This window comes from Ochotona princeps, chromosome X (genome assembly GCF_030435755.1).
Source record: "Ochotona princeps isolate mOchPri1 chromosome X, mOchPri1.hap1, whole genome shotgun sequence".
Taxonomy (NCBI): domain Eukaryota; kingdom Metazoa; phylum Chordata; class Mammalia; order Lagomorpha; family Ochotonidae; genus Ochotona; species Ochotona princeps.
This window is the reverse complement of record NC_080865.1, coordinates 65,188,538-65,260,626: the sequence shown is the minus strand read 5'-3', so window position 1 is coordinate 65,260,626 and position 72,089 is coordinate 65,188,538.

Here is a 72,089-nt window from a genome sequence, read left to right as displayed (position 1 = left end):
GAGTTAGGTTGAACTTCAGTGTGGTCTTCATTTGTATTTCCCTCACAGCTAGAGAGTCTGAGTCTTTTTTAAGTGTCTGTTAGCCATTTGAATTTGTTCTTTTGAAAAACATCTGTTCATTTTCTTCTCCCATTTCTTCACAAGGTTGTTTGTTTTGCTGTCGCTGAGTTTCTCAAGCTCTTTTTAAATCCTTGATATTAGTCCCTTAGGGGTTGTGTAGTGTGCAAAGATTTTCTCCCATTCTGCTGGTTGCTTCTTCACTTTGTTGATTGTTTCCTTTGCTGTATAGAAATTTTTTAGTTTGATGTAATCCCATTTGCTTATTTTGGCTTTGACTCCATGTGTTTTTGATGTCTTTTTCATGAAGTCTTTCCCTTTTCCTATAGCTTGCAGGGTGCTTCCTGTGTTTTCCTTGAGTAGTTTGATGATTTCTTGGTGCAGATTTAGGTTTTTGATCAATTTAGAGGTATCTTTTTTTTAATCGACTGAGAAATGCATCATCTCTATTTCTTGATCTTTTGTATGTCTTTAGGCTCAAGTTCATTTATTTCTGCTCTGATCCTTACTTCTCTCCTCTTGCTGATTTGGGGTTTGGTTTGTTTTTATTTTTCTGAGTCTCCAAAATGACTCATTAAGTCTTTGATTTGAAACATTTTAAATAAAACATTTAATACTTTTTGTTTGAAATGAAGATTTAGAAAGAGAAGAAAGCAGAGGGGGAGAGAGAGAGATTGAGAGAGAGAGAGAGACAGAGAGATCTTCCACCTACTGTTTGACTCTTCAAGTGGCTGAAATTGCCAGAGCTATGCTGGTTTGAAGCTGGGAGCCAGGAGTTTCTTTTGAGTCACCCATGTAGGTTCAGGGGCCAAGAAGTTGGGCCATCTTCTGCTTTCTCAAGAACATTAGCAGGGAGCAGGATTTGAAGTGGTCCCCACATGGGATGCCAGCGCCACAGGCAGAGGCCAGATTTATTCTGCCACAGCATTTCTATTTTTATTCTTAATGTAAGTGCCTAATGCTATAAACTTGCCTTTTAGTATTGCTTTTGCTGTATCACATACACTTTTATATGCTGTGTTTTCATTTTCATTTATTTCAAGAAAAGTTTTGGTTTCCTTTTTACCTTTTCCAATAACTCAATGATCATTTAGTAGCATGCTGTTTAATTTTCAAGCCTTTGAGTGTTCTGCTTTTGCTGTTGAGTTTTAGTTTCATTTCTGTGTAATCTGAGAAGGTATATGGTGTGATTTCAATCTTTTTAATTTTGCTGAGACTTGATTTATGACCTAATGTATTGGTTATCGCAAAAAATCCCATGTGCTTATAAGAAGAATGTTTATTCTGTAGCTATTTGGTCAAACGTCCTGTAAATGTGTGTTAGGTCCATTTGCCCATAGTGTGATTCCACTGCAATGTATCTTTATTGACTTTCTGTCCATTGATGAGTGTGGGTTGTTGAAGTCACTCACTATTATTGTATTAGAGTTTCCTCTCTCCATTTAGCTCTAATGATATTTACTATATGTGTCTGGGCGATCTTGTGTTAGGTGCACATATATATATATTTTTGGAATTTCAGGTGTTGTCAGGAGCCGTGTACTATAGCCACACTGAAGCCATTTTGAATATAGACCTATGGGCCAGTGGAAAACCCCTGGTTGGCTAGATGCTTGGGAAACAGGTTATGAAACTAATCACACGCTTAGTTTCAATTGTTTCTAGCAACTGTTTCAGAACGTGATTTATGCTGTACCTGCCGACATCTTGTTTCTAATTACCTATGCTATTGTTGATATGTTGGTTACTATTGTTGATATGGTGGTTGCTCAAGAACAATCGGTCTTGAGACCATGGCATGTGTCCCAGTTTCTCCTTCCCTCCCTGAGCCTTAGTTACTAAAGAATATAAAAACCCTCAGTTGAAATCAATAAACTGACAGCTTGATCAGACCTACTGTCTTTTTTTTTTTGGCATCTTTTTTTTAAATTGTATTTTTGTTGACAATCTTTACATAGTTAATTACGGTAAAAAAAAAAAAGGTTCAGGGGGTATAGGGAAGTGGGTAATAGTATTATGACCATATTGTTTCCATCATGTATCTGAGGTAAAGGGGGATATTGAGGGAGAAGCCCCACCCAGTTTCCCACCCACCCCAAGTCCCGGATGTGGGGCATGCTCTGAGATCCTTGCTCAAATGGTTTTAATAGCTCTCCAGTTATGAATCGCTGCCAGTTTCACTCGATGAGGTCGTCCACTGATTGACACAGTCCATCATAGAGTCTTCATTTGCCCAGTATTTTGTTGCCAACATATAGCTGAGGTGGTTGATTGACTTGCTCTGTTCTCTGTCTTTTCTTGGCTAGGGTTCTGAGTCCAGCAGTTCGATTGGGGAGATCTCCAAAGAAACTTTGAAGTATTCCCAGACCAGATTCTCGTATGCTCTAGCAAGCACAGGGCCCGGCACAGTCCGTCACCATGATCAGCTGGTGGTTTCAATTGCTGGGTTGGTTCTGTTTTCAGTCCTGATTTCCACTGGAACCAATGGGTGTTGCAGTCCAGCCTGGCTCTGCCCAGCACACACTAGGCCCTTGCATCAACCAGTGAGAGCCGCAGCCTAGTCGGGGCGACCCACAATAACCCCCACCAGGCCCGCCCCCTACCCTGGTTTGCCGTACGTATAGCAGACTAGTCCAGTCTGTCCCACATCCTATTTGGCTCTTGTACTTGTCAGTGGGTATTAAAGCTTAGTTCCATCTAACCAACTCAACTCTCCAGTCCTCACGGATGTTGTTGAGTGCCTCTCTGTTTAGCCATCCCAGCCCCCGTCTAAGTTTTCATGACCCCCGCGGGAGTAGTTGACCCAAGAGGGGGAACCCACTATTTCCCTCCCAGGTCTCTCTCAGTCCCGGTTTATGCACTTTTCGGGTGGTTCTGTGATTTGACTTGACAGAATTAGTCCCCAGTGCCAGCTTCTGCCAGCTGATGCTGTGGCTAAGCCCAAACATCCCTTACCCACTCTAATTTATGCTTGCACCAGCAGGAATAATCCGCCTAGCCTGGCTTTTCCCTGATCTAGTCCACGTGCAGCGCACAGGTGTTGCAGCCTTGCTTAGTCTGGTCTTTCCCCATCCCAGCCCAAGCTCTCCAGTGGGAGTAGCTGTCTGGCGAGGGGACCAGCCCTTTAATCCTCCCGCCGGCTCTGCCCCTCCCTTCCTGGATCTCACGCGTGCTGGTTGTGTGCTGCAGTCAAATCCAGTACAGGCAACCTCACCCTAGCGTTCCATAGTGTGCACTGGTTTTGTCGCGACCAGTCCCGGCTCGACCCACACTCTGTTCTGGTGTTCGGATTTACCAGTGTATGACATGAACTGATTCAGCCTGGTCTGCCCCTGACCCATGCCAAATGTATGCCAGTGGGAAACTTTCCATGGCCTATTCTGGGCTGTTTCCTATCATGCTTCTTGCGCTTACCTGCAGGGACTGTGTTCTGCCAGAGGAGTTGCCCAGGCTCCTCCATCAGAACCTCTCCCAATGCCAGATTTTGTGCATACCAGGGGGTCCTTGAGCCAGCCCTATTCAGTTCACCTCATGTCCTAGCAGGAACACTGGCTTTTCCTGGCTTGCTTTCACCCCGTTCTGGTTCTTGTTGTTGGATGTTTCAGCCCAGGCATGGCTTGTCCATACCCACGTACAGCTCACACATGGCTCAGTATGGGGTTGAGACCCAGCCTAGTCAGTCCCACATCCACCCTGGTTCTCCAGGACACCAGATGATGTTGGGGTCTGGCCTGGCCTGGTGCATCCAATCCCAGTCCACACTAGTGCCTCGGCAGATCGCAACTGTTTCCTAGATAGAACGCAACCCCATTCCAGCACACACGCCCCTTGGTGGGAACCTCAACCCAGTTAAGGTGTCCCCTTACCTCCCCAACTGGGCCTGTTCCTAGCCATAGATCATGCACCTGCCAGTGGTTGCTCTGACTCAGCTTGTCTCAGTCCCTCTCTTGTCCTGGCCTCTGCCTTAGACAGTGTGACTTAGTGTCCTTGACTCAAGTAGACCAGTAGGTGCAAGAGCATGGCTCGGCATGACCTGTGCTCCATGCTGGTTTCTAGTTTTGCTTGTAGGCTAAGGTTTGCTCAGTCCTGCCCAGTACATTCTGTTCCGTTCCCAATTTCTTCAAAAGAGGAGTTACCGCCATTGGGAATGTTAAGGATTGACTGAGATCCAAGAAGCACAGTGGGATCAACCTGGAGCTACCTAAGCAGCTATTCAGACAACCAATACCTCAGAGCTCCCTGGCCGGGCAGCCAGCAGGCAGAGCCTGGCACCACATGGTGCACAGGAGGCCAAGGACTAATTCACTGCCTTGTGGCAGTGTCTTTGGCGTGAGCCCCCAGCATTGGGTCCGACCCGGCAGGGGCACTCCCCACAGCCGCCACACTGTGAGGAGCGGAACTTGCCCCCAAACCCAAGGCCCGAACCCCTCCCAAACTCACCCAGCTGCCAGATTCAGACCTACTGTCTTGCTGTCCATTCTTTGAGTCTCTTGTCCCTTCATTCTCTCCTAGATTGGGTGCGACCCTGGTTGACTGTCCTGCTGGATGGGACAAGGTGTTAGATCTTGCTACGTTGACCTTTTTATCAAATTATAATGTCCTTTAACTCTTTTTATAGCTTTTCATGTAACGTTCATTTTATTTGATATCCTGGAGAGTTACCCCTGCTGATTTTTGGTTTTTATTCGACTTGTGCATCTTTTCCAACCCTTCATATTCAGTCTGTGTACATCTTTGTTTTTTGAAGTGAATTTCTTGTAGACAGTGTATCATGGCATCTCAGTTCGCTATTCAGTTAGCCAATTCAAGGCTTTTTGTTGGTGAATTTAATCCGTTTACTTAAGAACTAAGACCTGTCATGTTGTTGATTGGATATTTAATATATCTCTTCTGTTGTGAATTTGCTGGTGATATGTGTTTTCATGATTGCTTCCAATGAAGGAGGCCTTCAGAATTCCTTGTAAGGTTGGTCTGGTGGTGGGTGATTCTGTTTTTGCCTATATGGCAAATATTTCATTTCCATTTCACTTTTAAAGGAAATCTTTACTAGGTATAACATTCTTGGCTGGAATTTTTTTTCTTATGTTCTATCCTGAAGAAATGATTTTTATGATAGTATTCTGTGTATTTATGGCTCTAGCATTTTCTGAAATAGCAGCAAAATATTTTGTAACAAATATGGATGGTATCTTTTCATGAGTAAACAGGTGATCTCTACTGTGTGTCTGTTACTGTCAGAGAAAATTGCTTGCTTATATGTTTTTTGTTAATTCTATGTTAATTGTTTACTTACATGTCTGAGGGGTGGGTGTTGGCACAGTGGAGAAAATGTTGTTCAGGATGCTTGTATCTTGTGTTGGAGTTCTTATGTTTAGTCTCATTTCCACTTCTGATTGCATTTTCACCTAAATGTATACCCTGGGAGGCAGCAGGTGATGGCTCAAGTGTTTGTATCACCCTGTTGGTGACCTGACTCCTGACTTTGGCCCAGCTGATGGCAGTTGTGGGCATTGGAAGCAAGAAGATGAAACATTTCTGATTCTGTCTCACTTCCCTCTACATAAAGAAAAAAATATGATTATTATTGTGCTTATGGGTTATTCTTCATAATTATTTTAAAGAGTTGTTTGTTTCTTTGAAGGGAAAAGAATGATATGAAGAGGGATAGACAGAGAGACCCACCTCCCATGTGCTGAATCACTCCGCCAATGGCTTGACCTGGCTGAATCCAGAAACCAGGAACTTCATCCAGCTCCCCCATGTAGGTGACAAGGGTCCGACTATTGAATTGCCTTTTGCTGCTTTCTCAGGTGTATCATTAAGGAGCTTGGTCAGGAGTGGTGGAGCTGGACTTGAACTGGTGCATAAATGGGATATTGGCATTTTCAGGCAGTGGTTTAACCCACTGTTTTAGAATGACATTTCCTCAACTTTATTCTTTCTCATCAACCCATCTGTAAGTCATATAAGGGTATACTTTGTTTTTCATGGTTTATTTTTTTGGCATCTAACACTGTTAACAACAAATAGTAGGGATTAAATAGATAGTTGTAGCATAAATAATGAATTGTGCTACAGAAAATTTTCTCTAAGGAGATACAGCGCTGCTAAAAGCCTTTTGACTGTATTCCATTCACTAGTCAATGTTTGCCTAAAATATCTCAATTGTAGCCCATCTACGATTTAGTCATTGATGATTTGATACTCAGACTGAGATGACACCTACCTGATGGATCAGTATGCCTGCTTGTGGAATATACAGGAGAGAATATGTATTGCTAAGTAAAAATCGTAGGAATCTGGAATCTCCTTTTGGACATTGCTTTCAGAATCAGACATAACAAGGACATTATGTTTTTGGGCCCTCACCAGATCTTCGAGCCTGCCTGTATTTTGCAGCTTAATGAACACATGTGATTCACAAGAAATGGCTCTGAATATTTCTCACTACCCTTATAGGACAAATATTTTTGCCAAATGAGGTTACTTAGTCATTTGTTCAGTTAATTAAATTAATTATATGCCAGTGTTACTTTCTGGGAAATTTAAGATGTTTTTCTCGCATGTTGTTACCAGAATGATCTGTTTAAAACAGAAAACAGAAATTATATTTTCACTTCTTTAAAGAATCATTATTTTGGCTCCCCATCATCTGCAAAACAAAGCTTAAACTTCTTAGCATACCGTATGTGCTGGTAAATTTCCATTTGCTTCTACATATATACTTTCCCTTTTCTCTCTTGCTCTGTACCCTGGGAGGCTGAGTCCATGAAGATGGCATGAATGCCATCTAACCTTGGACCACTGATTTCCAGCAAAGTTTGGTCAATGAGAGATATCAGCACGAGTCTGCAGAAGGTGCTGAGTGTTAAGCTGAGGTATTTAGTCCTCAGACTTCTTTCCTGTTAAGTTATTGCAGGTTACCTTCATCTTTTTACTGCATACAGCAGTTCCTGTGAGATCCTTTCCATCACGTCTTAGGGATAGTAACCACTTACTGTTATTTGACCGAGAGTTCTGCATCCCCAGTTGTCTGTCCTAAGCCCTGTGTAATGTTTGTAAGTCCATTTATTGAATTTTTCTCAAATTGCTTAACATGTGTGTATCATTGGCTAGCTGCCTGACTTTAATTGTTAATGGCTCTCTTTAATCCATTCCTTGCCTACTTATCTTCTCTAGCCACTACTCTTTTACACCTATGCTCTTGCTATGTCAAACTACCTATGGTTTCTAGATGGCTAGAACATATGTCTGTGTTTCTGTATACTATGTTCACTTCGCCAAGAATGCTCATCTATGTGCAATTTTTCAATTAATGAGATAGATTTAGAAGATTCCTGGTGCCCTTATTCCAATTAAACCAGGTAGAGGTGATCTCTCTGTGATGCCACTTATATTAATTATATGCTTGTTATTATGATTGTCTGTCTTTACACCTATTGTCATTGTTAGATGGTGAATTTCTTGGGATGAGGAAATGCATTGTTCTTCTTGGCAACCTCAGAGCTGAATATTATGTTTAGTATTGTCTCAGTTCAATCAAAGAGTACTGAGCATTGACTGAGTATTGAGAATAAAAAGAAAAGAAACAAAAAAATGATGGAAGCAGAGAATTAAAGCATTTGGTGAAGTGCCTTTTCTATTGGTTTAACATACATTGTTATCACCATTGTATAGAGAATGTTTAAACATTTTTTAGCTGCATATATATCCATTAGTGACTATCGCGATCTTATTACTGAGGTTTTGCTCCTTTGATCATAAAAAAATAAGCCAATGCATTCTAAGTTTTACTTTATCACAAAATAGTTCCTCTTGCATTGCTTATGGAATATAACTCCTTCTAGCTGTTAAATATGTCTATTTAATTTAGAAACTGGAGAAAGAAATTCAAGATAGCCTTAAGATTTCTGTAAATGGACTATGATGCAGACTAACGTCAATAGTCGATTTATTGCTTGAAACCTGTAAGCTTCCACTGTGCAACTAACTGATGCGTCCCCAGTGATTACTGCCAGCTAAAAGTCAGCGTCCTGTACTCCAGTACTCCCTGAAAGCTTTGGGTTTTTAACATATCCAGTGCACAGCTGCCTATTAAATAGCCAAGCTTTCTTTAAGAAGGCTTAAAGAATCATTCAAGCAAGTGTCTGCGCTATTATTTCTATGGTAGAATTGTATATTCAGCAATACTGTCATTTAAAAATAAGGATAGAGAAGACCTACCCTCTCTCTACTGGGTGCTTAATTGAGACCATTGTGACCCTTTCAGTGGGGCTTTGTTGCCTTGACAGTGAAAAAAATGAAACAATGACACCTCTTTCAGTGAGATTCTTTATTGCTTAAAGAAATGGACTAGATACCACACAAGGAATACTTTCATTCAAATTCTTCCAGAGTAGATATGCTTTTTAGTTTTTATTATTTTGATGCTTTTTTTGTCTTAAAATGGAGTGGAGAGAGGGAATGAGACAAAAGGAGTATCTTTATTCCATGATGTATTTAGCTGTGTATCAGAAGACAACTGTGAAGTTTAAATATCTGGGCCTTATTTCTCTTTTTCCCTAGCTCAGAATCTGAATGGAAACGCTGACGTAGGGGGTGATAAGCTGCATGTTGAACATATACTTCAGCTGATTCTGATAAAAGTGATGTTAGGATCATATTGTCAGAAACACTGGTTAGGTAAAGAGCAAGTGATGAATAAGCAGGAAAATCTAGGCAAGTGGAGCTCTGTTGCCTTTATTTGGACCCCAGATACATCTAGTTCTGTAACTGAGGCTTTTTAGAAGACTTGTTTTATTTTTATTTGAAAGGCAGATTTACAGAGAGAAGGACAGACACAGTGATCTTCCATCTTTTGGTTCACTCCCCAAATGGCCGCAATGGCTGGAGCTAAGCTGATCCAAAGCCAGGAGCCAGAAGCTTCTTTTGGGTTCTTTACGTGAATGTGGGTTTACAAGGCTTGGAGCCATCCTCCGTTGCTTTTCCAGGTCACAAGCAGGGAGTCAGATGGGAAGTGGAATAGCCGGACACGAACCAGCATCCATATGGGATGCCGACACTTGTGGGTGGTAGAATAGCCTGTTGAGCCTGTGTGCTGGCCCCCTAGCTAAATCTTTTGTTACCCTACATATTTCATGCCATATCGGACTTATCTGTAGCATCCTTCACCTATCCCTTGTCCTGCCCTTTATGGGGCTAACTTTCCATGGATTCCCCAATGACAACTATCTCATCTGATCTAACAGCTCTTATTGAAGGAAAGATTATGCCTTCCAAATTTCTTCAGGAGTTGCTAGCTTGTAAATAAAAATGGGATAGGGAAGTTGTGTGATACATATCATAAGCCTAAAATTCTACTGGATTGTAGTTTTACTCGGTTAATGTTAGATGTAACCATGTTTTCTACACATTTCAGTGCTCTGACTCCTATTTATCTTCCAATATCAATAATTTAGTTCTGAAGATAAAGCAATTTGAAAACTTCTGCAGATATGATTGAGCTGAACTTCTCTGAAACTTGGAAAAACTATCCTCACTGTAAGCTCTATGCTCTCACTATAACATGCAGGTAACACTTGTCTAGGTTTATTTGTCTCAAACAGACCTCCAATGAAAACAGTTTCTCAGTTTCTATCTATAGCACTCACTCCCTTGACACAGACTGATCTTAGAAATGAGTTGAATATATGACATGGAAAGCAATATACCTTATGTTTCATTGCCCTTCTCCTTTGTCCTGCTCCCACAAACACTTCCTCCAACCTAGGAGTATACAATGCAAACTTATCCCTGAGGTGATAAACCTTTCACAGTCACTACTTGATTAATCATACTTTGCCATATCTAAACTTCTGCTCCATCAAGTTTAGCTTTCCACATAATTTGCCCCCATCTCTGGGTTTCCCATGAAGTAATCTATGTGAATTTCAAGAATAATATCCACAAAAGAAATTCAGTTGAGTCCATAATATAAGTGCTCAATTCCAATCAGGGATATTTCAAGGCAAGTTCGGCAGGTGGGGTTGGTGGCTAGGTGGATGGTTGTGAGAAGGAATAGTGTTTTTTTTTTTTTTTCCCTGTGGTTAGCATTACTGATTATACCATAGCTTCAGGACATGTTAGAACTTAAAAGAACCAATTGAAAATTATGATGGTATGGAAGAAGTTCCATTTATTCAGTTTTAACCTTTTTTCATTGTTTATTTGAAAATGTGTTATAGCGAGATCTTTCATCTGCAGGGTTACTCCCTAAATGGCTGCAATGGCCAATTCTGCACCTGACTGAAGCCGGGAGCTAGGAACTTCATCCAGGTTTCCCACATGTTGGAACCCAAGAATTTGGGTCTTTTCTGAGACTTTCTCAGGCACATTATCAGGGAGCTAAACAGGAATTGGATTAACCAGGGCTTTGATTGGTAGTCATATGGGATGTTGGCGCTGCATATGATAGCTTAACTTGCTGTACCACCCTGCCAGTCCCTGTTCAATTTAAAAAAAGGAAAATATGTTCTAGATACCTAATTTGTGGTGGCAAATGTGTAGAAAATGTGTGAAAATCAATAAGCAAACAGTGGATTAAGAATGGTAGGATGAATAATGCCGCCACCCAAAACGTTCATGTTCTGCCCCTCAGAACCTGTGGTCTTGTTGAAACTACAGAGAAAAATGAAAGTTTACAGATGTTACTAAGTTAAGCATCTTGAAATGAGAAGATTATCCTTGATTATTAGTATTCTGAATATTAGAGTGAACTCATGGTAATCTTTGGAGTGACTATAGGATGAAGCAGGAGAACGAAGTGAGTGTTGAGAATAGTGATGGCAGAGCAGAAAATTAGGCATACTGGAAAGGACAAGGAAGCCAATTCTCAGCTAAGTCCTCAGAAGCGATCCAAGTCTTCATTGTAACCTAGTGAGACCCGTCAGAGACTTCTGATTTCAAGGAATAAGGTAGCAAATGTGCACTGTTTTGAACCTCTGAGTGTGTAGTGAATTGTTAACTGCAGAAGTAGGTAACCATGCAGTCCTCATATGTCAAACACAGTGAAATACGATATGAGATGGAGATGTTCTTTCTCCTTATTTCCAGATATTCATAGTCTACTTATCATTTTAGTTCCAATTCAAATGTCAACTCCCTTAGGGAATCTCACACATATTTACTACTTTTTGATTTGGCTAGGACTCTATCTGAAAGATTTTGTGATTATGATTTCTTGCTTTATATTATGCTTATTTTGCATATGTGTTTTGTATTTTGAACAAGATTATGGATTTTTCTGAGAATAGGAATGGCACTTGACACAGTTTGTGCTTCATGCATGTCCAGCCCCCAGTCCAAGCTCTGCATCGTTCATGTAGGAAACATCTGATAAATATTAGCTGAGTGAATATTTAGTTAGACGTAACATTAATCAAGAACATAACGAGAACAGGCATCCTGAATTGAGCTATGTAGTTATCTTTTGCATCATAATTTTGGGTTTTGTATTTGCATCTTGATGACGGATTTTGAATTCTTGCTTGGTGCAGTTTTGCATTTCATTAAACCTCATTTCGTTTTACACAGACAATGTTCATGGATGCCAAGTGAGGTGTGGAAGGTGGGGTGTGCTAGAATGTTAGGGTAGGCTCTGTGTCACTAGCTCCATTTGACTGCACCACTTATGATCTCCTGCTGGAAGTCCTCCTATGCACTAGGATGAAGTAATTTCCAGGGAGCAATATACAGATAAGCTGATGAATCTTCATTAAATATTTGTTGTATGTGAAACAAAGTACTATTAGTGTTCATATAGCCTTATTAATGCAGAAATATGTCAGGTAAAGAACCTGCCCTTAAGGAGCATATGGTGCAAGTGAGAAGGAAACTGTAAGTGAATTTCACCTCAGTGTTTGTATCTTCAGTAGTATGCTTCTCTACAATAAGAACATTTTATTTTTGTTGTTTCTAAACTCTTTATCTGAAAGAGTTACAGTGATAGGTGGGAGAATGAATGAATCTTTCATTCACTGGTTCACACCCCAAATGGTTACAATATCTGGGACTGGGGCAGCCCAAAGCCAGGAGTCATGAACTTGTCTTAGGTCTCTCATGAGGCTCTAGGGTCCCAAGCACTTGGATCATTCTCCACTGCTTTCCCAGGCCACAAACAAGGACGTGAGTCAAAAGTGAAGCAACCTGAACTTGAGCTGGAGTCTATATGACAGCAACTTAACCCTATATGCTACAATGCAGGACTCAAATGGGAACATTTTAAATAATTCCTTCTTTTGTTTTATGCAGTTGTAGCTAAATTCATTTAAGTTTTAAAATTTTTAATTAAAAATTCTTTTGTTTATATGAGGGGAACAAATTCCATGCATTTTATATAGAGTTTTAATAACATAATGATACTTCTTACTGTACCCTCCCTCCCTTTCTTACTTCCACCCAGCCTCTTTCTTTCTTTTTTATTTTTGTTTTTCAGTTTTTTTCAACGACACACTTGAAATTTACTTCATAATCACAAGCTTAAACACCCACTAAATAATGAATTCAACAAGTAAGTAGACTACTGTTCCTCAGGAGCATGGACAAAGGCTACTAACAATCAAATCTGAAAATGTCAGTTTTGCTCATAGACATTACATTGTTATACTCTGTATATTAGTTACTGCTACTCATGGAGCACACAGGATACTTGTTTTCTTTTGTGTTTCCAAACAATTTTTACCTTCAATTCAAATTGTGTTATGGGTATGGTTGTTAGTAAGATCCAGTTTACTTAAGAATAAATTTGAAGCTTCTAGGCCTACATGATAAATCAATACTGAAAGTACCTCCTGTTGTGTTTGGGGACTTCAAATAAGATAAATGAAGTTGGTTATTTAACGTTTTCTTCTTAAAGATTTAGTTATTTTTATTTGAAAGGCAGAGAGAGAGTGAGAGAGACAGAGAGAGATTGTCTTCCATCCACTGGTACACTCCCCAAGTGGCCACAACAGCCAGACCTGGGATAATCTGACACCAGGAGCCAGGAGCTTCTTCTGAGTCTCTGATGTAAGTTCACCTGATCCATCTTCCATGATTTTTTCATGTACATTATTAGGGAGCTGGATTGGAAGTGCAGCAGCCAGAACTTGAATTGATGCACATATGGGGGTTGTCACCACAGGCGGAGGCTTAACTTGCTGTGACACAGTGCCGGTCCCTGGATATCTAACTTTAGGTTCTACTCCCCAAAAGAATTTTTCTTTGTTTTGTTAAAAATATTTATTGTTATTTGAAAGTAAACCTTACAGAGAAGAAGAAGAAGAAGGAGAAGAAGAAGAAGAAGAAGAAAAAGAAGAAGAAAGGGGGAGCTCCTCCATCTGCTGTTTCACTTCCAAAATGACTGCAATAGCTAGAATTAATTGAATCCAAAGGGATAAGCCTGGAGCTTCTCTCTGGTCTCCTATGTGGGTGTAGAATCACAAGGACTTGAGCCATCCTCTGCTGCTATCCCAGGTCACCAGCAAGCAGCTGGATTGGACGTGGAGCAGCTGGGACTCAAAATAGCACCTGTATGGGATGCTGACACCACAGGTAGAGCATTAGCCTGCTATATCACCACAGCAGCCCCATCCAACAGAGCTTTTCTAAAAAGAAGCTGTCAATGAGCTACAAGTATATGCTCACATTTGTGCATTTCAGGAGGGAGTTTTTAGCTATTAGGGTGACCTGGTGTAAATTTAAGTCTATTTAGTGCTTTAAATTTATCCTAAGGCTAATTGCAACATTGTTAGGCACAAAGCATTTACTCCATATGGTGGTCTAAGAGTAGTTGGACCTCTTAAATGGTGGCTAACAGTTCCCACAGTGAGTTTCCCATGGAAATATAATATAAGCCTAGTTTCTGAGGCCTGCTCTACTGCACTGTTTGTTTTGGCTGTCCCCAAGGCCCATCTCACTTCCAGATAGGGACCTTAGGCCATCTCTTTTAATGGAAAGAGTGACATGGTTTATTATCACTAAGTTTGAGAAAGATCAGAAAATGAAAGCATTGGAAGGAACTGTGCATATTTTATAAACATATAACATGTATACTTGGAGGCATTTCAGTTTTAGCAGGCATATGCTATATATTTTCAAGCCATGATCTCTGCGATACTTTCTTGGACTAAATTGTAGCTACAGAAGAAAACTAAAGACTTTCTAGTTACTGTATTTACCAAACAAATTGGAATAGATACTGGTGAAGCCATCTGAAGGTATCACTTTCAATTTAGTGAATTAGTCATAGATATTTGGGCCATATTTTATGAGTCTATTAGAACAACTTCAGACAACACATTTTTTTCTTATAGTATTATAGTATTTTTCTTTACTAACAAGTACACATTTTATTTTACATCTTTCTTTTTTATTTGAATGGCAGATTTAGAGAGAGAAGAGAGACACAGAAAGATCTTCTATCATCTGGTTCACTTCGCAAATGGTTGCAATCATTGGAGCTGGGACAGTCTGAAGTCAGGAGCCTGAACATTCTTCTGGGTCTCACACAGTGTTGCTGGAGCCCAAGAACTTAGGGCATCCTCTGTTGCTTTCTAAGACTTTAAACAGGGAGGTGAATAGGAAGTGGAGTGGCTAGGACTCAAACTGGTACCCACATAGTTTATCAGCATGGCAGGTTGAGGCTTAGCCTGTTGGACCACATTGCCGGCCCCAACAAATATTTTTGAAGTTATATGCAAAACTTTAAAGTCTGAAGAGTTTTAATCATGCCAAACATGAAAAAAATGGTATTTAACCTAGAATTAATCTTTTTCTTTCTATTAATTTATAATCCGGAAAAATAACAAATTATTAATTTTTTAGTGTACCAACAATTGAATGATTAGTAATGAACTGAGCTGAGGAAGTAATATTATTTTTATACTTTCAAAATTATTGTTTTGTGAAAAACAAATAAACAAACAAAGTTTGGAAAATTTTGTAGTTTCTGATACTTTATGCACAGATGGGACTTTATTTAGTAAATGACTTTCTTTTTTTTTTTTTTTTTTTTTTTAATTTTTTTTATTAATTATTGTGCATTATGTGACAGTTTCATATGCTCTGGGAATCCCCCCACCCCTCCCCACACCCCTCCCCCCTGGTGGATTCCTCCACCTTGATGCAGTATTACAGTTCAAATTCCATCAAGATTCTTTCCTTGCAAACATATACCCAGCATAGAGTCCAGCTACTCATTGTCCAGATGGGTTGAACAGTTTGTTGGGGAGACCATTTCTGGTCCAAAGTCAGAGCTGGTAGCATATCATCCCAGTCAATTAAGACTCTCAATATAACATTAACAGCAATTTGTAACATTATGGAATTGACAAGGTTTTGCGTAACCAGTATGTTAAAAAAAACAAAATAAAACAAAACAAAAAACAAACAAACAAAAAAAAAAGAAGCAAGTTCTTAACCACAACCTATGATTATCTCATTGACATTTCAATTTTAGTTCATACACAGGACCAGCTGCTATATACCTTAAAATGGCTATAAGGTACCATTCAGCTGTCTCGTGTCTATTTCATTTTAGTATTTAGCCATTTGTTGTGTTGAAGTATAATTTTGCTGATCTTGGCAGATTTTAGGATAATCTAGACTGGCTTGTAACTCTAACAAGACATTTGTCAGCAGTTAAGGTGCAGAACATTTTTTTTGGGGGGGGGGTGTGCAGGAAAGTCCCCAACACCATGGTAAGGAGTGACTAATCTTTGTGTCCTACCCAGCGAGGCATTAGCCAATCCATGCCAGCTCTTGCCTGTCAGATTTCAAGCTCTACTTTTTGTTGTTTGTCTATTTATTTTAGGTTTTTTTAGTTTGTATGATTGTTTGCTATGAGGGGTTTTCAGAGCGATCCCAATGGTCATTGCGAGGGAGGGTGGGGGTCCAGAGGTGGAGCCAGGCTCGAACCAGAGAAAGCTCTCCTCCCTGGTCCAGAAGGACGTTTATTGTTCTTCTGTTTCTGCGGACCGCTCAGGGCTTCTGGTTGTCTTTCCGATGACGTTGGTTTCTGCACGGTAGTGTTTGGACTTCTTCCATCCCCTGCGGGAGCTCCGGTTAGGGGTGGGTGACCTCAGAGTACTCGGCCTCCGAGGGCATCCAATTCCCTGTGGCCTCCTTGGCAGTTGGGATATAGTCCTTGTTGCTCGTATTAACAGTTTGTGGTGAAGGTCTGGGAGTCTTCATGGTTGGGATCCAGGCTTTCTCCTTGCCATCTGCTCTACCCTGGAGTGCCCCCCTGCTCCACGCACATGACCTCCTGTTAAGAGGTTGTCAGGATCGCACCCGATTCCCCCCTCATGCCTTGGTATAGTAGTTTTACTATTGTTTAGTGCTGCTTTGAGTCTGTTGTCTATGAATTACCAGATTTGATCATGATAGGCTATATTATACTTTTTCCTCACTCTTTTTATGGTCCTGAAAGATTTCCCTGCACTCCCCCCCATTACGGATTAACATAACGTATTGAGGGTATAGTAGGTTTTACAGTTTTTCGACGTATATCTTAAGTATTCTGACATTAATTGTTGGTTTATAGATTATATCGCATTATCTTATTGTATTGGATACAGGTTGTTAGAGATTGCAATAATATTACAATATACAGGTACTATCAGGTTGTCATCTTTTCATCTCAGATTAAGGCAAACATGTGGTATTTAACCTTTTGGGATTGGTTCATTTCTCTTAGCATGATGGATTCCAGTCGGGCCCATTTGTCCACAAAGAACTGCATTTCGTTTTTTTTAATAGCTGAGTAGTATTCCATAGAGTAGATGAACCATAGCTTCCTTATCCAGTCCTCTATTGATGGGCATTTTGGCTGCTTCCAGGTTTTTGCGATTGTAGATTGTGCTGCTATGAACATTGACGTGCATGTTGGTTTCTTGAGTAGGAGATGTTTTGGATATATCCCTAGGAGTGCTATTGCTGGATCATATGGCATGTTGATTTTCAGTTGTTTGAGTATTCGCCAAACTGATTCCCATAGAGGCTGTACCAATCTGCAGTCCCACCAGCAGTGGAGAAGGGTTCCCTTTTCCCCACATCCTCGCCAACAAGTGTTGGTGGTATTACGTATGTGTGCCATCCTTACTGGAGTTAGGTGGTACCTCAAGGTTGTCTTCATTTGGATTTCCCTTATTGCCAGGGAGCTTGAGCATTTTTTCATATGCTTGTTTGCCATTTGGGTTTGTTCCTTTGTGAAATGTCTGCCCATTTCCTGTGCCCATTTCTTGAGTGGCTTGTTTGTTTTGACATTTTGGTTGTTTTGTAGTTCTTTGTATATTCTGGAAATTAGCCCTCTGTCACCTATGTCGTGCGCAAAGATCTTCTCCCATTCTGTGGGTTGCCTTTTTACTTTGTTGATTGTTTCTCTAGCTGTACAGAAGCTTCTTAGTTTGATGAGGTCCCAATTGTTTATTTTGGTCTCGATTTCTACTGCATTTGGAGTCTTTTTTAGGAAGTGAGGGCCTACTCCTAAGTGTTGCAGTGTGTTTCCAACATTTTCTTCCAACAGTTTCAAGGTTTCTGGATGTAGGTTTAGGTCTTTTATCCATTTAGATTTGATCTTAGTGTATGGTGAGAGATGTGGGTCTATCTTTTTGTTTCTGCAGGCTATCAACCAGTTGTCCCAACAGCATTTATTGAACAGACCTTCCCATTTGCTTGGATTGTTGTCTGTCTTTTTGTCAAAGATTAATTGACTGTATCTATGTGGATTACTGTCTGGTGATTCTATTCTGCTCCATTGATCTTCCTCTCTATCTTTGTGCCAGTACCACGCTGTTTTGATAACCACTGCCCTATAGTATGTCCAGAGGTCCGGAACTGTGATTCCCCCTGCTAACTTCCTGTTCTTCAGGATGGTTCTGGCTATTCGTGGTTTTTTGTGCTTCCAGATGAACTTTTGGATCATTGTTTCCAGTTCCATGAAGAATGTTTTGGGCAGTTTGATTGGAATTGCGTTGAATGTATATATCGCCTTTGGCAATATAGACATTTTAATGATATTGATTTTACCTATCCAGGAGCATGGGATGTTACTCCATCTTTTGAGGTCTTCTTCAATTTCTTTTTTAAGTGGTTTGTAGTTTTCCTCAAATAGGTCTCCTACATTTTTGGTTAGGTTAATTCCCAGATACTTCATACTTTTCTCTGTTATTTTGAATGGTATTTTGCTGCTTAGATCTTTTTCCAACTTGGGGTTGTTTGCATACACTATGGCTGTTGATTTCTGTTCATTAATTTTGTACCCTGCCACACTACCAAACTCTCGTATAAGTTCTAGGAGTCTCTGTGTTGAGCCTCTTGGCTCTTCTATGTAAAGAATCATGTCATCTGCGTATAGTGAAAGTTTGACTTCTTCATTTCCAATTTGGATTCCTTTGATTTCTTTTTCTTGTCTTATGGCCTCAGCAAGTACCTCTAGGACTATGTTGAATAGCAGTGGAGAAAGTGGACATCCCTGTCTTGTTCCAGTTCTTAGTGGGAAGGGTTCCAGTTTTTCTCCATTCAGTATGATGCTGGCGTTGGGTTTTTCATATATTGCTTTGATTATGTTGTGGATTTTTCCATCTATGCCTACTTTGGTTAGGGTTTTTAGCAGGAAGTGGTGTTGGATTTTGTCAAAAGCTTTTTCAGCGTCTATTGATACTATCATGTGATTCTTGTTTTTCAGTTTTTGGATGTGGTGTATCACATTTATGGATTTCCTTATGTTGAACCATCCCTGCGTTCCAGGGATGAATCCTACTTGATCCGGATGAATGATCTGTCGGATGATTTTTTGAATTCTATTGGCTAGGATTTTGTTGAGTATCTTAGCATCAATGTTCATCAGAGAGATAGGTCTGTAGTTTTCTTTCTCTGTAGGATCTCTGTCTGGTTTTGGGATTAAGGTAATGTTGGCTTCATAGAATGAGTTTGGAAGGGTCGCTTCCTTTTCTATTATATTGAAGAGTTTGTAGAGGATTGGGGTTAGTTCTGTTCGGAATGTTTTGTAGAATTCTGTAGTGAAGCCGTCTGGACCTGGGCTTTTCTTTGTTGGGAGTTCTTTAATCACTGATTCAATCTCTGCTTCAGTTATGGGCTTGTTCAGGTCATTTGTTGCCTCTGGGCTAAGTTTTGGCAGGTTGTATAAATCTAAGAACTTTTCCATTTCTTGATGGTCATCTGATTTGTTGGAGTACAGTGCTTTGTAGTAATTTCTAATTATGTTCTTAATGGTTGCAATGTCTGTTGTTATGTTGCCTTTGTCATCTTTGATGCTGTTAATTCTTGCTTTCTCTTGTTTTTTCTTTGTCAGTCGGGCCAACGGGGTGTCTATTTTGTTTATCTTTTCAAAAAACCAGCTTTTTGATTCATTGATTTTGTGTATGGTTTTTTTTATTTCTATATGGTTGATTTCCTCCCTTGTTTTGATGATTTCTTGTTTCTTGTTGTGTGTGGGGCTCATCTGCTGTTGCTTCTCCAATTCCTGGAGGTGTGTGTTTAGTTCCTGTATTTGGCGCCTCGCTTGGGCCTTGACATGAGCTCCAATTGCGATGAATTTACCCCGTAGCACTGCTTTGGCTGTGTCCCACAAGTTTTGGAATGTTGTGTCAGAGTTTTCATTGGTTTCCATAAATTTTTTGATCTCATCTTTAATTTCTTCTCTGACCCATTGTTCGTTCAATAGCATATTGTTCAACCTCCAAGAATTTCTGTATTTCCTTGGGCATTTTGAATTGCTGATTTCCAGTTTCATTCCGTGGTGGTCTGAGAGGGTACATTGTATGATTCCTATCTTTTTGAAGTTACTTAGATTTGCTTTGTGTCCTATCACGTGGTCGATCCTGGAGAAGGTGCCATGTACTGCTGAAAAAAATGTATAATCTGTGGCCTTAGGATAAAAAGTTCTATAAATGTCAACCAAGTCCAGTTGTTCTATTGTTTGTATTAGCTCTGTTGTTTCTTTGTTGAGTTTTTGTTTTGTTGATCTGTCTATTGTTGTTAGTGGGGTGTTAAGGTCACCCACTACTATTGTGTGCATATCTATGTCTCCCCTTAAGTCTGTAAGTAATTGCTTCACGTAGCTAGGCGCATTGGGATTTGGTGCATATATGTTCACGATGGTAATTGCTTCCTGATGGATCAATCCTTTCACCAATATATAATGTCCTTCTCTGTCCTTTTTGATGTGTGTAAGCTTGAAGTCTATATCATCTGAAATTAGGACAGCTACCCCAGCCCTTTTTTCTCGTCCATTGGCGTGAAATATCTGTTTCCATCCCTTCACTTTAAATTTCTTAGAGGCTTTTCTGGTTAGATGTGTCTCTTGTAGGCAACAGATAGTTGGATCTTGTTTGATGATCCATTCCGTTAATCTGTGCCTTTTGATTGGTGAGTTCAGGCCATTTGTGTTAAGAGTCAATATTGAGATGCTGCGATTTTGCCCTGCCATACATATGTGTCTTTGTGGGTGTTGGTAACTGTGTAATTACCCCTCCTTGTGTGGGCTTTAGTGGGGAGATCTTCCTGTTTGCCATCTTTGCTTGTGGTTTGCCCCTGTTTTTTCTGTGTTTAGCACATTTCTAAGGAGATTTTGAAGAGTTGGTTTTGTGCTGGCATATTCTTCAAGTTTCTCTTTGCTATGGAAGTATCTGATTTCGTTCTCGAATATAAATGAGATCTTTGCTGGATACATTAATCTTGGTTGACAGTTGTTCTGTTTCAGGATTTGGAAGATCTTTGTCCATTCTCTCCTTGCTTGTAGGGTCTCTTCAGAGAAGTCAGCAGTGATCCTGATTGGTTTTCCCCGGAATGTGATCTTTTCTCTGCTTCGTACTTGTCTTAGGATTCTTTCTTTGTCTTCGTTGGAGTGGAACTTGAGCACCATATGTCTGGGTGAAGATCGCTTTGGGTCATATCTGCTGGGAGTCCTCTGACCATCCTGGATTTGGGCTGGGTTCATGTTCCAAGTGTTTTGGAAGTTTTCCTGTATAATTTCGTTGAGCACCGTTTGCATTCCTGATTCTCTTTCTGCTCCTTCGGGCAGTCCCATAATTCTGATATTAGATTTTCTTAGGTTGTCTTTCATCTCCTGAATGGTCTTATTGGCTTTGTTCAGGCTTGTTTCTAGCTGTTTAATGAGCTGGGTGTGTTCATTTTGTGTGTCTTCGGTTTCAGAGATCCTCTCTTCTGCTGTATTTATTCTGTTAGTTAGGCTCTCAAGTTTGTGCTCTAAGTCAAGGATTTTGTTTTTGACTTGCTGAATTTCTGTGACTATGTGGTTCTTGAATTCCTTGAAGTCTTCCCAGTTCTTCTCATTGTCTCTGACAGCTTTTAACATTATTTTTTTAAATTCCTTGTCTGGTAGAGCTTCCATGTCTTCTTCTCGTGTCTCCGAAATAGATATTGGCTTTTGGTCTTTTTTTGGTGAGGTACTGGCTCTCTCGTCTGGATCATTGCCTTTTCTGAAGTTTCTTCTCATTGCGTTATTGTTTCTTGTTGATTTCAGGGATGTATTCTCTGATTTGTTTATCTACAGTTTCTGGTCTTTGTGCAGTAGTTTGGAGTAGGTGTGAGTTTGCTGCTTCCTTTAGGTTTACTTTTGAAGGAGAATTTCTTTGAGTTCTATTGGAGATGTTTGGTGCGGGGGGGATAGCTATATCAACCCCTGAATGTCTATAACCCTCTGCAGCTTGGTTTCTGTAAGGTCTGTTGGTTAGACCTTTCGTCCTGTGTGCGTTTTCAGGGGTAGGGCTTAGTAGCAGTATTTTGTAGCTTCAGGGCTCCTTGTCTGTAGTTTTGGGGTGGATTTGGAAGACCCCTAGCGCCCCTCAGGCCTGTGGGGGAGTATGTGTCAGGCCGTCGGTAGCTCTAGCTATGTGTATCTGGGCCACTGTTTCAGGGCCTGCAGTTGTGGAGCTGCCCAACCCTGGCCTGATGTGAAACTCAGATGCTGGTGTGCTGAGGGGTTTGCCCAGAGGGATTCCTCAGAGGACTGCTGTTGTTGTGCTGGGGCAGTTTTCCTAGGGGGATCCCTCAGAGGAACCGAAGCAGCACTCCCGCCGCAGGCGCGCACTGCTGGCGACCTCCTCTGTGGGGCCTCAGGCATTCAGCAGTGAGAAGCTGCAGGCGCGCACACCAGAAGTTGCTGTTGCACCGAGTGGTTTTACTGAGGCAGCTCCCTCAGAGGAACTGAAGCAGCACTCCCCGTTGCAGGCACTCGCTGCTGGCGCCCGCCGCTGGTACCCGCCTTTGTGAGGCCACAGGCATTCAGTAGTGAGAAGCTGTGCTGGTGCACCCCAGAAGTTGTTGCTGCACCAAGGGGTTTTACCGAGGCAGATCCCTCAGAGGAACTGAAGCAGCACTCCCTGCCGCAAGTGCTCGCTGCTGGCGCCCGCCGCCGGTGTCAGCCTCTGTGGGGCCACAGGCATTCAGCAGTGAGAAGCTGTGCTGGCTTGCACCCCAGTTGCTGTTGTTGTGCTGGGGTAGTTTTCCTAGGGGGATCCCTCAGAGGAACCGAAGCAGCACTCCCTGTTGCAGGCGCACACTGCTGGCGGCCTCCTCTGTGGGGCCTCAGGCATTCAGCAGTAAGAAGCTGCAGGCGCGCACACCAGAAGTTGCTGCTGCCCTGAGGGGTTTTACCGAGGCAGATCCCTCAGAGGAACTGAAGCAGCACTCCCCGTTGCAGGCACTCGCTGCTGGCGCCCGCCGCTGGTACCCGCCTTTGTGAGGCCACGGGCTTTCAGCAGTGAGAGGCTGTGCTGGCGCACCCCAGAAGTTGTTGTACTATGTGGTCTGCCCAACTATGTCCAGTAGAGAGAGTTAAGCTGCGCAAGTCTCCTGCACCTTACCACTGGGGAACCTGTAGGAGCTCTCCGCCCTGGCTCCCACACAAGTTGGAATGTTCAATTCTCGCACAGCCTCAGACTGGGAGAATTCTGGGGGACAGGGGGCACTGAGCAGGGACAGTCTCAGTATAGTTCTCTCAGGGAGCGAAAAGCCCAAAAATCTTTTTTTTTTTTTTTTTTTTTTCACCTCTGGCGCACTCCACCTCTCTGGGTTCCTGTGCGTCCCAGCGCCACAAAGTCGCCAAGCTAGGTGCCTCCAGGGGCCCGTGTTGCTGTCTCCAGCTGCCCTGGGTCCTCTGGGCTTCCCGCTGTTGCGCCCCCTTCCCGGGATGACTCACCACGTTTTAACCGGGTCTTTGTGTTTCCTGCGTTCCTTCTCTGGATTTCTTCCGAACCAGGTGTTTCTTCTTGGATGCTCAATGTCCAGGGAGCTTCTGGCACTCCTTCCTGTGGTTCCTCAGTCCGCAGATCTCTCTCCAGCCGCGCCCTGTCTCTCCTTCAGCGCCTCCCTTTCTATGCCCGTCCTCCCAGGTCGGCCATCTTCTCCGATCTCCAACACCTTGAGAGCCAAATCCCAAGCATCCAGAGCCCACACACTCAGAGGCTCAGTCTTCCTGGTGCTTTACCAGTAAATGACTTTCTTAAAAATCTAAATGAAGTGGCTAATATTGTGGTTCAGAGGATTAAGTCGCCACTTGAGGCCTGTATCCTAGGTGCAAGTAGCCGGTTCAGGTTTTTAGATCCTCTTCTGATCCAGCTTCCAGCATTCTCAAGAAAATGATCTAGATACGGTATCTGATCAGTTGTGATCTCTAAAGTGTTTCTTCAAAATTTATATGATTTTTTTTATTTTAAATGCTATCTAGTTTGATGCTTAACTCCCTATCCCAAGAAAACGTTTTTGAATCCCATATGTCTGCATTTAAAGCTATCTATAAATATTTTATAAAAATAGTTTTAGTAAAACTATACTCTCCATTTAAACATATTTTTATACCCTATTTGTAAAACTATTTCTGAGATGGAGAGAGAGAGAGAGCACGTGAACAAGCTACCATGTGCTGGTTCACTGCATAAATATCCACAAATGCACCGAGCTCAAACTGGATCCCACATAGGTGGCAGAAACTCAATCCATTGCGCCATTGACCCTAACCCCTGGGATATATGTTAGTCAGAAGGTAGAGTCAGGAGCCAGAGCTGATGATAGAATTCAAATATTTCGATGTGTGGTGTGGGTACTCTAGCCACTGTCTTAACTGACAGACTAAATACCTCTCCCTAAAATACCTTGTTTTCAATGCCTTGAAACTAGCACACATATGATTATTGCAGTAAAGTGATCAAAGTGCATAAACTCTTTTGATTCAATTTTTTATTGGAATTAATTTTTAAAAAGATATTTATTTCTCTATTTGAAAAGCAATGTAGCAGGCACAAAGGCTTGCATGCATGCACGTGTGTGTGCACTTGCACACACACACACACACACACACACACACACACATTTTCCATTTGCTCGCTCACTCCTCAAATGACCACAACATTCAGGGCTGAGTCAGGCCAAAGTCTGGAGCCTATAACTCTATCACAATCTCCTATGTCAGTAGTGGAAACTCACATACTTGGGGTACCTTTACTGCCTTCCTAGGCACGTTAGCAGGAAGCTGGATCAGAAATATGGAAGCTGTAACTTAGTGACTTAACTTAATGTGCCATAATGTGAGCTCCTTCAATTTGACTTTATTGCTGCCTCCTTCAAGATAAAGGGAGGAAGTTGCTTTACCACTGAGGATGGTTGGTTATTGTATAGGAGGACCTCTTATGATAGGTGATTTTGAGATAGAATAATGTGAAGAGAGCCATGTAGAGTGCTCTATGGGTTGGCCAAGTGTTGGGTATTTATTATTGCCTAGTGATGACTTGCCTTCATTTTTGAGAATTCAGTCAGTTGCTAATGGTAAAATGAAGCTTGGGGACCACTGCATTATGGATAATGCAAGTTTATGCCTATTTCTTTTTATATTGAATCTTCCAGCTTCTTGGAAACAAAAATTCATATTAACATGTTAAATATAAAATATGATAGAACATAGGGAAGTTGATTCATTATGCTGAATTTTGAAATCTGGAGAAAGCTATTTGTTATTTGGCATTCAGACTAAAACAAATGAAAATGCTGGCAGCCACTTTATCTTCTGACTGTTTAATCTGATTCAAGATTTGGCCTATTCGTTGATAATTTCCAGGTATATAACACAGCTTTAACCTTAAACAGCAGTATAAACAATGTTATAAATCAAAAGGATATAGCCTAAGAAAAATAAAATCCATAAATAGCTGTTTATGTGAACTTCTGTGAGCTTCAACAAATGTGAATTTTATCCTCAAGATTCCCTTGAATTCAGCCACCAAAGAAGTTCAGCTAAATCCGTGACAGTTATTGCGACAGGAGCAGAGGCGTCTGAGAGTGAGGCACCTCCAGGAAAGAATGGGAGTTACGCAGTTAAGTGAACGCAGATTCCAGCCTCTTTCCTGTTCTTCAGTTTGGAACTTAGCCAGGTCATTATCTCTTTGCTTCCCTTCCTGAAAGGCTTCCAGGAGATTTTACATGACCCATACAGTTCAGCTCGCTTTGTTCTACATCCTACTGAAAAACAGTACTATGGCCCTGCTATGGGTTGCAATTTCATAGTCTGGGTGTGCTGAGGTGAGCGCTATCATCTTGATCTTGGCTGAGCACTCACCTCATTTGCATTGGAGGTGGGGACAGTTGGAAACCAGTCCCCTAGAGCCTTGCCTGTAAGAAGTAGAGAGCCTATCACCACATTGTGTTTTTGTTGTTGTTGTTGTTTGTTTGACTTGTGGTTTACTCAGTATGTCTGGAGGCTTCTAAAAATGAAATAGAAGTTTTAACTAAAGGCCTTGCCTTTATGAAATATAATCTGTGATTAAAAATAACCCCAGCTTAAAACAGGGGAATGACCTTTTGCAAAAGCAGTAATTGGGTATTTGTTTCTTTCTGCCATGCTAAAATAGGTCTATGTAATCCAGAAAATGGAGTAGAGGGGAAAAAATGAGTTGCGATTAAAGAGGACTCAATCAGTACTGGGTGTGATTTTGAGTGAGGGCTCACTACATCTTACAACATATAAAGTCAATTTATATGACAAACATCTGGATTGCTTCTGTGACTTGAAGTGGTATGGCATATAATAATTACGTGTGATGACATTTATCTGTGTAAAATTGAATGTACATCATGTGATGATGGAAAAATTTGGGCATGGTCACTGACTTCCATGGTGTTTATTCTCTTTAGGAACTGTCTTGAGGACACTAGGGTCATTTTCCCTAACTGCTGATATTTCTATCAGGAATAGTTTTACCATTAGAAACTCAGTACCTTGGCTTGCAGAAAACACAGCGTTTAGGCTTGAGATCCCCTTAAGAACCTGTACGAATACACTGTATTCCTAAAAGCCTGCACAGCAGTTTGTGGCTGAAACACAATGCGGTGGTTATGGATGAAAAGACCAAATGCTGTCCTCTTGGGACCACTTATGGCGGTAAAGAATAAGGTCTATTCAGTGGCTGATTGTTACTTGAATTCTATTCGTTTCCCTCTATTGGTGATTGAGAAAGAGAGTTACGATGTATACATATTACTCAGTATTTATTTTGTTTTTTTGAAATGCTTGCCTCTTCATACTTTCAGTTCCTTAAAATACTTTGATGAAGGGTAGACTGAGGTGAAACAGTAGCTCTCATCAGCAGCTTGACATAAATTATATCTCCAACTATTTCAAAAGGGGGGGGAGTAGAAAGAGGCTGTGAAGGGCTTTGGGTGGTAGGTAAGTGCACTTGAGAAAGATGTGTTAGAGAAATCGCATCTAAGACACACAAAATCATCCTTAGCAATTGCCTGGTGGTAAGATTGGGTAGGGGGCTTCCCTCTTTTTGGGCATGAGGTGTCAGGGATGAGCTGGCAGGCAGCGAACTCACTCGTGCACTGAGATTTAAATGGCTTGCTATGTTTGTTAATGCCATGTTGCTTTTCAACTGCCTGCCCACCTTTGCTGGACAGCAACTTCTGACTGCCACTAGAATGCCAACTGACACAACAAATGCTTTGCTAGTATTTTCCTGTGAGTCTCACGTAGTGAGGATTTTGCTAATAAATTAGGTTCTGGAGAGTATTAGGAAAGCAGCTTTTATTTTTTTTCCCTTCTGTATTCTTGTACTACTTTGTAGCTCTTTAGTAGAGCAATAGTGTGCTGTATTGTAATTATTCGTGTCTGCCTTTCTCAATAGACTGAGTACATTGATGGCAGTGTTTCAGTCTCATTTACCTTTGTAGCCAGGGTCTAGCACAACTTTCTGGCCCATAGTAAAAATTCAATAAATGTAAACAGAATGAAGGAGTAAATGAGAAAAATATTTAATCAAGGTTCAGAGACCAGAAACCATGAGTTTCACTACTCATGAGAGTTCTAGTTGTTTCATGAGACTTAAGTCACCAGAGGTTAAGAGAATGCTTGCAGGGTCATATATCCAGGTACAGTCCTATGGGATGAAGAAATGTCATTGTTGCCTCTTTTTGGAAAATATGGTTATTTCTGGGAAATAATTTTTCTTAAAATCTGTGAGTGGAAGCATAATGCCCTAAACCTTTCACTCACTGGCAGCATCATTTTTTTTCTGCATTTTTATGATTCCTTGTTTAAGCTTTGCACCCTTTACTGCACTGATGCAACTGATTTTACCCACCATCACATATTTTGAATTTCACATAGTTCCTGGAAGACACTCCATAAAAGAATGAAAAGCTGCAAATGCTAACATGACTTCCCTTATTCATTCAAGGTGTTATTTCCCTTTTATGGACAGGCAAATTCATATGCATCAGTATTTTAAGTATTAAGCTGAAAACGTTCTTGAAATTCTAATCTTACATTGTAATAAGCAATGTTTTTTTCCAGAAAACTTTGATAAAATTTCTCCTAATCATTTGACCAGATTACTGTATTATTTTTTAAAATAATATCCATCCCCAAAGGTAGTATGTTGATGTTTTAAATAAAGATTTATCTAATTATTTAAAATACATAGTTACAAAGAGAGAGGGGAAGAAACAAGAGAGAATGGTCTTCTGTCTGCCAGATGGCTATAATGGCCAAATGGCTACAATGGCCAGAGCTTTGCCAATCCAAAGCAGAAACTGTTTCTTCTGAGTCTCACACACAGGTGACAGGGTTCAAACATTTGGGCCACCTTCCGCTGCTTTTCTAGGTATACTGTCAGGCAGCTGGACTAAAAGTGGTTCATCTGGGACTCGAACTGGTGCCCATGTATGCCGGAGTCCAGCTCCGGCCGAGGTTCGGAACTCGGGAAGGGTGCGTGGATGAGGCATGAAGAGAGAAAGAAAGGAGACGGACCACCAGGATTCCTTGATCGTAGTGGACCCCGTGAGAAAGCTGTCCGCTTTATTTATACAGAATCAGTACAAAGTTTTCTTTTAGGGGCATTTTGACATAGCTTCAGGGGGGGCACAATTTACAACTTCTTGAAAAATGATTGAGGAAGGATTCCACATTCCTTGCTTGTCTTGGCTTGCCAGTCTTCATCTGCTCTCCTCAGGTCTGGGCTATAACCTAGGCGCCGCTTGTGACAATCAGACCCCTACCTTGAATAAAAGGTCTGGGGCCTTGGTTTATGGGGGTTGGGGTTATTGACATTAGTTGGCTATTAGGTCTGTAAGCTCACACAGTTCATTAACCAAACAAGTAAAGCAAGGGTTGTAACGGGGGAAAGAATTGTAGTTAGCAATGAGCTAAGTTACTCTATTTAAGTTTCAACTCTACAATGGATAAGTGAGTGTTTCCAAAGACAATTCTACAAATTGTTTCACTATTAGACAAGGCATTATCCATTCCAACGTTGTAGCCAAGAATTTTTCAGTAGATAACACATCTTATGCAGTAATACACTCCTACTACAATTCTTATTCTACAACTTATCTATCACTAAATGGGAGAAATACATCAAGAGAGAAAAAACATGAAGATCTAAGACAAGAAGTTTTAAACATTACATTCCTCTACAACTGCAGGTTCTACAACTTCATAAGTGATCAAACAATAATCAAAAGTATATCTTTATGATGTTAGTGAAGTCACCCTATATTTCCTCTAGCTAAAAATTTATGAAAACAACTAAAACAACTACATTTTCTATGTTCTAAGAATTGCAAGGACAGGCTAACCTATAAGATCACAGTAACTATATTTTTTGCCTTAGCAGGATGGCCTTTAGGGTCACAGTAACAGGATAACTTTTAGGGTCTCTCTTATCAAGCCATTTCCCAGAAAGCATGCTAAATATCTGGGCCAGATTTTATGGCAATGGGTAAACAACACGGACTTAATTATACTCCTGTGTGCAGTTAAAGGCCCACTCACCAAGACATCATCAGTAACATCAACTCTTAAGCTCATGTTGGTTGTAAAAGCCATCTCACAGGGGCAGACAATGCCTCAATAGATTACAAAATTCTTAGTGGGGTGGTTGAGTGCCCATGCGAAGGGGAGTGAAAACTGCATCAAGGTGGTCAGAGATGAATTGCTTGAGCCCTGCCAAGCAGCTGGAAGCTCCCCGGGCCCTGCCAAGCAGGGAGCTGTTCTCTTCACACCTTCGTGTTATTCACACCTACTGCACGGACCCCATCACATATAGAAGGCCTGTATTACAGCCAGTGGCTTTAACCACCACACCCAAAGCACTGGCTCCAACATGTTGACTTTTAAAGTGACTGAGTTTGGAAAACTCTGCAGTTTTTTTTTTTTTTTATCTCAATGGAGCCTCTCTTAATTTTAAAAAGAATGAACGTTTGGCTGCTGCACAGGCTTCTCTCAAGGGGAAAGGCCTTTAGGAGTGACACTCGGTAATTTAGCCATTAAGGTTAATGTTCATCTTACCTCTGTCTATTGAAACTTCTTGGGTAGACAGTACAAATAGCTTATCAGGTAGTTTTAAAGGTCATGTGCAAAAGAAAAAAATCCTGCACTACCCATGGAAATGTCCTTAGTAATCAGTACCTGCTTATGGGAGGAGGGAGGTGAGGGACTCGCTCAGCTCATCCATCTTGTCTTTTCCTCTGGGTCACTTTGTGACAGATTGTGAGTTGATAGCAGCCCAGCCTAGAAGGCAGCTCCCTATGCATATCTCTCCTTGCTGCATTAGTGAAGTCAATAAGTTGAAAACAATAACTTGAATTTTCTCTTTTCTTCTTCAGCCTCTTCACTCCACCTCTGGGGTAAAAGTAGCAAAGATAGGAGCAAAGAATCAATTTCTCTGTTGACAGCCTGAGGCATTGGTCAAACCCACCTTTCGGAGCAGGAATCAAAATAAGCATAGTGAGATGCTCAGTCTTTTCCCCTGCTGTTACTTGTCACTTCAGCCAGTGACACCACCATGCCTCTGTCACTGCTCTGGCCTGTTTCAACGCTCTATGGGATGCATGAATTGAGCCTTGACCGGTCAGGTCTGAACACATCATGAATTCCTCGTAAGTGCATCCGGAGTTCCTCCAGGGACAAGCAAACTTAGTGCAGTAGTCCGCATCCCAGCTGAGCCCACTGACTTAACTTCCTTTGAGACTTAAGTTATTGGGCATTTTCTTTTTTCTTCTGCTCTCTGGAAGCAGTAGAAAGTATAGTTTTAGCTTACTTGGAGGATGAAGGAAAATCTAGAGCTTTCAAAAATGGTAGCTCTGAGGCAGGCATTTAGGAGTGATTCTAATAGATCTTTCAGAAGAGTCAACTATACCTCCAGGCTTATTGCTGGCCACCCACTGAGAGAAAAATCACAGAATGTGTTTGCAATAATGATGGAATGAAGAATGCATTCCTCTGCAGTGCAGCTGATAGCTGCTTTGCATATGGATTCAGTATTAAGATAACAGTCTGCTTTGCATTCTGCTTTATTATCTCTGAGAATGTAGCAGCAGGTTCAGGGATTGTAGATTAAAAAAAAGTTATATTTTCAAGATTCTGTTGATGACTGCATCTACTCCCTTGATTATTGTCTTGTTCATTCTTTCTTTGCTCAGCAATTGTTTGGAATTGTTTCAAATGAAGGCGAGTGTTTTGTCTTTGTTGTTGTTCCTATGTTCAGCTTCTTTTTGTTTTCTAGAACTCTGTGTTCTTCTATTTTAACTTCTGATTGGAAACTTATTGGCAGGCATTTATGAGAGATGCAATAGAAGTATTAGGGATGGCTGAGCAGACTAATTTCCAAAGATTCAGCTCAGAGAAGAATGCAGTTTTCTTTGAATTTTTATGTCACCCTGCAAAAATGAATTTCACATCTCAAGGCTACAGATTTATTTTCGAGGTGACCAGCTTCATTTATGACATTTAATTTAAAACATCAAACAGTGTTGGGTGGCCTGAAGATTGGAAATAGCAAAGGAGTAAAGAATTGAAGTTTTGATTAGACTTATGAATCCAAAGTCAGCTTTTGTTAGCAACATGAATTTTATGTTCTAAGAGAGAAAGCTAAGCCCTAACTCCCCCATAGAGTTAAAAAAAATGGCATTCTGAAGTATATTAGCCACATCTGTAGTATGGTAGCTATTATATAGACATAGACATATATTCTAAGTTTAATAATCACAATAGCTCTGCTCTACACATCCATTTCACCAATCAGAAAACAGGTTAAATTACTTATCCAATGTTGCGCAGATAGTATGTGCTTGAGTTGTTGCTTTCCAAGCCCTTGATTTTTTCATTACATAATACTGGTTTTCATATGCTTAAGTGAAAGGATTCAAAAAGTCATTTGCTCCTTCCATAACAAATATTTTTTCACTATATATCACGCATTAACTTCTAGGAAATTGAAAATAATTCTATGAATATGAGGTTTGTTCCAGGATTTCAGCATTCTTGGAAAGGTTGATAATTTTCTAGAAGGTGTCATCTTTGGTACCAAAACTTAGTATCAAATTTGGAATTCATGCCGTAAAGAAACTCCGGCATGTCTGTGGAACAGGATAATTGCAGGATGGTGATATAAGGACAAGCTGGATTTTTTTTTTCTGAGATTCCTAATTAAAGGTGGAACTCAGCTACTTAATCGCTACTCAAGGAATTAAACAGCATCACTTCTTCAGAATAAGTTAAAGAAGAATGCAAGAGATCATAAAGCTAGAAATTTCCCTCTGATATTGCTAGTGTGTTTAGTTTTGGGGAAGCAGTTTTTATTTATTTGGAATTCACACAGAAAAACGAAGGAGATAAACATCGCGCATCTGCCGGTTCATTCTCCAAATGTCGACAACAATAGGGCTGTTAGTAAGGTATAATTTATACTGGTAAAGTTTACATACATAAACTATACAATTTGAACCCCTTTGGAATATGTATATATAGTAATGTAATTGCCACCATAATAAAAATGTATGTAAATTTTCTCAAGACAAAATATTTCAAAGTGATACTTTGCAGTGAATTACTTACTTTTACAATGGGTTATTGCATTCTGTCACATGAATAATGAGAGTTCTTTTCTAACAATACAAGAATGTCCTCACAGTGAAACAACAGATAAGTCCCTATATTGTCGGGGGACACCTCAATGGCAGTACAATGGACTTCTGAGGGCACTCCAAAGACACCTATTGAAAGACTAGAGAGGAGTACATTGGGGGCTGGGGGGGGGGAAAGGAGGGGAAACTCCAATGGCTATTAAACTGTGTCATAAAAAAATTTCAGATGATGCTAAAAAACAGTGCACATAAACATTAATAGTAAAGGAGACAGTTTATTGAGATGAAATTTCATTCATTTTTGGCATATTTCAGTGTTCATTTTATTGCTAATATTCCATTTTTTGTTCCTTTCTTTGCTTGTTGTTGGGCTTATTTCTAATCTTTGGCTAGCTATGACTAATCCTGCCATTTAATATTTGTTCATTAATTTTGGCGTACATTTTCATTTCTCTTGATTATGTGACTAGGATTGGAATTGTTGAATCAAAAGATGCATGTATATTTAGCATTATAATATTCAATTTATTTCCAGAAGTTAAAAATTCCACATTGATAGAAGCAATTTGAGAGTTTTAGTCTATCTACATCTCAATTGACAGTTGTTATTGTAATTGTTTTATTTTAGCTTTATCTGCTAGATATGTAATGGTATGTCACAATGATTTCAACTTGCATTCCTATAGTAACTATTAGTGTTGAGCATATCATGTACTTCTCTGCTATTTTCCTAATCTTGGAGACATGTTTTTCTCAAATCTTTCACAGCTTTTCTTACTGAATTGTCTTGCATTTTGAATGTAAGTTATTCACAGATTTTGCATTCAAGCCCTTTTTCAAATATATGTTTATAAATATTTTCCTCCAGTGTCGTGCGTTGTTTAAATTTTTTTTTAATGGCTATTGAAGCATAGGCAACTTTTAACTTAAGTGAGGTTCTACTTATATTTTTCTTGTACGATTTGTGCCTTTTGTACCTTATTCAATAAATAGTTGCTTAATTGAAAAGTTTCAAAATTTTTCTCCTATGGATTCTACTAAGAGTTGTATGGTCTCAGATTTTCATATAGGGTTTAAATGACACATTTTAGCACAGTTCATATGTTGCGTGAGATAAGGATTGGGAGCCCTTTTTCTATGTAGATATGCAATTATTCTGATATAATTTGGTATAAAAGAGTGTGCTTTCCTCAATGAAATAACTTGGTGTATTACTGCAAAATAATTAGCTGTGTGTATGGGATTATTTGTGAACTATATTCTATTACACTGATCTACTCTTCCGTGTTTTCATAATACTACACTGTCTTTATTCTTTCAGCTTTACTGCAAATTTTAAAATCAGGAAGCTTAATTTCTAATTTTGCTCTTATTTTACATAATTGTTTTGACTATTCTAATTCTTTGCATTTCCATGAAAACTTTATGATCAGTTTGTTATCTTTCAATGAAAAAAACCTGCTGAGATTTTCATTGTTTTTCATATTGGATTTGGAAATCAATTTTAGTTCAATTTATATATATTTTTTTCTTTTTTTTTTCTTCCTTTTTTTTTATTATTATTTAACTTCATTAATTACATTGTATTATGTGACACAGTTACATAGATACTTGGGTTCTCCCACCCCTGCCCAAACCCTCCCACCATGGTGGATTCCTCCACCTTGTTGCATAACCACAGCTCAACTTCAGTTGAGATTCCCCCATTGCAAGCATACACCAAACATAGAATCCAGCATCTTATTGTCCAGTCAAGTTCAACGGCTTCTTAGGTATACCCTCTCTGGTCTGAAGACAGAGCTAGCAGAGTATTATCCCAGTCAATTGAAAGCTCCATCATACCATCAGCAAAAATTTACATCATTATGGAATTAATTGACATAGTAATGAGTAACCAACATGTTGAAAGTAAATACGAGTTCCCAGCCACCTTCTGTGATCACCTCACCTATACTTCAATTTAGTTTATACACAACATATAACATTCATAACATAACATGTTATACATAACATCATATCATCTTAAATTAAGGCAAACATGTGGTATTTAACCTTTTGTGATTGGCTCATTTCCCTTAGCATGATGGTTTCCAGTTTGGCCCATTTGGCCACAAAGAACTGCATTTTGTTTTTTTTAATAGCTGAGTAGTATTCCAAAATGTCAAAACAAACAAGTTCAATTTATATTTTAACAAAATTGTGGTATACTTTCATATCTATGGTAGATACATCTGCATTTATTGAGGTTCCCTCAATTTATTTCTGTAATATTGTATAGCTTTCAGCATTCCTAAGTTGTGAGGAAAGTATGTAGTACTTCTGTGTGGAATGATACTAGCTACAAGCTTTTTAGTAAATGCCTTTACCAGAATTAAAGTGGTGCTTATAGGTTTGATGTTTTCTAAATGATTTTATAATCAGTAGGTTTTATATTTTGTCCAATGCTGTTTTCTTTTTGCATCAACTTATTTGGCCATATGATTTTTCTTTTCTGGACAATGAATATGTTCTGTTGTCTTGGCTGGCTTTCCAAATTCAGGCTAGATTTATATTTGTTTGATTGTGATGTATTATGAATTTTATTTAATGCTGGATTCAGTATGCTGAAATGCACTTGAGGACTTTTGTGCCTGTATTCATGAGTAATGTTTGCCATTTTCCTTTTATTGTGCTTCGTCTGGTTTTGGAAATGAGATAACGTAGGCTTTGTAAAATTGGTTGGGAAGTGTTTCCTTTGTTTTCTGGGAGATACTGTATAATATTTGCATTATCTATTCTTTAAATGCTTGTTAGAATTCATTGGAAGAAATCATGTGGGTCTAGTAACCTCGTCATTTTCCCCCACTTTCTTAACAATTCAGTTTGTTTAACGGTAGTATGACTATTCACATTTTCTAAGCATGGCTGAGTTTGAGTAATTTGTGCTTTTTTTTTAGAGGTTAGACTATTTGATCTAAATTGTTAAATTTGTGTAGGGTTGTTTGTGGTATTTGCTAAGTATCCTCTTAATATTGGTGCATTCTATAGTGAGATCCTGCTTTCCATTACTGATATTGGTAATAATGTATTTTTCTTCATATATTTTATTGAATGTTTATCAATTATTTTTGTTTTTGAAGGATTTTTAAATTTAGTGAAAGGCAGAATTACAGACAGAGTTTGGTGGGGGGAGAGATCTCCCATTGCTGGTTCACTTCCCAGATTGCCCCCACAATTAGGGCTGGGCCAGACTGAAGTTAAGATGCTGAAACTCCAACTGTGTCTCCCACTTGATGACAGGGATCCAAGTACTTGGATAATTTTCAGCTGCTCTCTCAGGCTCATTAGGGGAACCCTGAATTCGACGTGAAGTAGTTGGGATTCACACTGGTGTTCATGTGGTATACTGGCATCATAGGTTGTGGCTTAACATGTGAGCAATCCTCTCGGGTCTCTGCCTGATACCTGGTGAGCATGGATGGCTTAGAGCTTACCTCCCTTTGACATGAGGCACAGCTTCCAGCCCTACAAGTGGAGCGTGACCTCTGACATGACTAGAGGGTTAAGGGGAATACACGTGGAACATGACCTCTGACATGACCAGAAGGTCAAGGGAGATAGACATGCCTTGTAGCCAATTACAGTGTCTTTGGTGGGGGGGGGGGAGCCTGCCAGAAGATGCCCTCCTGCCCTAAAACTCATAACTTGTGCATAATAAAGCAAATATTCCTCATCAGCTTCTCTCAGCTGCTTTTTCGGCTGAAGAACACCATGGCCTCACCCTTGGTGACTTCCGGGCCTGCTGTCAGGTTTAAACCCTGAGATTAACTCACTGTGCCACAATGCTGGCTGCAGTTTTCTTAATCTTTTCAGAGAAACAGCTTTTGTGCTAACTGTATTTTTATTGTTTTTCTGTTTTGATTTTATAGATTTAACTTGCTCATTTTTATTCTCATTGTTATTTTGAGTTTATTGCACTCCTATTTTCTTAGGGGGAAGCTTAGATTATTTACTTGTGACTCTTCTACTGTTCCAGTGCCAGCATTTCTCTGATATAAGGTGAAAATTTTCTTTTGAACATGATTTTAACTATATCGTACAAATTTTAATCTGCTTTATTTATATTAAAATAGGTAAAATTTTGTCTTGATATTTCCTCTTTATATTAGGTATTGTTTTGTAGTATATTTAATTTTGAATTGATTAGTGATTTTGATCATATTAATTTTCAGTTATCAATTTTCAATTTAATTTCATCATGAAAATAAACTTTGATTCAAACTCTTTTGAATTATTAAGCTTGCTTTAAGATGTTGAATGGGATCCACTTCACTGAATATTATTAAATGATTTATTTATTTTTGTTGGAAAGGCAGATATACAGAGAAGGAGAGAAAGATCTTCCGTCTGATGACTAACACCTCAAGTGGCCACAAAGGCTGGAGCTGAGTTGATCCGAAGCTAGGAGCCAGGAGGTTCCTCTGTGTCTCCCATGCAGGTGCAGGATCCCAAGGCTTTGGGCTGTCCTTGACTGCTTTCCCAGGCCACAAGCAGTGAGCTGGATGGAAAGTGGAGCTGCCGGTATTAGAACTGGTGACATATGGGATCCTGGCCCACTCAAGGAGAGGACTTTAGCCACTAGGCTATCACCCCGGGCCCTTCATTGAATATTCTACGTGTCCTTTGAATGAATATACATCTCGTTGTAGATAACTTGTAAATATGTCAATTAGACTCATTTGTTTGGTTTGTTATTCAGTCTTTTTCTATTACTGATTTTATGTACTACTTCTGTCACCAAGAAAAGAATGATCAAGTCTTCAGCTAAAATTGTATTTTTCCATTTCTCTTTGTCATTCTGGTTTAACACCATGTCTTTGGAATGTCTGTAGTTAGGTACATACATATAAGTGATTGGTATTATTGTACATTGTTGGTGAATTGACTTATTTGTCAGTTTATAATACCAGTTTTTACCTCCTATTTTTGCTTTTTAAGATTTTTATTTTTATTTCTTTTTTATTATTTCTTATTTGTAATTCATTAATTACATTGTATTATGTGACACAGTTACATAGGTATTTGGGTTCTCCCCACCCCTCCCCAAACCCTCCCACCATGGTGGATTCCTCCACCTTGTTGCATAACCACAGCTCAAGTTCAGTTGAGATTCCCCCATTGCAAGCGTATACCAAACATAGAGTCCAGCATCTTATTGTCCAGTCAAGTTCAACGGCTTCTTAGGTATACCCTCTCTGGTCTGAAGACAGAGCCAGCAGAGTATCATCCCAGTCAATTGAAAGCTCCAACATACCATCAGCAAAAATTTACATCATTATGGAATTAATTGACATAGTAATGAGTAACCAATATGTTAAAAGTAAATGCGAGTTCCTAGCCACCTTCTGTGACCACCTCACTTACATTTCAATTTTAGTTTATACACAACATATAACATTCATAACATAACATGTTATACATAACATCATATCATCTTAAATTAAGGCAAACATGTGGTATCTGACCTTTTGTGATTGGCTCATTTCCCTTAGCATGATGGTTTCCAGTTTGGCCCATTTGGCCACAAAGAACTGCATTTTGGTTTTTTTAATAGCTGAGTAGTATTCCATGGAGTAGATGAACCATAGCTTTCTTATCCAATCCTCTGTTGATGGGCATTTTGGTTGCTTCCATGTTTTTGCAATTACTGATTGTGCTGCTATGAGCATAGGAGTGCATGTTGGTTTCTCATAAAACAATTGTTCTAGATATATTCCTAGGAGTGCTATTGCTGGATCATACGGTATGTTGAATTTGAGTTGTTTGAATATTCTCCATACTGATTTCCATAGAGGCTGTACCAGCCTGCAGCCCCACCAGCAGTGGAGTAGGGTTCCCTTTTCCCTGCAACCTCGCCAACAAGTGTTGTTGGTGCTTTTATTCATGTGGGCCAGTCTTACTGGTGTTAGGTGGTACCTCATTGATGTTTTAATTTGGATTTCCCTTATTGCCAGGGAACTTGAGCATTTTTTCATATGTTTATTTGCCATTTGGGTTTGTTCCTTTGTGAAGTGTTTGCCCATTTCCCATGCCCATTTCTTGAGTGGCTTGTTTGTTTTGACATTTTGGTTGTTTTGTAGCTCTTTGTATATTCTGGAGATTAGCCCTCTATCACCTATGTCGTGTGCGAAGATCTCCCATTCTGTGGGTTGCCTTTTTACTTTGTTGATTGTTTCTCTAGCTGTACAGAAGCTTCTTCGTTTGATGAGGTCCCAATTGTTTATTTTGGTCTTGATTTCTACTGCTTTTGGAGTCTTTTTTAGGAAGTGAGGTCCTACCCCTAAGTGTTTCAGTGTGTTTCCAACATTTTCTTCCAACAGTTTGAAGGTTTCTGGATGTAGGTTTAGATCTGTTATCCATTAAGATCTGATCTTAGTGTATGGTGAGAGATGTGGATCTATCTTTTTGTTTCTGCAGGTTATTAACCAGTTGTCCCAACAGCATTTATTGAACAGACCTTCCCATTTGCCTGGATTGTCGTTCGTCTTTTTGTCAAAGATTATTTGGCTGTACCTGTTTGGGTTCTCTTCTGGTGTTTCTATTCTGCTCCATTGATCTTCCTCTCTATCTTTGTGCCAGTACCAGGCTGTTTTGATAACCACTGCCCTATAGTATGTCCAGAGGTCCGGAACTGTGATTCCCCCTGCTAACTTCCTGTTCTTCAGGATGTTTCTAGCTATCCGTGGTTTTTTGTGCTTCCAGATGAACCTTTGGATCATTGTTTCCAGTTCCATGAAGAATGTTTTTGGCAATTTGATTGGGATTGCTTTGAATGTATATATTGCTTTTGGCAGTATAGACATTTTAATGATATTGATTTTACCTATCCAGGAGCATGGGATGTTACTCCATCTTTTGAGGTCTTGTTCAATTTCTTTTTTAAGTAGTTTGTAGTTTTCTTCAAATAAGTCTCCTACATTTTTGGTTAGATTTATTCCCAGATATTTCATATTTTCTCTGTTATTTTGAATGGTATCTTGCTGGTTAAATCTTTTTCCATCTTGGGGCTGTTCGCATACACTATGGCTGTTGATTTTTGTTCATTAATTTTGTACCCTGCCACTCTACCAAACTCTCGTACAAGTTCTAGCAGTCTCTGTATTGAGTCTCTTGGCTCTTCTACATAAAGAATCATATCATCTGCGTATAATGAGAGTTTGACTTCTTCATTTCCCATTTGGATTCCTCTGATTTCTTTTTCTTGTCTTATGGCCTCAGCGAGTACCTCTAGGACTATGTTGAATAGTAGTGAAGAAAGTGGACATCCCTGTTTTGTTCCAGATCTCAGTGGGAAGGGTTCCAGCTTTTCTCCATTCAGTATGATGCTGGCGTTGGGTTTTTCATATATGGCTTTAATTATGTTGTGGATTTTTCCATCTATGTCTACCTTGGTTAGGGTTTTTAGTAGGAAGTGGTGTTGGATTTTGTCGAAAGCTTTTTCTGCATCTATTGATACTATCATGTGATTCTTGTTTTTCAGTTTTTGGATGTGGTGTATCACATTTATGGATTTCCGAATGTTGAACCACCCCTGCATTCCAGGGATGAATGCTACTTGATCTGGATGAATGATCTGTCTGATGTGTTTTTGAATTCTGTTGGCTAGGATTTTGTTGAGAATCTTAGCATCAATGTTCATCAAAGAGATAGGTCTGTAGTTTTCCTTCTCTGTTAGTTCTCTGTCCGGTTTTGGGATTAAGGTAATGTTGGCTTCATAGAATGAGTTTGGAAGGGTTGCTTCTTTTTCTATTGTTTTGAAGAGTTTGTAGAGGATTGGGGTCAGTTCTGTTCGGAATGTTTTGTAGAATTCTGTAGTGAAGCCATCTGGGCCTGGGCTTTTCTTTGTTGGGAGGTCTTTAATCACTGATTCAATCTCTGCTTCAGTTATGGGTTTGTTCAGGTCGTTTGTTGCCTCTGGGCTAAGTTTTGGCAGGTGGTAGAAGTCTAAGAACTTTTCCATTTCTTGGTGATCTTCTGATTTGTTGGAGTACAGTGCTTTGTAGTAATTTCTAATTATGGCCTTAATGGATGTGGTGTCTGTTGTTATGTTGCCTTTTTCATCTTTAATGCTGTTAATTCTTGCCTTCTCTTGTTTTTTCTTTGTCAGTCGGGCCAGTGGGGTGTCTATCTTGTTAATCTTCTCAAAAAACAAGCTTTTTGATTCATTGATTTTGTGTATGGTTTTTTTTTTTTAATTTCTATCTGATTAATTTCCTCCCTTGTTTTGATGATTTCTTGTTTCCTATTGTGTGTGTGGCTCTTCTGCTGTTGTTTTTCCAATTCCTGGAGGTGTGTGTTTAGTTCCTGTATTTGGCGCCTCTCTTGGGCCTTGACATGAGCTCCAATTGCGATGAGTTTACCCCGTAGCACTGCTTTGGCAGTGTCCCACAAATTTTGGAATGTTGTGTCAGAGTTTTCATTGGTTTCCATAAATTTTTTGATCTCATCTTTAATTTCTTCTCTGATCCATTGTTCGTTTAATAGCATATTGTTCAGCCTCCAAGAGTTTCTGTATTTCCTGGGACATTTTGAATTGCTGATTTCCAGTTTCATTCCGTGGTGGTCTGAGAGGGTACATGGTATGATTCCTATCTTTTTGAAGTCATTTAGGTTTGCTTTGTGTCCTATCATGTGGTCGATCCTGGAGAAGGTGCCATGCACTGCTGAAAAAAATGTATAATCTGTGGCCTTAGGGTAAAAAATTCTATAAATATCTATCATATCCAGTTGTTCTATTGTTTGTATGAGTTCTGTTGTTTCTTTGTTGAGTTTTTGTTTTGTTGATCTGTCTATTGTTGTTAGTGGGGTGTTAAGATCACCCACTATTATTGTGTGCATATCTATGTCTCCCCTTAAGTCCGTGAGTAATTGCTTCACGTAGCTAGGTGCGTTTGAATTTGGTGCATATATGTTCACAATGGTAATTACTTCCTGATGGATCAGACCCTTCACCAATATATAATGTCCTTCCCTGTCCTTTTTGATGTGTGTCAGATTGAAGTCCACATCATCTGAAATTAAGACAGCTACCCCAGCCTTTTTTTCTCGTCCATTGGCATGAAATATCTGTTTCCAACCTTTCACTTTCAGCTTCTTCGAATCTCTTCTGGTTAGATGTGTCTCTTGTAGGCAACAGATAGTTGGGTGCTGTTTGATAATCCATTCTGTTAATCTATGCCTTTTGATTGGTGAGTTCAGGCCATTTGTGTTAAGAGTTAAAATTGAGAGGTTGTGATTTTGCCCTGCCATACTTGTTTTTGTGGGTGTTGATTTTTGTGTAATTGCCCTTCCTTGTGTGGACTTTAGTGGGGAGACCTTCCTGTTTGCCATCTTTGCTTATGATTCACCTCCTTTTTTTCTGGATTTAGTGCATTTGTAAGGAGATTTTGTAGAGCTGGTTTTGTGCTGGCATATTCTTCTAATTTCTCTTTGCTATGAAAGTATTTGATTTCGTTCTCAAATACGAATGAGATCTTTGCTGGGTACAATATTCTTGGTTGACAGTTGTTCTGATTCAGGATTTGGAAGATCTTTGTCCATTCTCTTCTTGCTTGTAAAGTCTCTTCAGAGAAGTCAGCAGTGATTCTGATTGGTTTTCCCCGGTATGTGATCTTTTCTCTGCTTTGTACTTGTCTTAGGATTCTTTCTTTGTCTTCGTTGGAGTGGAACTTGAGCACCATATGTCTGGGTGAAGATCGCTTTGGGTCATATCTGCTGGGAGTCCTCTGACCGTCCTGGATTTGGGCTGGGTTCATGTTCCAAGTGTTTTGAAAGTTTTCCTGTATAATTTCGTCGAGCACCATTTGCATTCCTGACTCTTTCCGCTCCTTCAGGAAGGCCAATAATCCTAATATTCGATTTTCTGAGGTTGTCTTTCATTTCTTGTATGGTCTTAATGGCTTTGTTCAGACTTGTCTCCAGCTGTTTAATGAACTGGGTATGTCCGTTTTGTGTGTCTTCCATTTCAGAGATCCTCTCTTCTGCTGTATTTGTTCTGTTGGTTAGGCTCTCAATTTTGTCCTCTAAGTCAAGGATTTTTCTTTTCATTTGTTGTATTTCTGTGACTATGTGGTTCTTGAATTCCTTGAAGTCCTCCCAATTCTTCTCATTGTCTCTGACATATTTTAACGTTATTTTTTTGAATTCCTTGTCTGGTAGATCTTCTATGTCTTCATCTCGCATCTCCGAAATAGACATTGGCTTTTGATCCTTTATTGGTAGGGTGTTGGCTCTCTCATCTGGATCATTACCTTTTCTGGTATTTCTTCCCATTGTGTTAGTGTTTCTTTTTTGAGAGACCTAAGCACCAGTGTGCTGAGGGGTCTCCAAGCACTATCCTGTAGAGATCGGAGTCTGCAGGCATGGAGTAGCAGGGTGTGGGAATTTTCAAGTCACTTTTGGTGCATCTCCAGAACACTAGACCTCAGGGTGCCACTTCCAGGGCTCAGGGGATTCAAAGCGCACTCTCAGCTCGTCCCCTACAGGTATGCTACCACAGGGCATGGGGGAGTGAAGGCACTCTCTGTGCGCGCCCCCTGTGCACGGGATCACAGGGCTCGGAGGATTCTAGGTGCTTTCTCGGTGTGTCCCCAGTGCCAGGGACTGCAGGGCATGGAGGTTCCAGTTGCTCTCTGGGAACGCCTCCTGCATGCGGGTCCGCAGTGCCCTCCTGGTGCGTCTCCCAAGCACGGAACTATAGGACGTGGGGTGTTCCAGGTGCTCTCTGGAAGTGCCTCCTGCACAGGCCCGCCCACCCCAGTGCTTGCAGGGGACCGACCGCCCCAGCGCTAGCACGGGACTGCCAGCCCAGAGGCGTGCTCGGGTTTCTGTGGGATAGCACCGCCCAGCTGAGTGCCAGACCGCAAAGGCACGGGGGAATATTCAGTGTGCCTTTTGCCTTTCTCCTCAGCGCACAGGACCACTGTGTGTCACCTCCCAGACACAGTTTTGGCAGTTTCAAGGCACTCGCCCTGTGTCCCTAGACGCTGGAGTCTCGGGGGGGGGGGGGGAAGGGCGGGGAGATGAGCACCAAGGGTGTTCAGGCTCTGTGCATGCCCCTGGGGGGCCAACTCCCGGAGCCTCCGACCCACCACTGTCCCCACCCAACTCACTCAAACCTCAGGTTCTTGCAGTCTGCCTCTTCCTCTGGTGGGAACCCTCGCCGCGGGTGCGTCTCCTGGCAACTGCAGGTCCTGGCGGGTCCTGATGAAACCTGGAGACTGCGGCGGGTGCAGGTCCTGGCAGGGCTTGGCGACTAGGGTGGGCGGATGCCAGGGGGTCCTGATGACTTCTGGTCCTGATGTCTGCAGCGGGTGCAGGTCCTGGCGGGTCCTGGCGACCAGGGTGGGCAGGTGCCAGTGGGTCCTGATCACTGCTGGTCCTCACGGCCACAGCGTTTGCGGGTCCTGAGGTCTGTGGGTCGACTGCGGCTCTCGGCGTCTGCACTCAAAGGTGACTCAGCAGGTCAGGAGCGGAAAGCCATCTTCCCTGCCCTTTGTTTTGTTTTTCCCTGGTTGCTCTCCCGAGTTGTGTGGATTTTTTTGGCTCTACACTGTCCAGGGAACTTCACGTTCTTCTCCCTGTAGCTCTATGCTGCTCCACTTACGCTTTTGTTCTAGCCCTCTCTTTCTGTGAGCTCCCTCACAGTCTTCCTCCTATGTCGGCCATCTTGCGAGTCTCCTAAGATTATTTTTATTGCTAAAACTATTCAACTATCTTTTGATTTGGTTTAACTAATATATTTTCTCTCTATTTTTCTTTTGATATACATATGTCATTACACTTGAGGTGAGGTTTTGTAGACAGCACATAATTCAAACATGTCTTTTAAAATGTTTTCAATTTAACTCAGATAATACAACTTTTCTACATCCTCATGCCCAAGCATTGTAGACACTTGTGGATGGCTGACAAATGCTGTTACTCAACATTTGGGATTTGGTAATCAAACTCCATTTTTTTCTGGGAAAAAGGGTAGGTAGAATTTGTTGTGTTCCTGATGTGCTTTCAAAATATCCTGAGAATCAAGTCAACGGAATGGATAAGTACACATTTAAACAGATGGAGAATCATTAGCCATGGTGAAGCAGAGAGAGCAGATTCCAGGAAATAGGAGGGGAAGGGTAATGGCAGAGTGGTACCTGAAGACTGATGGACAAGGGAATAAATGGAGTCAAAAGAGTGGTGTTGCAGTGACAAGATACCCCAGTGGCAGTCAGTAGCTGTCTGAGCTCCACAAGCGGCCAGAGGTCTACTAGTAGCCAAATGTGAAGGGGAGTTCAACAGGAGTTCAGCAGCTGAACCCAGGCAAAGAACTGTACATCCTACTGATGTGTGTGATCCAACCAGGTACAGAGACAGAGCAGCAGATCCCAAATCAGGCAATGCAAGAACACAGTGGATTTCACAGCCCAGACCCTCACCAGTGCCACATTGGGTGCCATTTTCTGTAGTGAGGAAAAGGCTACGGGACTGGAGAGACAACAGTGAGCTGCACATGTGCTAAACCAGGAACTCATTTCTGGGTCAATGTATTGCACTGATCACACAGGGAAAACAAGACAGACTTGGTATCCCACAGGTTCCACCCAAAATAAGTCCACATGGCCCCAGACCTAACGAACAGCAGACCCAGAACTCCACTAGTGCCATGTCAGGAGCCAATTTGTATAGAGTGGCAAAGTCTGGGGAACTGGCAGGAAAGCAGCAAGTTGTGCATGTATTAAGCCAGGAGTGAACTAATTTCTGGCTCAGCGCATTGCACTTGTCTCACAGGGAAAATAATACTGACATGACATCCTACAAGTTCCACCCAAAATAGGTCTGGGTAACCCCCTGACTTAACAGTCAGCAGATCTAGAACTCCACCAGTGCCATATCATGCACCGTTTTTCACAGTGTGGCAAAGGATGCAGAACTGGAGAGAAATAGTGAGCTGCACATGTGCTAAGCTGGGAGTGAACTCACTTCCAACTCAGTGCATTGCACTGGTAACATAGTGATCCTATGGTTCCCACACAAAATAGGTCCAGGTGGCCATCAGACCTAATGGCCATCAGGTTGCACCAAGATCAGCACTAGCAACCACCCAGTTATTTAGGACACCTTGTGTCTCCTTAATCCTAGAAACTTCTTGAACTGGAATTGAGGAAAGCTTGTAGAGGCAACTGTATAGCCACAGCATAGGAACACAGGTTGTGTATTGTGGTGAGCCAGGAGCTAGGGCTACAGAAATCATCATGGAAACCTAACACAAGAACCCAGGCCTGAAACTTGCTAGAGGGAGTGGCACAAGTGACTACAAATGAAGAAATGCATACCAATTGCTATCAGTAAAATTGAATTGTAAAAAAAAAAAAAAATTGTAGACCTGTGAGTTTAGAAAGCTGCCCTAAGAATAAGAATCTGCTAACCATAAGTGTAGTAACCAAGAGCAAAAGAAGAGACAGAAGCACAATGAATATTACTTAAGACTCCCCTGCAAAGGAGCAAAACCCTTTATCAATCTCAGACTTACCTGAGGAATAAATAGAGGAAATGGGGGAGGGGATAAAGAACATAAAAAAACCTTTTTATAAAGCTTCTTATTAGCAATGGGAAGCACATGCAGGAATTTAAGGAATATGTCAAACAAGAAATAGACACACTGAAACAAAGTCAAGCATAATTACTAGAAATCAAAAACACAACAGAGCGAACTAAAAATTCAGTGGAAGGCCTCAACAATAGAATGAATGAAGCAGAAGGGAGAATCTCACAATTAAAAGATAGTTCTTGCCACAATGGAGAAACAATCAAAAAGCTGGAAGTGGGGTTGAGTCAAGCTAAACATTTATTCAGGAATTAAGACCTTAAAATGCCAAATATAAGAGTTACGGGAGTTCCAGGAGGTGCAGAAAGAGAAGGGAGGCTTAAAGATGTATTCAATGAAATAATAAATGCAAATTTCCCTAATATGGAGAAAAAATTGGAAAACAACATTCAAGACCACAGAAGTCCCATTAGGATTGAGCAAAAGTGATCTTCACCATGACACATTATAATCAAGTTCTCTTCAGTTGAACATAAGGTAAAGATCCTTAAATGTGCACGTGAAAAAAATCGGTTAATATATACAGGAATTTCAATCAGACTCACAGCTGACCTCTTAGAGGATGAATATATGTACACTTCATTAACTGTATGTATTAGTTATATATTTTAGTGATTTCCCTGTTGTTCAAAATATAGATTTTATGTTCTCACAACTTACCTTCAAATAGCATTGCATTTGAGGTATAGCATAAGAGCCTACTGCGTTATGCTTCTGTTTCGTCCCAGTGGTGAGAAATTTGTCCTGTAGGAGATAACTGGCCCTTGGAGTGATTTTTTTCTAGCCCTACCATGAGAAGCACAGTCAAGGCTTGAATTCAATACACATATACCAGGCTAAGTTTTAAATTGATAATTTTATATGACAAGCGAATAAAATTAGACATGTTCAGTAGACTGGCAGTAAAAATTCCTAACCCTGTTTATTGTTTATATGTTTCATTTTTAGATATGCTACAACTCCTGCTTTACATTTGCATAATTTTTATTGGTATAATTATATAATAAAATTATAAAATGCATTTTATGTATGCCTACATTACTGTTTTTGATACTCTTCATTGTTGCATGGATACAAATTTTCTTTTTGATACTCTTTTCCTCTGTCTGAAATTATTTTTACCATGAATTTTGACTGCAAGATTTTAGTGACAATGTATTCTTGTGGCTTGTTCTTGTCTGTAAAAAGTGTATCATGTGACTTTCTTTTCTTGAAACTTACTTTCTCTGGAGATAGAATTCTAGGTTATTTGCTATTTCTTTTCTTTTAGTTCTTTAGGAATGCATCTCTGTTACTTTTTAGCTTCTATGATTTCTTACTAGAAACGTGATGCTTTTCCTATCTTTGTTTTGCTATGTGCAATATATCTTTTATATCTAGATTCTATTTGTGACTTCACTATTTTTCAGTTATATTGCCATATAAAGTGATGATGTGTTTACCACTTGATTCTTTTTCCCTTCATGCTCTGTTTTGTACTTCAAATTATTACGTTTTCAAGTTCACTGATCCTTCTAGTGTATCCAACTTTCTGTATAATTCTATAGTTGTTTCCATTATAAAAGATTCATTTGGACATTTTATAATTTTAATTTTTCTTCCTTATAGTCATGGTTTCATCTACCATCTTGAAAATATGGAGACCAGTTATAATAAAATTTAAGCATGTTTATCTTCTAATTCTACAGCTTCTGTAAATTTGACCTTTTTCCTGTTGGCCATACGTTTCCCTGCTACTTGCTTGTAAATTTTTTAACTGTTAATAATATGTTAGGACTTATGACTTTCATTTGTTGACAGTGGGATTTGTTGTATTCCTTTCAAAAGTCTTTGCGTTTGCTCTCCCACACAGTTACATTACAAGGGGTCAATTTGGAGATTTTGTGTATTGTTTTTAAGATTTGTTAGTGTGAATATTGGACTAATGTAGCTGTATTATTTAGATAGTATGTTTCTGAGGACTTTATTCTGTTGCCTACAATGATATCTCTTGGTTCTTGCAGGTAGAAATGTGAATTTCGGTATTTTTTCAGTCTTTAATTTCCAGTGATTTTTGTAGTAAATCCTTTTTTTTTTTAAGATTTTATTATTATTGGAAAGCCGGATATACAGAGAGGAGGAAAGACAGAGGGGAAGATCTTCCATCCGATGTTTCACTCCCCAAGTGAGCCGCAACGGGCCGGTGCGTGCCAATCCGATGCTGGGAACCAAGAACCTCTTCCGGGTCTCCCACACGGGTGCAGTGTCCCAATGCATTGGGCCGTCCTCGACTGCTTTCCTAGGCCACAAGCAGGGAGCTGGATGGGAAGTGGAGCTGCCGGGATTAGAACCGGTGCCATATGGGTTCCCGGGGCATTCAAGGCGAGGACTTTAGCCGCTAGGCCACTGTGCCGGGCCCTGTAGTAAATCTTAAGGTAGTTTTTTTTTTTTTTTTTGTATTCATAATCAAATGTTAGGTGTTTTGATCTGACCTATTATTTTTTCATTAACCAAAAAATATCCTAAATATTTTCATTACCATTAGTGTCCTCATAATGTGTCCTTGTAACTAACATTCTTATGCCACATTCAGAAAAAAAGTACAAGTTGGTGTGTTACTAATCTTTAGAGCCAATGCTTATCTTTGTTTCTTAGAATTGAGGAAAAGGCAGTTGATTCTGATTATTATTGAGTGTTATGTTCTATGAAATCATAGAAAATACTGAGTTAACGAACACTGAATTATTGTTTCTTGGAGAAACATAAAGTCACATTTCTATGACTTTGTGTTTGGATTACTAATTTTTAGAGCCATTGCTTTTGGAGAAATACAAAGTTGGGTTTCTCTGAGCCTGTGGCCACAATTTGTGTGTGTGTGCGTGTGTTAATGAATCAGCACAGAAATGTTTTTCACATGTTTTTCAGTTTATGGGCAGTATGTTGTTGATTGATAAATACTGAACTGACAGGCAATGCAGTACATTTCCTGCCAGAACAATGCTTATCTAACATGCATATTTCTTTCTTTAGTAAAAGGCGAAAGATTTATACGATCTGAAGAGAAACCAGAGTATACATATTCCTTTCATAAAGCATATCACAGCCTTCTTACGGTTTGAAGCATTAGATACCACTTCAACAAGACACCTGGGACATTAGAAACATTGAAATCATCATCAAAATGCAACTAAAAAGGAAAAACACCATGGTATCAACTATACTATGAAATAGACACTTGCTTACATGGAGTGTGAGAGCTAAATCAAAAAGGCAAAGTGTTTCAAGTCAGTGGGGAATGTGTACATTGGGAATACAGGTTTGTCATGTGTATGTTTATATCTGAATAACTGTAAAAGCTCCATGATTATTTCTTTTGCAGAAATAAATACATTTTATGAAGGAGGTTAATTTGCAAATACGAAGTCCATGAATAAGACATTTCAAGTGTACTGCTGGGTAACTTGTTTCTTCCTGTTCATCCTCTCTTAGTAGTACTTAGGCATCATGCTTCCCTGGGATCCTCCCAAACCAAGTGACTTCTTCAGAATACTGTCTTGGTTTCAAATAAAAATCTCAAAAGACTGCAACTCATCCTAACGAAATAGGATTTGAGGGCTCTTCAGAATTTCGTGAGACCTTACCTAATTTGTAGTATAGACATTTGTGTTTGGTATTGATATGATAGATCCAACCTCCTACAGTCTGTTGATTTCTTCACAGAAGGAATATAGCCCGTGTGATAGCTAAATATACTTCAGATACCTTTGTCCCAATTATACATTTTACTGCCTGTAATAAACCATTTTTAGTGTCTAGATGAGGTGAATTTTGATTGTATCATTTGAAAATGTATGGGCTAATCAGAGTGCTTTTTCTCCCAAATGCTTAGTTAGCTTTACCCTGCAAAAGATATTAGCTTCTTTCATCTTGTGAGATGCTTTAGGTCAACGGAAACAATTATGTTCTTACAGTCTATGTTTCAACAAAGGTCACTTTGAGATTTTCTTTTTGTGACTGTGCTGTCATGTCACGTTAGACTTTTTCAAAGATTATGCTATGCATGACAATGTGAAAAGACTCAGTCTATCATGAAAAGAAAACCCTTGCACGTGAAAAATGGTGGTAGGGGAAAAGATGTACCTTGTTAAAACCAAGTCAAAGACATAAAATCTGCTATCAGAAGAAAAATTCTGACTCCAAGAATCAAAGGTTTGAGAGGACAGCCTTGATATCATTTACAGCTGGTTGGGAGCAGAGTTGTCCAGAAAGAGCAAGAAGGTGATTATTTCTATATAAAATAGGACATATTGGTTTACTTTCTAGCCTTTTTCCCAAGAAAGGGAAAACATGGAATGCTTCAGTTACACAGAGCTTGCTCCCTTCTCACCTTAAGAGTTCCTTGCATTTGAAGTCAAAGACCCTTAGTGGGCCAGATTCCCGGTGCCTGCCTAAGAACCAGCTTCAGAGTGCCTTTGAGAAAGTAGAAACAGCAGTGTGCGTGTCCACAGGCCTACAGAAAACTTAGTAGAAAATTATTTTTTGTTTACTTGTCCTCCCCACTGCATCATGAATGCAGCAACATTCATAAAATAACAATTTTGTAGCCCAATCTGCCATAATGCTTCTTATCTTGTTTCAAATACATTTTGACATGTACATGCATTTCTCTGCTTTTTCCTTTAACTCCTGTGTCAATGACATACTTCTGAGTTTTTATTCCTAGATTTATTATTTTTTCTGACTTTCTTCTTGAGCCCTTGGAGTTAGTTCACTTTTGACTTTTCTTCCTCATAAATTTTCTTCCATACATTTAAAAACGTCACTCTATTGTTCATGTCAGGAGAATGCTTTCCTGGGCTCATCTTATCTGAAAGTCTGCTGCTACAGACATCAACGGTTCCTCCCAGGGGTGTTCTGAGTTCATGCTCTCAGCATTCCTCTTGAGAGAGTCTTCCATCTGTTTCTTCTCTTTCAGCTGCTCTCTTAGAAATCTTCAGGTTATCCCTTCCTAGCCCTAACTTTGTTCTGAACCTTTTGATTTTCTCCTTTGCCATGGTCAACATACCCCCTCACTTTGCCATATGAACAGTCTCAGCTCTATATGCTGCTTAAGCTCATGTGAGGGAAGGAAAAGGGGGAAATCTCAGAGCATGTGGAATTGTATCATTAAATACATTCATTAATTAATAAACATAAACATAAAATAAAATCATAATCAAGCTCTTTACTCCTAAATTATCTTTGTAATCCTTAGTAATATTTGCAATATTTCTTTTTCCATTTACCACCACATTTTTCAAGTGAATATCACACTTTTATCACCAAAATATCTATTACCTTAATTTTATCATTTTCTGCAACAAGCCAAAGAAATTTTTCTACCCAAGGCTGCTAGAGAGTTTGAAATAATCAAACATACTAGCTTATTCCAGCTTTTGTCCTCTTTCTAATCTTGCAACACAGTCCTGTTTAGAACAACATTTCTTGAAATTTTATTACAAAAGATATAAAAGAAAAAAAAAGTTTCTCCACCCACTATGGAATACTTAATTCTAGTTTCATAAATTAACAACTAAAATGGTTTATAATGGGAATTTCCCAAAATTTTCTCTACATAATGAAGCATCTTTCTTTAAATCATTTTAAAGTTTTATTTTTGATGATGTTTACCTAGTAGATTAGGGTGGGAAGGATTAAGGATTAGAGGAAAGTGGGTGAGGCCACTGTCTCCAAATTTACTTTTTCTTCTTCCTTATCTGGGGGAAAGGGAGAGACAAGTGGAGAAGCCACACCCAGCCTCCCACCAGTCTTAGAACGCAGGGATGGGGAACAGCCCTGTGATATCATTACAGGGCCCTGATGTGGAGCATGTTCTGAAGGTTCTGTTCAAGCAGTTTTGACAGTTCTGAAATGCTATTGTTTCCATTGCACAAAGGATGAGGCAATGGTTCAAAGGTCCATTGGCTGACGTAGTCCTCATTAGAGTTTTTATTTGCCCAGATATTTACCATCAATGTTTGGTTGTGGTAGTTGACCAGTTTATTCTGCCCTCCTTCCTGTGCTATGGTACCAGATGTCTTCTTCAGGCTCTAATGGACTGTCACATCCTCCATGTGCATCTGGGCATGCCACCCACTGCTCCATCTAAGCTCCCTGAGAAGGCCCAGTTCTGACACATGTACTCCATGGTCAGTCCAGAGAGCCTGTGATTCTCCCCTGGGTTGGAATTCTGTGTCTAGCTGTTAAGCTAGGGGACTCCCCAAAGAAACCTTGGCTGAAGTGATCTCGGCCCTGACTCTTGTGTGTGCTCCATGGTATGAGGTCCGGTGCAGTCTGTTATCCACAGCAGCCTACACAAAAACAGGTAGTTGCAATTGCTGGGTCAGTTCTATCTTCAGCCCCATCTTTTACGTAAACCATTGGATTTTGAGGCCCACACAAAACTGCCCACTACCCGACTGATTCTCATTTACACCAGCAGGGATGGCAACCTAGAGCAACTCTCAAATATTCCCACTAGGTTTGCCCCCAGCCCTGGTTCCTGTGCTTGCCAATATGTGCAACAGACTGATCCAGTCTGGCCCACATCCCATTCAACTCTCATATACATCAATGGGTATTGAAGCCTAACTCAATCCGACTGACCCCATTATTCAGCTCACACTCATGCCTGCAGGTGCCACTGATTGTCTAGGCCCTCCCCCAGCCCTGGTTCACAAGCTCATCAGCGGAAGTGACAACCCATCAGAGAGGTGCCCACAGTTTCCCTACTGTGCCTGCCCACTCCCAGTCTTCTGCTGGCTGTGCCATCTAGCTTGACAAGATTTGCCCCCAGTCCTGTACTTGCCAGCTGATGCTGTGGGAAAGCCCAACCAGCCTGCTCTTACTCTGGATTATGCATGCACCAGTGTGTACATTTAGTTATCACAGCCTAGCTCTCCTGCTAACCCAGTTCACATGCAGGCCAACAGGTATTATAGCCCTGCCCAACCTGGTCTGCCCTAGTCACAGTTCTCACACTCACCAGTGGGAGCAGTGGGCCAGCAATGGAGCATGCCCACAGCCCTACTACCTGGCTTGTACCTGGTCTGGGTGGGTTGTTCCCTGACTTCGTTTTTGTGCTTACCTGCAGGGACTGCATATTGACAGATGATCCCCCAATTCCTCTATTAGGTCTCTTCCTAGTGGCAGATCTTGTGCCCACTGGTGGGTGCTTGACCCAGACTACCTTAGTCCACCTCCTGTCCTGGCAGGAGCAGCGGTCTTGCCCAACCAGCCCACATCCAATTTGGCTCTTACTGTTGAATGTTACAACCCTGGCACACCTAGTCCACGCATATGGGGAAATCTTCATTCTCACTCTGCCTGGCTGGATGGAGTCCCAGGGCCTGGCATATCCCCACTGGTGCCATCCCAAGGCCCCCTGTAAGACTACATTCCCAAGCTCCCATGGACCAGCAGCCCCTAGCCTGGATTGGAACAAAACGTAAAAGGGCCGCCCCCAATCAAACATCTTTTACTACAAATATGGTCACATTATATATAATTGGCTCTGCAGATTATCATCACCACTTAAATAGGAGTCTTATTGATGATTCCATATTAGTTTATGAAGATTTGCATCATTAAAAAGGGCTGAACAGCCTTCTCAAATGTGGATAAGCCATAACTTACTAAACTGATCTCCTTTGGATGGATATACATTTAGATTGGATGTACATTTAGATTGTATCCAAATTATTGCTTTCACATTGGTGCAGTGAACATGCTCAGACAAGCAAAAACAGTTGAATTTAATTGCTTGCATGAATCTATACATAGACTAAGTTTCTAGATTTGAAAATGTTCTGAAACCTGTTCTCTTTTTGTATCAGAACAATATAATAATATAGCAAATCCCAGCTGATTGCTACTAGATTAAGGAACAGAACACCGGACTACCCTGTGCTTCTCTTCTCTGTGTCTGCCTCCTTGCTCACCACCAAGTTGTCGTTAATCTGAAATTTATGTTTATGATCTTCTTTTAAAAATATATTTAAGTGTATATTTATAAAATTTATATGCACATTTTTATACATATTTTGTTTATGTACATGGAGCCATGCTTTTCTTGATTTGCTTTTATGTGGTTTAATTAACTCAGACAGATGTGCTGCCCACATCTTAGCTGTCTTTTCTGCATTGGCATTTTACCATTCTGGATTGATCAGTTTATCTTCCCTCTTTGATTTCTTCTATTATTTTCACTGTGGTTGTTTTTTAAGTTTTAGCAGTCAGCACTCTGTTCATCTCATCTTCAACCCATCGAACTTACGGATTTTTAATAATTTCCATTCTTTTATCCCTTGGGATTACCCTCAGAACTATCTATCTATCTCTAATCTCTTTCCTGAGCTCCTGCCTCCCATCTTCACAATCTGCACTTGTTGCGTAACTTGCTGTAGTTTGGACAATCCTCTGTAGATCGGTGTCTTCCTGCCCTTTGCTGAAGATCACGAGGGTGCAGCACACTGAGCCTATGCCTCCCCGCAAACTGGCAGGGGGCTTGGCAAACTGAGACCAGATTTGACCTGATGGCGAGAAGCAGCCCAGGACTGGACTTACATATCCTGTGTTCCTCTATTTGGAAGGTTCCCACCTTGCCATGGGGAAATGAGGGAACCAATCAGGGACTGCTGTGGTGAGGTCAGACTTGCAGATTGCTCAGGAAGGATTGTATCTAAACCTGAACTTTAAGTTGATTGGTGGCTATGGGCAGGCAGGAGAACCAACTGTTAATAATGCTCTGGGCTTCCTGTTTATCACCCTGTATATAAGCTTCACTATTAGGCTCAATAAAAGGATCGATTGGTTGACTCCTGGTCATCTCCTTTCTCCGGTGGTATCCGTGGGGCCTCCGTTACCTGACCTTGAGATCTTCCAGGAGGACTGCAGAAAACAGCCTCACCAGAGTACCATAAATTATATTGGATTTAAATGATATTTAGTTTTTTTTTTAAATTCCAGAGCCTGTGTTAGTTCTGAAGATTCGGAAAAGAACGAATGTAGTCTTGCAGTATTAAAAGAAAAGAAGAGATTACAAACCTGCATAAATGTTGGGTATGAACTTACTGTATTCCTTTGAGTGTAGACTTACTCTGATTCTTAAATTGCCTGCTTCTTTAATGACATCATAATTTTTCTCTCTTCACACGAACCCATCCAGTAATCCTGCCCTTTTGCCCTTGAGTTTTGTTTTCTATATTTAGTTTTTGATTCCTTCATTCCATAAGATAATTCAGTTACCACATCAGATCAATTCTACATTTGTATATGTAAATGAGGGAACTACAAGAAGTTTGTGGAGAAACAGAAGTAAAAGATGTTTTGGTGCAAAAATATTTTGAAATCCATATACATTTTTCTTTGTAATAAACATTTTCTATAAACTTTTGGAAGGCCACCTAATGTAAACATCATTTCCCCCATTAACACTACTGTTTAGAGCCTTCTGTCTGTCTTGAGCTATAAAAAAGAACTCTACAATCTCAGATTCATTCAGTAAGCTATTCATTACATTATCTTCCTCACATAGAGATCTTTATTTTTAAAAAATGTTCCAGCCTTACCATTGCCACTCATCTGCTCACAAGCCTTCAATAGCTTTCTGTTATCTATTGAATAAGACTCAAATTCTATGATCTAATATTTTGAGCCATATATGGTCTGACCTCAAGCTATTAAGCTTCCTGTCCTTTCATTGATTTCTTTGCCAACTCAAATGCCCAAAGGCATCAAGCAGGAAATACAAATTTGTGATTCTGGTTATGTGAAGGCTGTGGTAATTAGAAGGTATTTCGTTTTTGTTTTGTTTTCTCTTTCATTTGAAAGGCCTAGCTTTTGGCTGAATTTCAGCTGATTGTTGCCGTGTGGGAATTGCAAATCCAGTATTTCTGTATTTTCCATTTTATATAAAAAAAAAGGGGAGCACAGAAATTTAGACTTTTTTATGAAAGCTTTTCATTTTACATGTTGGCAAAAAACTTAGGGAAAGTGATATAGTTAAAAGAACACAGGGCTGAGAACTGTCAGTTTATGACTTCTGCTCTCCATAAACTCTCATAAGCTGATGTACCATTTGGAGTCTCTCTGCTATTTTGCCTAAGATGAGTTGAGCAATTCCTTTGGCTTATCAGAATCTGCTGAAGCCTAGTTCTTTTAGGAGGATTTCTCTGGCTAGAAGATGTTACTTTATAAGACACACATTATTTATTTAAACTATTTGTCATTTTTCTTTATATTTTGTCTACTTTTCCCATCCTTACTTTTCTTTTTTTTTATTTAACATATTTTATTATTATACCTCAAATACCAAAAATGATAGAAGCAACATACAAAGTAAAATTATAAAGCGGCTTAACACATAAATGAAGCTAGAAAGATTCTTGACAAAATGTTGTTAAATCTTGCCTGGCAAAACTTAAAATGATAATACATCAAGACAATATATTTTATATCCCTTAAATGGAAGGTTAGTTGATCTTTTAATACCTATCTAATCAACAAAAATATTATCATAACAAATTGGCAAAGAAAAACCATGACCATCATCATCAAAGAAAGGGCCTTTCATACAATTTGAACACATCATTTTAAAAAAAGAAAATACTCCTATTAACGGGACATAATATGATTAAACCATCAAAGAAAATTACTTTTTTTTTTTTTACTATTTTTCGATTGACATCATTTCATAACAGCCACATCGATCACAGCAACAATAACAACAACAACATCAACAACAAATTGTAGCACCCTGATAAAATAATGTGCCACTGAGTAAGCAACACATGCTTAACTAAAAGGAAACACAGAAGTCTCTTAGGAACTATGATGCCATCGTATACTTCATGGGCACTTGATGAATTCTATTAGAGAAAAGAGATTATTTGGAAGCAAGCAAACCGATATAAAAACATCAAAACATATGAGATACAGCCAAAAGAGCAAACAGACACTCAAAAAACAGTATAGATTGGACTGTTGGAGTTATCCCTTCCATGTTGGCTTCCTTATATGAGAGAGAATATATGGTATTTGTTCTTTTGTGATTGACTCATTTCACTGAGCATAATGGTTTCTAGTTGGGACCACCTGGTTTTAAATAGAATAATTTCATTCTTCTTAATAGCTGAATAATATTCCATTAAGTAGATGTACCACAGTTTCTTTAACCACTCTTCCTTGGACACACATCTGGTTTGTTTCCATGTCATTGCTATTGTAGATTGTGCTGCTGTAAATATAGGATTACAGATCCCCTTCTCATATGCAGATTTCACTTCTGTTGGGTATATTCCTAAGAGCGGGATTGCTGGGTCCTATGGCAGGTTTATTTGCAATTTTCCAAGCACTCTCCATATGGATTTCCACAATGATTGTACTAGCCTACACTCCCACCAGCAGTGAAGGAGGGTGACTTTCTCCCCACATCCACGCCAGCAGGTGTTGTTAGTTGAGTTCTGAATGTAGGCCAGTCTCACAGGAGTTAGGTGGTACCTCAGTATGGTTTTCATTTATATCTCTCCAATGGATAGGAAGCCTGAGCATCTTTTCATATGTCTGTTAGCCATTTGAATCTGTTCTTTTGAGAAATGTCTGTTCATTTCCTTACATTTCTTTGAGTGTATTTATGATCATACAGATAATACAAATTCATTGAATAAAATTTTAAAAGGCATGTAAGAAATAATAACAAGATATGTAAGAGATAATAACAAGGGCACAGCACGGTGACCTAGTGGCTAAAGTCCTCACCTTGAATGGGCCGGAATCCCATTCTAATCCAGGCCACCCAGCTCCCCATCCTGTTCCCTGCTTGTGGCCTGGGAAAACAGTCAAAGCAGCCCAAAGCCTTGGGATCCTGCACCTGCGTGGGAGACACAGAGGAGTCTCCTGGCTCCTAGCTTCGGATCGACTTGGCTCCAGCCTTGTGGCCGCTTGGTGAGTGAACCAGTAGAAGGGAGATTTCCTCTGTCTTTCGTTTTCTCTGTTTATATAACTTTCCAACAAAAATAAATAAATATTAAAAAAGAAATAACAAAATTCATTGTCGTACCACCAGAGTAAAGTGTGCTAACACGTTATATTTCCTTGATCTTTTTCCTAGGTATTATGAAAGATGTATCTTTATCTCTAGTTATAAATCTTTATTAGGGTTCTCCTGAGAAACAAGCAAAATGATATGTCTTAATGTCTAAGTATGTATGCATATATGCATGCATGTACCTAGATTCTATCCATATATAATTATGGATTTAGAAACTTAAAAATATTTATTATGACTGATTGACTCATGTGACCAATGGAGGCTAAGAAACACAATACGCCATTTTTAAATTGGAGGCCCAGAAAAAAGCAGTGATGTAACTACTATCCAAGTCCAAAATGCTGAGGACTGGAGAAGCCTATGGCATAAGTTCGAGTCTGAGTCCAAAGGTGCAAGAACCAGGGAACCAATGTTAGAGTCGTGGTTTGCATCTGATGGCGCAAGAACAATAAGTGCCAGAACAGGACAAGGTGGATGTCCAGCTTAAACAAGAAGATGGAGTATAACCTTCCCATCCTTTTTAGTTCTTTTAAGTGAACTGGGCAGTGACTTCCCATTGGTCAGCTGTTCTGGAAACAGCTCTATAGACACACCCAGAAATAATGCTTTACCAGCTATTTGATAATTTAGCAGATGAAATTAACTGTCACTAGTTGGCACCCATGTGAATCTCCTTAAAACATGCTAAATGTAGAAATAAGGAAAACAGCAAGATCATGCTTTTCCCTAAAATGTTACAATAATCCTGCTCTAAAGCAACAGCATATTGATCTAGTTTCAGGAAGAGGAAGTAACTTAAATATGATGTGAAGTTAAAAAAATATATTTTAAACAAAGACATTTATCCTGTTTCACACGACTAAAGAATAATAGAGGAAAGAGAATGTGTATATTCAGTATAGGTATATATGTACATACATTTTTTAGCATATTTAGCTTTGTATTCACATTTCAGATTCAATCTGTTAAAATAACTACAAACTACAATTAAAGTGTAATGTCATATCAGCATAGTTGTAATAGTCTGTTATCACTTTGAAATTTATAGCTGAATAGTCATATTTTCCATTTGATGTATTTATAGACTTTGTCTATATTTCCACTAAACTGGGGGGAATGAAGTGAAACAAAAGGGAGAGGGGCTGAGAGGGGGAGAAAAGAAGGGAGGGACAAAGACAATGAAATTATATTATCAGAGCTATGTCTATAAAATATATTGAACCTGTTAAAAACTAAGAGACAATTAAAAAGTTGGAAAAAATTTCCTGATTATGGGCTCCATGAAATTCTATATGAACCTGAGGATCAGTAATTCCACTTCTGTGAAAAAAACTTTCAGAATTTTGAAGTAGATATAATTTTCGTTAAACATTTTTCTGAGTACTAGAGAATTTGAGACTTACTCTTGCTGATCAACAATTTGTCTTTTTTTTTTTTCAAATTGATGATTGTCCTGTTTATAATAAAGCTTCTGTGATAGTCTCTGTTTATTCAAATGAGCTCTTCATATGTTAAGTTCATAAATCTTTGGAAAATATTTCTTTGTGTAGGTTTTTACTTTTATTTGAAAGGCAGATTTTACAGAGAGAGAGAGAGAGAGAAATAGAGAAAGAAGCTCTTCCATCTGCTGACTCACTCCCCAGATGGCTGCAAAGCTGAGAGCCAGGAATTTCTTCCAGGTCTCCCACACAAGTGCAGGGTCCCAAGGCTTGGGCCATCCTCTACTGCTTTCCCAGGCCCAAAATAGGGAGCTGGATGGGAAGTGGGGCAGCCAGGACATGAATATATGCTCATATGGGATGCTGGCACCACAGGGCAAGAGATTAGCCTTTTGTGTCACTGGGTTGGACTGTTGAAAATATTTTTAAAAATTAAGTATTTCTTATATAATGCTTTTCACTGCAGAAGTTTATACATTGTTAATGTTATATTTATCAATGTTTTCCATTGTGGTTTTTTTGCTTAAATTCAGTGAGTTTTATTCTGAGAAGTTAATATTGGCATGCCTCCTTGTAATACATATATATATATATACACACACACACACACACACACACACACACACACATATAGATATATACACACACACACACACACTCTTAAGACCTAGAATTATGATGTAGAACTGAGGCTCAACCTCAGGTACTTGAATGAGAAATGTGATCATCCTAGATGGCATCTTAACCATCTGAAAATATGTACATGTTTGTAGTTTAGATCAGTACCTTCCACGGAGTAGTTTATTAAGCTGTTTTGAAATATATCGGTGTTTGGTCTACCTTTTACTTTATCCTTGCAGTATCTGCCTGCAAAAACCAACTAAAAGCTCATTAACCACATAAAAATTACTCCCATAAAATCGCTTCTGCCTCTGTAGCTGGGAAGGTTGTGTTATATTCTCTAGCAAGAAGATCTCTCTTCTCCATATGCCATAAATAGAGTTTCCCATATACTGTTTCAGATTCAGTCAATTTCTGTATCTTTGGCATCATTACAGAGACAGCCCCCATAACTGTATATTTCCTGAACAGAGGAACAATATGCAGATTGTTGGTTGATTTATACATATTTCTAGCTTGCCTGTCACAAAGTACTTTGACAAATGTCATAGAAAAACTCAGGAGGACCTTCATAAATTGGGGATTAGGTATCTGAGTGGAAAAGAAATGTAAAGGATAGACTACCACAGGGTGATTAAAAACATAAACTCACAAAAACAGGATTGAAAAATACAGGCTTGTCCCAGGCATCTGTGAAGTTAAAGGTTGGAGAGTCAAGTTGATTTCAAGCTGAATGTGAACAAGCAGTGCAATGCCATTGTGAAAAAAAATCTGAAATGGTTTCTTGCTAAATTGAGGAATTGTGTTTTTAAGACATCCTCATATAAATTTTATTATTATTATAATTATTATTATAATTAACAGATAAAACAGGTCCATATGGTGGTACATGGAAATAAGCCAACGCTGATGACACTAAGATTCTGTAATGGAGTGCAGGTTTGAGTTTTGGTTGTTCTGCTTCTGATCCAGGTTTGTGCTAATGCTCATGAGTGAGCTGCAAAGGATTGCCCAAGTGCTTAAATCCCTGATGCCCCTGTGGCGACCTGGATGGAGTTCCAGGTTCCTTGCTTCATCCTGACTCAGCCCCATTCCTGGCTTTTGGAGTCATTTGAAGAGTGAACTAACAGATGAAAGATTTCGCTCTTTTTTATTTATCATTTTGTATTTCAAATAAAAATAATTAATTAATAAATTTCAATCCCCTGTACCCTGAGATCAGTTCAGTTGAACAGAATATATTTGGACAAGAAAAATGTTCTAATTATTCATAGGAAAAATCGTGCCTATTACTCCTGCCCCCCTTAACATGTTGTATGTTATTTTACAACCAGGAAATAGGAAATAACATACAAATGTTACCTAAATGATTCAGTCTAGTTTTGGCAAATTTATTTGAAAGGCACATTGAAGAAGATGGAGGGAGAGAGGCAGACAGATTAATCTTTCATTCATTGGTTCATTCCCTAAATGGCTCCCAAATCAGGGGCTGAACCATGCCAAAGCCTAGAGGCAAGAGATTCCTCCGGATCACCCATGTGAGTGACTGGGACCCATTTGGGACATCTTCTGCTTTCTTAGCTGCATTATTGCAGAGCTGGATCAAAGTGGAGCATTCAGGACTTGAACCCATGTCCATATGGGATGCTGATGTTGTATCAGATTAATCTAATGTGCCACAACTTTGGACCTGTTTGACAGCCTTTATGCTGGAATTTATGGAGAATCAGTTGTTCTGATTGGATGAGGTGTGATTTCTTAGTTTAAAAAAAGATACTAACATTGAAACCTGTTTGGAGGCCAAGTTGGCTATAGTTCACCACACATGGAGGGAACACCTTTTGGTCCCACTCATCATCAAGTACAGAGACTGAAAAGTTTATTTGTTCCAGTTCCACATAACTAATATTACTTTTTTATTTAACAAAGTCATGTCACATACATTATAAGTACATTTAGCACTGGCAACAAACCTGTAATCTGTCTATTAGTGTATACCCATTTAACAGAAGAGTAAATAGATTCAGAAAAGGGGCAATAAGATGCCTGATGACATATAAGAGATTCTAATCATGTCTTTGACTGCAAATTTTGCATGATTCTGCTACACCATATTGTATCTTAAGAAAAAAAGGAGTAAAGGAAGGTTCTTTATGTTAAAACTTTTAAATAAAATTTAGAATTATTTGGAATATTTTCCAAGTAATGAGTTGTTCTTGTGAATGTAATATGGACATGGATCTGTGATAATTCAACTGAGTCAACTTTTGAGAAGGAAAATGATTGCTTAAAGAGAAGGATATTTAAACAGTTGTCAACGTATATAGCACAATGATGCAGACCTAGATTGTCCCATTAAAATAGATATGAAGACATCTGCAGTGAAAGAATGTGTGGCCTATAGAATAAAAAAAAAAAGTCCTATGGACAAGAAATAATTTGGGGCTGTTTACTCAGTAAAAAACAAAAAAAGAGACAATGGTGTTTGTCAGAAAGATTTTATGAGTACAAGGCTATTCATTTTTCTTGTCTCTTCACAGATGAGACGGTACAAAATTTGCTTCATTCATTCTTTGAAATTTTTCTTTCAACTTCTGAAAACTGTGAGTAACTCTGTTTAGATTTTGGGTAAATAAACATAAGTAGACCATTGTACCTGTCCAGAACAACTCTGTTGTGATGTATGTATACATAAATAACATATACATAGAATTGTAAAGGTGTGTGTGCTTGGATTGCCAAGGATATAAGAAGAAAATTTTACCTATAAGTATCAGACAGTATATATTTTCTTCCAAAGTGATTTATATATTTATTTGACTGGTGACAGTGAGGGAGAGACAGAAGTCTATTCATGATTCAGTCCCCAACTGGCTGAAAACCAGAAGCCTAGAATTTCACCTGGGTCTTCCATATGGGTTGCAGAAGCCAAAGTACTTGGCCTACTCCCTTTTGCCTTCCCAGGCGCATTTTCAGTGAATGGGATCTGAAGCAGAGCAGCCAGGGCTCAAACCAGTGCTCTGATATGGGATGCAGGCATTGCAAGTGGCAGCTTAATCAGGTAAGTTGTAACTGATGCATTCTCCCCTCCCCAACTGCACACATTCTTTTAGCTAATTTTGAACTTGGAATGAAATCTAGAGGCCTCACATTGAAGCAAGAGAGATTTCAGGAGTAGCTTTTACATATTAGCTGAAGAACTAAAATAATCCATTAACAATGGGTAGGAATTTTTTTTAAACTTTGTAGGATTTAAAGACAAAAGAAAATCTTTCCAGAAGCACAGGAATATACCACATTATCCTTTAAGCAATATATACGCTAGATCTGATGTTTCTGTGATTAAATTGAGAGCTGATCCTGCATGTCCAAAAATGTTCAAAATCAGGCAGTAGACGTAACGGAAATCACGCAGTGTACCTAAAAGCAATTCAATAAAAATGCTCCTATTCTCTTTATGCTTGGTTTTTATGTGAATCTGTGTTTGAGAAGAAATTAAGTGTATTTGTTGTAAGCAGATGTTTGTGTGCTCTCAGCTAAGCAATAATGGGAAACAGTAGAGGGAGGTAGTGTTGGGTACGAGGCAGTGGAACTGAGAAGTGTGGATGGTGTCATTGCGCTTTTATAGAAGAAAGAAAAAAAAAAGGATTGGTGCCTTCTGGAGAATTTCTTTGAAAACATCCTTGGTTATGTTCGAAAAACCAAGATAACAAATCTGGGAGAATGCATCAAAGTAGAGGCTTAGAAGGATCACTCCAGTCTGAGAATCTTGAATGTTTTTCAGAATATCTCGGTCTCAAGGCTCAGCTTGCTCCAGAAATAGCAGATTTGTTAGACTTATTAAAGCTATAAAAAGCTACACACACGACATAATGTTTTAAGAGCACAGAACCTACCAGCAGGTTGCCTGGGTTAAATTTTTTCTTCTTATTCCTGAATATTGTATCATCTTGGACAAAATATTTTTTACCTCTTCTGATTCTCAATCCTTTTTTTAATTTGTGAAGATAATTTTCATATATGTTACAGGGTTGTTTCAAGATAAAATTATGAATGAGTACAGGAGAAATAGGATAGTAGCTGAAGCCATGTGATAAGAGTTCAGCATTTTACATTTTTCAGTATCTTCCCTCAAAACCTTGTAATAAGGGATAGGCAGACTAAATTAACCCCATTTGACAGATGAGAGTGCAGGCACGAAGAGGTTGAGTAGCTTGCTCGAGGTCATGCAGAGTCAGGACTTGAACCAGGCCTTCATGCTTCATGTAGCATTCTTTCCACTTGTTCACACTTGTCATTAGGTTCACATTTCTTCTTAGGATTTCTTCAGACAACTGAGGAAAATAAATGTGCTTGTCTATGCTGGTTTTCTATTGCTGCATAAAACACACACACACACACACACACACACTTTAGCAGCCTAAATCATTACCCATTTTTTATCTCACAGTATCACGGGGTCAGGAGTCTGGACACAGCTGAACTTGATCTGTGCTCAAGATTTGACTATGCTGTACTCGATTCCAATCAGGCTGCATTTTCATTTGGGGGTCCAGCTAGGGAAGAATCTCCTGTAACTCTTTCAAGATGTTGGTAGAATCTACACCTATGGCTGTTGAACTTACGGTAGGTTATATATTCAAAGACTGTGATGGAGGGAGTCTCTGCTCCCTAAAGTCTATCATTTCAGGGTAATCCAGCCCCTAATTCAAAAGGCCCAGTTTAGTAGGCCAGATTATGCTGACTACGATATAAACTCCCTTTGATTAAAAGTTACGTGGTTTTATGACATCTGAAAGTTTTTTAACCTTTGCCCTGTTATGTATTACAGTTATGGGAGTGTTATTTCATGTTTGCCATGATTTGTTGATTAGAAACAGTTTATAGGTTTTAAAGATTTATTATTTTTATTTGAAAGATGAAATTATGGAGAGAGAGAGAGAGAGAGAGAGAGAGAGAGATATCTACTACCTGCTAGTTCAGCTGGACTGGTCCAAAGTCAGCAGCCTGTGGCTTCTTCCAGGTCTCACACATGGGTGCAGGGGACAAGCACTTGGGCCATCTTCTGCTGCTCACTACTTTCCCAGACTATTAACATGGAGCTGGATTGGAAGTGGGAGAAGTCAGGACTGTAACTGGTGCCCAAACAGGATGCCAGTGCCACAGGTGGAGGCTTAATCTATTATACCATGGTGCCAACACTCAGGTTATAGGTTTCATCTCCACTCAAGGGGAAGGGATTACATAAAGAATTGCACTTTGGGGATCACCCTGGGGTATACTTATCACAAAGCTCATTGTTTTCAAGCTGTGAATTATAATGTACTTTGAAAGTGCTCACACGATTTTAAAAGTAAAAGTCAAAACTAAAGTCAGTATGAACAAATAGCCATGGACATAAAAAGATGGGTAAAGGCTGGTCCCGGTTTTATCAGCTTATCTTTCTCAACAGTTTGTTTTCTTTTTCCCTACACATATCCTAGGCTGCCTCTATATGCACCTATATTTTCCTTTATAACTGTAACAGTTAAAAACCGAACCAAAATTGGTGATGCTTTCTTTGGTAAGTACCAGTAGAGCATGTGACTTCTGAATGGGCTTCCCAGTAAACATGCCTGAAAGATGGACAATTGAAGTCTTTTCTAGATTAAGCCTCAAATATTCCTTTACATCAAATCATTTTAGCAAAACCTTCCAATATAGAATGCCATGATGAAGATGTTCTTCTTGCTATATCATCTATTTGTGTCATTTTCCTGTGTTTTGCATTTGTTTGAAAGCTCTTAGATGTGTTTATAAAATGAACACATATGTTGACTGATAAATAATAAATAAAGAACAGTTGGCACAGACGGTATTGTAGTCCTTGAAAGGAAGCTGCAAGAACCACCAGTCTGTGCTATTGTAGTTGCTACCATTCTTCTCCTTGTCTAGCTGTAGATTATCTGTTGACCTGAATGGTCTCACTCAGTGTCCCAAATACTTGTAGTTTCCTACAATTTCTCTGGAGGTTGACTATAGAAAATCATGTGGAAATTAGTGTTAGACAATTAAACAGGGACCATGAAAGGCATGAGTTGCATACATTTCAAGATGTGCTTTTGAGATAAAAATTAAACTCCTATTTGCTTTCTCCAGTAGCCTCCTGGGAATATAAAGAGGATTTAAAGTGGCAGCTGCACAAATTAAACACAACATGATCTTGGAAACACTAGACTCTTTATTATAAGAATATCACCCAGTCTAGGCTGAAGCATAATAAGCACCAAAGCTAAAAACTGAGTTAACAACTGCACTCTTATGAGTTCATAAAAAGCACATAGCCCATTCCAAAATATTGACTTAAAACATGCCCGCCATCCTGCGGGACTCAGGTCACCTGGCCTGGGTCCTTCGGCCCATGTGCATGGTGGCAGCAAGGGTGGTTAGCCCTGGAGGAGAGTTCCAGTGCAGCTCAGGTTGTGCAGCTCGGGGTTCCAATGGCAACAAGTGCAGTCCACTGGCCATCCAGTGGCATGCTAGTAGGGGTTTGAGAGTGTGGGCTTGCAGGGGATCTGGGGGATGGCACAGTTGGGGGTGTGGGGCACCTGAGGGCTCACATCTAGCTGAGGAATGACCTTGGAGGGAGACTTGCATTGACAAGGCTACTGTTCCTGCAGACCTGAGCCTCATCAGTGGCTTAGACGGAGCAGTGGATGGCATACTCAGATGCATATAGAAGATTTGGCAGTCCATTGGGGCCTGCAGAAGACATTTGATACCATAGTAGAGGAGGAAGGGCATATAGCACAGGGAAGAGAGTGAGGAAATGTGTGGAAGGGAGTACTGGTAAGGGAGTATATTGCAGGTGAGTAGTAACTACTGAGGGACCTCCATCTACAAGATCACTATACTTGCAGGTAAGCAAGGGGTTGAGACCAAGTGGTTTATAGAGGAGAGAAGGAGGGACTTTAAGGGTTACAGTGATACACCAGTCCATGTGGAAGACATGAGCTGGGCTAGTTAGCATCCACCACTGCTGAATAACACTCGCTGGTGCACACTAAAGCTAAGACTGGTGGCCTACATGGCAAGGCTAGATCACAGTATCTGCCAGTGAGAGTCAGAAGAGGAGATAGCTAATGCTAGGCTGTACATTAACCAGCATGTAAGAGAATCAGGTGTAAGGGGCAGATCCTTGTGGAACTGAAATTTCCACTAGTTTGCTTAAGACGGAGGTGGTGATGGGCTGAGCTAGGCATGACCATGGAACTCTGGGACACTCATGGGTATTGGGGTTGGGTTAGTCCAGGCTACATCACTCATAGGCACACCCACGAATAGAGTGTTGGATGGACTGGGCTACAACATTCACCAGCTCATACATAGGCAGGGATGGAGGGGGCAATCTATGCTGGGTAAGGGGCTAGATCTGCTGGCACCTGCGAGATCTGGATCTGGGAGTGGGCCTGGTGGGGGACTTGGGAACTTAGAAAACTCTCTGTAGGTTCTGTGGGTGAACATATGATTCAGGTCTGGGTGTTAGGCTGGTCAAGGTAGTTCTACCAATTAGCAGGAGTGTGGGGTAGTTCTGGAAGAGGGCTGGGTAGGGTCAGATCAAACCTTAGCACAATGGCATGTGCAGGAGTCAGGTTGGAGTACAAACCATGCTGGGCTAGGCTATTACACCTATTGGTTTGCCTGAGCCTGATATGGGAGCAGACTGAACTAGGCTGCTAGGCTGCAGCATCTGCTAGTGGGAGTTGGGACTGCAGGTGGTTTGGGACAGGCCAAGCTGACGGCAAAGGCCAAGATCAGGGATTGGCTATGCTGAGCTGGGTCAGAGCAAACACTGGCACATACAAGCTCTATGGCTGGGGAGCTAAGGATATGCCCTGACTGGGTTGTGATTGCCAATGGTGAGTGCAAGAACCAGATTTGGGACACAGACCTGGGTTGGACATGACTGGAGAGTCCCTCAACATGGGTATGGACTGGGTCTGGGGTATGCCAGACTAGGCTAGACTTCAGTACTCACTGGTGCTGGTGAGAGCAAGGGTGGGTGTAGAACAGGCTGGCCTAGGTTTCAAATTCTGCTGTACACCACACGGCTGCTGTGTTTGGGTCTGGGCAAGCGGTGGCTGGGAAATACCATCCAACAGTAAGAATGGGTGCAGGCCAGTTGGGCAAGACCAATATTCTTATCAGAACAGGAGGTGGATTAAGTCAGTTTGGGCCAAGAACACACCAATATGTGTGAGATCTGCCACTAGAGGAAACCTGGCAGAGAAGTTTGGGAAACTTTTCTGTCAAGACACAGTTCCTGCAGGTGAGCACAAGAACAAAGCCAGGGGAGCAACCCAGACGAGGCAAGGTTACAGTACCTGCTGACATACATGTGTGTCAGGTCTGGGGGTAGGCCAGGATGGGCAAGTTCATTATACCTGTTGGCAGATCCAAGAACCAGGTCAGGGTGCAGGACAGGCCAGTTTGCGCCACAGTACCAGCCAATTCACATTAGGACTGGGACTGGAGGCTGGCTGGGCTCGGCTGGGCAGGGCTGAAACACCCACAAGCATGAACTGGGATTGGGCACAGATTGGGTTGGGCCAGGCTACAGCAGACTATGTGCAACTGGGTGCATGCATAAATCAGAGTAAGTGCAGACTGGCTGGGTTTTCCCACAGCATTAGCTGTTAAGTGCCAGGACTGAGGGCAAATCCCTCAAGCTAGGTGGCACAATCACCTGTAGTGTGCAAGATCCAGAGATTGGGAGTGGGCACAGTAAGGAAGCTGTGGACACCTCTCTGATGGGTTGTCACTCCCACTGGTGAACATGGGAACCAGGGCAAGGAGAGGGCCTGGTTAGACAGGTGGTGGCATCCGCAGGCATGAGTGTGAGTCGAATAACGGGGTCACTTGGGTTGAGCTAGGCTTCAATGTCCATTGATGTATAAGAGAGCTGAATAGGATGTGGGACAGACTGGACCGGTCTGTTGTACATACTGACAAGCACAGGAACCAGGGTTGGCGGCAAGCCTAATGGAGGTCACTGGGGGTTGCTTTCTACTAGGCTGCAGTCCCTGCTGGTGTACATGGGCAATAGTATGTTTAGTGGGCAGTGTTGGATGGGCCTCAGCATCAATTGGTTGGCATAAGAGAAGTGGCTGGAGACAGAACTGACCAAACAATTATGATTATCAGTATATGCGTAGGCTGATGTAGGTGAGAGACTGAACTAGATCCTGTACTGGTAAGCACGCACAAAAATTACGTCTGATATCACCTCAGGCAATATCTCTTTGTGGATTCCCTCAACTGAACCACTAGACTCAGAATTCCAATTATGGGTAGAATTGTAGGAACACCGGATTAACTGTGGAGTATATATGAAAGAACTGGGCCTCCTCAGGGTAAAAAAGCAGCAGGGGATCACACTCTCAGATGCACATGGAGGATGTGGCAGCCCATTGGAGCCTGTGGAGGGCATCTGGTACCATAGCAGAGCAAGGAGGGCAGAACAAATTGGACAACTATTCCAGTATAGAGATCACAGCAAATATCTGGGCAAATGAAGACTCTAAGGTGGACTATGTCAGCCAGTGGACCTTGGAAAGATTTCGTCATCCTTGGATTGGTAAGACTGACAGCATTTTGGGCCCAGTGCGATAGCCTAGTGGTTAAAAGTCCTTGCCTTGAATGTACCGGGATCGCATACGGTCGTGCTTCTAATCCTGGCAGCCCTGCTTCCTATCCAGCTCCCTGCCTGTGGCCTGAGAAAGCAGTCGAGGACAGCCCAAAACCTTGGGACCCTGCACTCGCGTGGGAGACCCAGAAGAAGCTCCTGGCTCCTGGCTTCAGATTGGTTCAGCCCCAGCTGTTGCAGCCACTTGGGGAGTGAACCATCAGACTGAAAATCTCTGTCTCTCCTCCTCTCTGTATATCTGACTTTCCAATAAAAATAAATAAATAAATAAAAGATTGACAGCATTTCAGAACTGTCGAAATGACTTAAACAGAACCCTGAGAGAATGCTTCACATTGGGGATCTCGGGTTGATATCGGGTGGCCATTTCCCATCCCTGCGTACTGGGGTGGTTGGGAAGCTGAGTATGACTTCTCCACTTGTTTCTCCTCTTCCCCCAGACACAGGAGAAGAAAAAGAAAATTTGGAAATGATGGTCTCACCCAGTTTCCTCTAACCATTAATGCTTTCAACCCTAATCAACTATGTAAGCATCATGAAAAATAAAAATTAAAAAAACTGAAGACAACAAAAACCAAAAACCTGATGCCTACATCGCATATTATAGTGCTGATTTGAATCCTGGCTCTTTGGCTTCCTGGTGATGTGCCTGGGAAGACATCAAACAGTGAGTTAAGTACTTACCTTTCTGCCACCACACATGGGAGACTCAAATAGAGTTCCTGGCTCTTGGCTTTCATCTGTCTATCCCTGGCTGTTGTGGCCATTTCAGAAGTGAACACGCAGATCTTTGTCCCTCCTTCTTTGTCACTCTCCCAAATAAATACATAATTTAGTAATTGGCACAGATTTTCTCATTGTTTGGATTGTGTGTTGTTTAGTACTGATTCATAGGGAACATATGCTGTTTTGCTTTTTATCTAATACATTACAGAAAACAAAGAGTGGTGCTAAGCCCAGAGACAGTGTCTAGTAGATGTAGGCATGTAGCTCCTAGGTATTTGCTCTGCTTATTCCCATCACTTGGACCTTTACGTGAAGTGCTCCAAATCAACATATCTTAACTATCAAATCAACAAATCTTGGCTACAGCTCTTTGATTATGGGTGCATGGGAATACATTGATGTTAGAGAGATGTTAGAATCCATATATCCACCAGACACTGCTTGTAGAGTGAATAAATGTTGTGCTCTGCATATCCATGTGCTATAATTTTAAAAGCACATGTATGTTGCGATGATGAATAAAATATAAGCTCATTTATATATGTTTCTGTATTCATTGTGACTTTTTGTTGTACATTTTGTCAACTTACATAGCCTAAACACAATTTTCTAGTGAATGTGTGGGTATGAAGGAGAGGGATACACAGAGATAAAATAGAGACAGAAGGAGAGAGAGGTTGAGACAACTTTTGAATGTTGAATGGTCCAATAGGTTAGTACTCACTGCTCACAGCACTTTTGGTAAGATATCTTGTCTTTTCTTGTCTCTGTCTTACCCTCTCAAAGCAGCTTAAAAGGCACTGTCTACAATTATCTTTCCCCTCCATTTGGAGACTAAAACATCTTTCTCCTCGGATACTGATGCTGAGAAAAGCATAATAACAGCTCTAATAGTAATGATAATTTTCTTTTAAACAACACCTTTTATCTGACGCTCTGTAAATGCTATGTGCTGGGATTGCACTGTCACTGGAAAGGGAAATGCACAGCTCAGAGCTCAGGCCTTCCAGTCCCTCAAGTCTACGTTCTCCATATCGAAGGCTCTCTTGCCTATTTTTGAGCAAATGGGACGTGTCTATTTATGCCCTAATCCTAGGGAAAGGTAGTTAGGCAGATTCTCCCATATCCAGCATGGCTAAGGGAAGATTAGCAACAAGTTTAAAGAATTCAATGCTTCATTTTTTTTTTTTTGGTGAATAAAATGTGGTGAAAATATAACCAGCATGAAGACAAGCATGAAGATAATTCCTTTGTGTGATGGGTCAGAAGGCATTGTAAACTGGCACAGGGCCATGATATGAGCTTTGTGAATATCACAAACCCGACGCTAGGGTTGATTGACTCGTTCTGAGGTGCATGGGTAAAGGAAACACAAGATAACAGAGCTGATGGTATGTGGCAGAGTTTGTTTATCTATATTGTAGGGGCTTCTGGGCCTAGGGTCATCCT